Raw genomic sequence first — 59441 nt, forward strand, 5'->3', positions numbered from 1 at the left:
ATATGATTGGTTGTAACAACAAATTACATCCAAGTTTCTTTTTTCATCAGAAACAGTTATCACCATTGACATTAACCAGAATCAATGGTACCCTTGTGGAGTCTTCCTGGAAACTATGCATTAGGGTGTCGATCTTTTTGAGCAGTATTGATCTCTATCATTCATCCTTTAGCGCATCATCCTTAATATCAAATGATCTACTATGCATTAGGGTGTCGATCTTTTGAGCAGTATTGATCTCTATCATTCATCCTTTAGCGCATCATCCTTAATAACAAATGATCTACTATGCATTAGGGTGTCGATCTTTTTGAGCAGTATTGATCTCTATCATTCATCCTTTAGCGCATCATCCTTAATAACAAATGATCTACTATGCATTAGGGTGTCGATCTTTTTGAGAAGTATTGATCTCTATCATTCATCCTTTAGCGCATCATCCTTAATAACAAATGATCTACTATGCATTAGGGTGTCTATCTTTTTGAGCAGTATTGATCTCTATCATTCATCCTTTAGCACATCATCCTTAATAACAAATGATCTTCTATGGGTTTTCGAGTTGTTTAAAAGGTACCTCCAACTTGAATGGACTAGTCAAATTGATCATTTAATTTTTCCATGAGGGACCTGCCAATCATGCCATACCCTTTCACAAACTTTTTGGTAATAACCCAAATCATGGAGGACGAGGACCCCCCTTACTCCAATTTATCTTTTACAACCCAATATCACAATCCTTCAAATTTTGTTTGTCTCGAATGAGAGAGCTTTAACTAAAGTGTTTTTTTGAGTCTATTAGTAACTATTAAATCTTGGGTTCTAATTTAATCCAAATTGTTGTACTAAAAAAAGTCTCTTGTTTGTCTACTATCTTCTCAATATTTGTTACTGTCCAAGATACTTCCAACTTTTATTCGAAAAAAATTCATCTCTTGAGTTAGTATACAAATGTGGTTTATTAGGCAACATCTTTATTGCTCCATTGTTTTATTATTTTGGTGAATACATACTACTAATATTTGATTTAGACACTCAATAATATAAAAAAACACACAAGATAATCTTGTGAAAATAGTCAAAATGTCTACAAGTTGCATCTAAACATTCACCGATGTTTTCTTTCAACTTACATGGCATAAACTTAGTTTTTGTTTTAGTATGTAGTCGATTTGAATTATAAATCTTTTGGTTGATAGGTGGGAGGAGTAAGTTTTGTTTAGAATGGATAGGTAAGGATGGTAAAAGAATGGGATTGTGTCATTTTGGAATAGAGTAGCTGGAAAGCAAATATAGAGTGGTAGTGTTTTAGGCATTTAGTCAATGTGTGGTTTGGATTTAGTAGCTAATCATATTATCAAATGCACATCAAATCATCAATCATTTTGTTCTTTTCAAACATGTCAACAGCCCATATTGGTAGAGCTTCTTTCATATTTCCCTTATCTTTCAATTTTATGTAAATAGATTTTCCCCCATTTTGGAGTTTGCCAACAAAATTAATTCTTCTACTTCATTTAATAATAGATTGATCGATCATTCACCCTTTTCCAAACATTACAAATAAATAATGTAAAAGAATTTAAGGAGGAGTAACAAAATCAACTAACCCTGAAATTTTATGTTCATTTTTAAATCTAAAACTTTCTTTATAATTTAAAATCAAATTAAATTGAGAGTTTAGAAAAAATTGGATTTGTGGTTTGTTTGGTTGTCAATTTGAATCACACTACCAAAGGATGATTAGTGAATTAAAACAGTAAGTAAATAAAGTTTCACTGCTAGAAAAGTTAGTTTTCTTAAAAAAGAAAAGAAAAGTTAATTCCATGGAATTTAGATGTAAAAGTGACATCACATTTCATTAACTATTATTTTGAAGGAAAAAGATTGGTAGAAGATGAAAGTATTTGTATATCCAAAATGATCCTTTGATTCTGACTAAAGCTTACAACACTTCCTTTATTTGATTCCTTCTCCTTTCACAAATTTCATTGGCAAATTTTAATTTTTGGGACATCTAAAGTGAATATGAGGATTTAAGTGGCCACTATTGCTCATTAACTTCTTCTTTAAACATACAAACATGCTCTTTTTATTTAACTTTATACAATTAAGTGCATCTCAATTTGTTTATTTTCTATCAATATACTTTTCGTTTAAATAATATTTTTTGCTTCCTTCTTTTAAAATGTTGTTATTCAGTTTACTTCTACTTCCGACTTTAGTTCATTTGATCAATAAACTTTCGAAAAACTACCAATTTTAACCCTAAAAATGAAGTAAAAATGAAAATGAAGGACTAAAACGAACAGTTTGATCGTGCAAAAGCCAAAATAAACCCAAGTTGAAATTAGTATAAAAGTGTAAGGACCAAAATAATATTTAGTTACCTCAATATTTTCAAATACATCTAAAGTTCACGAGAAAAGTATTCACAAAATATTAAGAATATGTTAAGCACAATATTACTCAAATGAACTTAAAAATCAATAACACAAACCAAGTCTAGAATCTAAACTTCTTTATTTGAATATAAGTTCATAACTTATGTTAGTTTTCACGAGACGCGTGAGATGTTAACATTTTTATTATTAATTTAAATTTTTTAACCTAATTTGAAAAAAAAAGAAAAAAAAGTAAGATTTAGAAAAGAAAGAGGGGACAAAAGTAATCAATCTTGATCTCACAATGTCATAAAAAGAGGAAAAAGTGAATGGCTTTGTAAAAGTGATTACTTGAATGAACTTCAAAGGCAGACCAAAACTCCTAGTGATGCCTTCACATGTTTGCCTTAGTGGTGGTTCCCATTTTCATCATTTCAAACACAAGAGGGTGAGAAACAATATATATATCTATCTATAAGAGAATGTGAATTGAGTTTTTTTCTTCTTTTTTCTACATTACATTACACAATAAACTAAAGGCTTAAAGGGATCCCTTGGATCCTATCACCTTACCCTAAACTACTATTCTACTACTCCCCATTTTTTCTTTTATTCACATCTCCCTTTTGCCCATTCTTTTTGACCCACCTTTACATTTTCTTCCATTTTTCTTTCCTTTTCCATTTGCCAATATTTGACCCTTTTCTCTTCCATCTAACCACGAGTTAGTAGATAAAACATTAGTAACGTTTCAAACGCCGTATTTTTAATTCTACCTTCTACAGTTGTTGAACTCGAGAAAAAAAATGTTTTTAACTTATTTCAAACTATTCATTTTAACTTCAAATTACTTTTAAGAGTTGTTGTCCATATGTGTTCTTAGTAAAATAATTCTTCGTTGTTGACGAGTAGTGTACCTTGTTTTATCTTTGGCTTTTCTTAAAAAAAAAAAACTTACAACAAACATTTAAAAGTTCCTATGAGCATAACTCAACTAACATAAACTTGTAATATCGATATATCAATCTCAAGATTTGATCATTTGCCTTATATTGTAAGGAAAAAGAGGTGAAAATAATGAAAACTTATGAAAACCGTTCAAATTTCTAGTTACTATCATTAGCAAAAAGATCCAAACAAGTTCTCTTATTGAAAAAGCAAGACTTTAATTAAAAAAAGCAGAAAGCCAATCTTAAGAACTAATCTCAATTGGGCCACTCTTTAGCATTCCATAATATAATACATAAAAATCCAAAAGTGATGGTTCAAACTGATTAAGAGATCAAATATATGGTTACTAAAGTTGTATTTAGGCTAAATTATAGGCTTTTTCTTTTTCAAGAAGTATTAATGCACATGTGGGAGGATCAAACCTTTAATATCAAAGTTGATAATATAAACACTGTGCCAATTAAGCCAATTTGACTTTTAAACTTCTGAAGATTATGTCAGTAAAATTAATTACTTAAAAAGATCTAATCGGTTCTTAAATATAATATTTGTATATTAAAAATTTAAGATCATAATGAAAAATATTAATAATTCGATATAAACTACATATTTCATGAATTTACTAAACACAATTACCTTTTTACGTGAGGTAAACAATTTGAGTTAAATTATAAGTTTAGTTTCGTAACATATACATTGGGAGTATGTTATTAAAGTTTAAGAGTAGGTATTGATTTTTACTAATTTCACCTACTTTTCTAGTACAAGATGTTTAATAAATTCTTAACTTTTATTTATTTATGATTAATTTATTTCAATTTTGTGTCGAATATATTTTAAAAAAATTTGGTTAATATTTTATATTTATAAAATATAGTATATCAATTATTCACATTAGTATAAACTATTATATATAGCTATCGTCTATATCTTAGTTATGATATTTTATTATATTCGTAAATATTTTTAAAATTTTATTATTGGAAATAAATTCTCAAATTATGATTAAACTAATCTTAAAAAAATGTTAGATATTTGATGAATGTATTAACACAAAAGAAACGAAAAATCTACCAAACAATGAACTTCTCAATCACTAACATATTCTTTCTAAACTCAAATTCTACAAAAAAAAAATAAAATAAAAATAAAGTTAAAAAGAAATCTATAACTTACAAATAAGAAAAAAAAAAGATTTTAAGTTTGAGGGGAAAAAACGTATTTAAGACATAATTTGAGATTGGGTCTTCGTTTGATATTTGATGAAGGGAATAATTAACAAATAGTTGGCCCAAATCCCACAAACCCATTTGATCCATCAATGGAGATTTGAATCCCTTCTTGTTGAATGTTCCCTATGATCGACAATCCTGACGCCGATGCTGCAAATGCAAAGCAAAATGTCCCTTCTCCGTCCACCGGGATTAGAAAATTCCTCGCCGGCAACGTCAGTATTGGCCCACCGGAGAAGTAGAAAGACACCGTCGGTACCCTTACCGATACGAACCCGTTTAGGTTATAGCATGTGTCGAAGATCGATACTCTGTCCGATCGAGGTAGGTTTGCCGTTTGTCCGATGAACGTGTCTCGGAATGCTTCGTACGCCGGCGCCGGTAGCCTCGTCACGGCGGTTCCGGTGTCCATTACTACACCACCGTACCCTAAATCGGTGAGTTCGAAGATTTGTTCGGGTATTGTACTCGGATCCTCCGACTCCGAGACCTGAAAGCCCGACGTAGTAGAAACTTGGAGCGCGTGGATTTCGGATTAGGGGAACCCACGCGGCGCCGACTGGCATAGCGCCGCGGCCGAATTCCAGTGTTCCTGTGGACTCTGTGCCTCGACTGACTAAACAGTAGCTGAACGCGCCGCCAGTCTGGCCGCCGAGTTGGCCGACGAATGACATGGCGCCGCCGCCGAGACCGAGCAACCCTGCGGCTCCGATGAACATTCCTCGGTTCATATGGCCGCACCCAATCGCGATGTTTCGGATTAGGACCCGGCCGAAAGTTAAGGTTTCGAGCGCGAGGGTGCCGCGGGTGTAGGATCCGTCGCCGTATGACACCTCGTACCGGCACCGGCCATCGTTGCAGCCTGCGTTGTCGAGGCGGTCACACACTGATGAGTCACAGGAGATTCCGGCGTAGGTGGCGGAACCGGCCGGGTCAAACACCGGGTCGGATTGTTGGTAGCATTCGCTGCAGGGCTGGCATTGCACCCATACAATGTCGCTGCCGGAATCAATCACTACGTATTGGCTCCTCGGCGGGCTGCCAACGCCTATCCTTACGAAGTACTCTCCGCTACCCTGCTCCGTGCCGGAGACCACATCCGATCCGAAGTCCGTCACCTGCACGGCCACAGCCAAAAAATGAAAATAGAAGCAAAATCAGAAAGAAACAAAAATTCTATATTCCAACATTTTTTTTATCTATAATCTTTGAAACAATATTGAGTATATTTATATGAACTCAAAGGAGGGGAATTGGCTCCCTTCTTCCTTCTTAGCTTCACTCCTGATCACCTGCTCATCGCTGCCACTGGAGAGTAGGCGGAGCAGAGAGGAGACCCTTTTGGAATCTCTGCTGATACGCTCCTTGAAACGACGGGGATGGTCGGGGTCGAAGTTGAGGGGTAGCTTATCTCTATGGAAAAGCTTGAGCTTCCATTGACTTTGGCTGCTGTTGTTGTCTAACTCAAAAATAGGGTAGTTTTCATGGAGTTCAAGATCTTGTGGTAGTCTAGAGGGTGCGGTTTCTGCTTCTTTGATTGTGTCTTTGACATTTAGGAGTTGGGTGGCCGGGTAAGTAGCGGCAGGACCAGTGGCAACCGAAGCGACTGCGGTGGCTAAAAGAGAAAGAAGAAGGAAAGGTAGCATGGTTTAGTAGTTGAACTGTGAAGTGAGTGTTGTAGGGGAGCTTGAGAATGGAAATGAGAAATGGGGGATTTAAGTGTGAGAAGAAATATGAGAGGGAAAAAGAAAATTTGTGGGGTTGGATTATGATTGAGTTACTGGTTTGTGAGTGTTTTCTGTAGAAAGAAATAGATAAGAAACTGAAGGTGAAGTTGGTAAAAGATATATATGGATGTATAGATGTGTACACCAATCATGGGTAGACCTCTATTTATCCATGTAGGCAGTAAGTAGAAGCCACGAGTAGAAATGCTGAGTTCAATCTACGGTGGTGATACTTAAATATTGTAGGATCAAACGGGTTGTTTTATAACATTAGTTGAGGTGTGCATTAATTGGTGAATACAGAGATGGATATTTTTAAAAAATAATAATGTAGAAATGTGTGCTCTTTTTACTGCAAGTGATTGATGGACTTTGTTTGTACTGTCTTTTGTTTTAGCCTGTTTTTGAAAGTTATGTATTATGTTAAGTTGAGGGACTACGGGGTGCATGGGGATGCTGGAATACAGCTCTCTCTATCTCTATCTCTCTATCTACATCAAAAGCATAAACAAATCCCATTGTGCTTAATGTTGGTTGCTATCTTCTTATCTTATAATCTTATTGCATAAGAAAAAGATACTTTATGTAAATAAGTAGCCATTCTGGGATTTCTATTTTGCATATTTTATTGGGTTCCATCAGTGTTCTCACCAACAAAATTCCTACCTTTTCCCATGTTTTCTTTTCAATGATTATATATATATATATATATATCTTGGAAGTAGTAGTGGAGTCTACAGAGAAGGTATTTACATTGAGAAAAATGCTAGTTTTAAAAGTATTCTTAAACATTTATAATGTTTTACTTTGCAATGAATAGTATAGTATAGAGTGAAAGAGAAACTACTTTTGGATCCCAAGAAATAAACTTAAAACTATGTTGAAGTTGAAGTTGAAGTTGAGTAAAAGTTTTGATTTTGGTGAGGTTATTTCTCCTGTATACAAAGTCAAGTGTTAATAATAATTGGAATATGCTAGAAAGAAATAGAGAAAAGATATGAATCTCATGCATTTGCTTTAAAATGATGAGTGGTGTGTCGATTCTTGTGGAGAATGATTAATATTGACTTTGTTTTTTTTCACTTTTGTTGGAATTAAACGCAAAACCCCATCTCCCGTTGTCATACTTCAATTTCACCATTCTTCTATTTCTTCCATTTGTAGGAAATCTCTTCAAACCTCAAAAGTGTATTTCATGATTCATCAAATCTTTATCTCACCATGTTTTTTCATTGCAGGTAGAAGAGGCACAAACTCGGGTTACCGATACAAGCTTTTCTTTTTTTAAAACATGATGTAAAAAATAGGGTGGGAGGAAAACTACCCTAAAAAATAGAATAATAGTCATAGAATGGCTACGTAACAAAGCATTGAAGTTGTGAACTTAGTCTACGACTTTAGTGATTTGTCTGGACCCGGTTCACGACACCGGTGAGTTGTTCGTAGTTACTGGCAACCAACATTGCCATGTGTCTGACATGTACGGAGTCGTGGATCGAGTTCATGACTTTAATGCCTTGTTGTGTACCTAGTCCATAACTTCATCACTTAAAAAGCTCTCGCAGAAGTATTGTCTCTTTTCTTTTTATGCTCCTCTCTTCTACAATTGCCTTCTCTTCTTTCGCCACGACCTCTCTTGTCTCCTCTTCGTGGTTGTCACTGTCTCGTTTAGAAGTGCCAAGGAATAATTATTTTCTACCTTTTAGCATATATTCTTTTATTTATAAATATTTGTTTTAATAATGTTATTTTGTAAAACATTGTAAAAAATAATATAGTGAAATCATGTATCTGATCCACGACTAGATTAAGTGTATGATTTTGTATATATTACGGAAATGTAATTGTTTGATTTTATGGCTTGATGTATATTTTATGACTTAAAATTTAGTGTATTGATATGTAAATTTTAAGGCTTAAATTCATAGTATTATTGATATTACTATGTAAATTGTGTAATTATTTGATTTATGATTTTGCATTTTTGTTTCATAAATTGGACGTTATATTGTTTCATTGAGTATGTATTGATACGTAAATTTTGAACTTAAAATGTGCATATTTTGGAATGAAAGCTTAAAATCTATGCTCTGACTGTTCTTTATTATTATTTTTAGAGAACTTGCACAATGGAACCTAATTCTGTTAATTCTATTCAGCTGTATCAACAAATGTCTCATTGCTCACAATCAGTATGAGACTGTGAGACTCGAATTTTCCTAATCTAGTTGGCAGATTACATGTTGGATTTATAGCTAAAGTATGGTTCGAGAAAATATTAAACTTACACATATACAGTACAAAGTAGAAGTTGGCAAGTTAAGAGAAGCTTAAGAGTGACTAATCCGATTTAGGATTAGTATATAAAGGACTTAAGGGTCTAAAGAAAGAAATATTTTAAAATTGCTTAGAGAATTACTTAAGTTGACATACCGAGGAATCACTAGACGAGAAGATAAGGATATTTAAGCATTCAGAGAAAAGAAACCTAGTTTTTGTGAGTGGTTTTCCTTAAAATGTTTGTGAAATAAATGAATTTTCATATTGAATCCTTATATTTCTCTTTTGAATTCTTGACTTTAATGATTTCTATTATGTTTCTCGAATTCTTAAAATAGATTTTGCTTACAAATGAATTAGATTTGAAAATGAATTTGAATGGTTTTGTTATGAAATGATTTTTTTGTAACATATGTAATGACATACCTTACACTTGCTTTGTGATCTAGTATGAGATGCCCTGTTCTTGTTGTGTGATTTAGAATATAATGTTTCATATTTCTTTATGATTTGGTAGGAGATGTCTTTGTTGTCTTTGTGATTTGACACTAGAAGGTGTGTTATGCATAATGGAATTGACGAAAATCTACTATATGCGTTGAATTACTCTGCACAATCGTGATTCGACGATGAGAGTGTGTTGACACTTAAGCTGAGGAGGGTTCAAAAGATGAAATTTAATATGCAAGGTGATTTTGCGTTATGTTATTTAAAACGCGTAATGCAAAAATATTCTTATTATGCAATATGAATTATGATGAAATGATTTTACGAGGAAATGATTTCTATGAGATTTATAAATAATTATCAATGACATTTGAATGTGTAAATCGCCTAACGTAGCGAAATGATCTTTTGATTTGAACTCATTTATATCAAAATGCATACTTATTTATATCGCATGGTATTGTGAAAAGAACTTTGCAACGCGTTATGGAGAGAATATATTTATTAAATGTATTGGTGAAAAACCCCGTCACTAAACCCTTTTGGTCTAATTTTCAAATATTTTGTTTTATTGCCTCTCCTCTCCCGCCCCAGGTGGCAAAGGACATCTAACGTTTGACTTGCCGTCCTGATTGCCTATTGTGCCATAATTGTGTCGCATCATCTTGTTAGTAATCCTTAGTCTAATCATCTGTCATATAAAGTTAGGCAAGGAGAAGAAATGTTGTTTTGGAAAACTTGTATATTTTTATTTTGTGGAAATCTCCTTATACGTACTTATCCAAAAATGTAATCTTGTTAAGTTCAATGAAGTGTTTATTATCTCAAATAATTTTTTTTATTTCACGTTTAGAATTATTGTTATGTTTATTCCACTTACTAAGCATTCAACGTATTATCTTGTGGAGAGATATGTGATAAATGTCACACCCCCTCCCAAGCCACCTATTATTAGCTCAAGAGATGGTGCAACTGTCCAATAGATATCGCATCTTACCTCGACAACTATCGACCCTAAACTTGGTTATACTTAAAATGGATAACATAGAGAGAACATAAACGACAACAACCACCAAATAACATAACATTACTGAGGTGAAACTCAACGTTACATAATACCGAACATCATGAGTTTGATATAAACATATATACATATAACTAACAAAACCTAACAGACTCGAAAGACCCATAATCAAAACTCCAAGCTTATGTACAACCCAAAAGACTAATTCAAAATAACACATATTGAAGGGGACTCAAAACAATGCCACTAGCAAATTAGTAAATGGAGTCAGGTACCAGTTCCAAGATCTCGACTTGAAAAGTTTGAAAATAAATGGAAAGCATGAACTGGATAGTCTAATGAGTGACTAATTTTAATGAAACATACTTTAAACATATGCTTGAGTAAAACAATTAAACAAACTTTAAAGAAATGCAAAGCTCATATAAAACATCTTTCGAAAACATAGAACTTTAATCTCTTTCTCTGTCTCGCTATACCATAAATCTTTAAATATCAATCGAGACAGAAAAACTAGGCAAGGAAGTCCTATCTCATGATACGATACTTGCAGGATAAATAACCTAAACATCAATAGTGCCCTATCCTGTAGATAGCTAGGAGATGGAAAAGCTAGGTGTCCAAAAAGGCCCTCATCTCAAACCTAGTCATAAATGGTGGAAGAGCTAGGTATCTATTGAATACCCTCACCATAGGACCTCTGTGCATATGAACTATTATCCCCCGTAGGGTTGCTATATGTGTCTCATAATCATCTTGATATAGACTTAAATACATAAACCACATACTTATAGAAATCTCGCCATAAGCCTCCAATTCATGCTAAAACTTCCATACTCAAACAACTTTGCTTGTAAAACATATTTAACTTCAATATGTTTGTATATAAAACATACTTTTGATAACAACTTAAGCTTTAACATCACTTGCATACTAAGAAATATTTTCTCAAACCTATATATTGAAACATACCTTTTTCCTCAAGCTCAAGCAAACACTTTTACTTTTGAAAAGCATGTTATAAAACAATTAACTTAAATAAGATAGAACATATATTTCTAAAACATTTTAATGTCACTCATAATACTCGATTACCGTCTCGACATATAGATTTGTCAAATACTTTTTCTTCTGAAAAATTGAGAATGTAAACCTAAATTACTCTTCCAGAATAAGAAATTATCCAAAAAAACTCCAAAAATTTCAAAAACACCAAAACTTGTCAAAATTTAGTGTCATGGCACTGTTGGCCGCATGGCCTAGGCAACAAGCATGCATGTGCGCATGCAAACCATCAGAAGGTCTGGCCACATGCTTGTCATACCCGTCTGGCCTTGCCGCGTGCTAGGGCGTCGAGCAACGCTCACTGCCTGACCGCACAATGAGCAGGCACATGTACACCTCACACATATAGTCTAATTCATAGCCTGGCGTGCACGTCCCTTGCCACCTAGGTATTTGGCCATCTTGCGTGACACTCCAATCACCCAAAATAACCTCTTTTGCTTACCTTGCGCGATGAACAACCCCTTTTACTCTGATGCTCGACCATCTTCCACAACTACCCAAAACATTGAAATTTTTCAAAAAACTACGATAAATTTAAAAAATTCATATATTTTATCCAGAATTTAAAATATTAAACTTCCTTCTTCAAACTTGTTTAGAACGGAGTTAACTATCTTACCTCAAAATCTCAGCTTCAAATTCAAAGAATTGAGTTCTATAGCCTTTAGAAAACCAACACTGCTCAGAATCCTTTGATATCTAACCTTCAAGTGTTTTTTATCTTCCAACTCAACCTTCCCTTAATCAAATTTGCTCGGCAGTCTCACACTTGAAAATAGACTCACAAAGAAAGATTCTTCAACTTGAATCACACAATTTGCACGAGAGAAATGAGAGAAATTTAATTATGAAGTGAGCCTATTTATAAATTTATCTGGAAAGTGGACTTATGTCACGCCCCAAAAATGACCCAACAGATTTTTCGCAAATTAAGGCTCCTTAGCATTGCCCAAGAGGAGCCAACCAAGTCCCAAGCAGTCCAAAGACCCAAGGAAGAGGAGCAAGTTCACGCCAAGCCTATGACACGCCAATGTGCAGGAGATTGGCGCACGCCCTGTATGACATGGGCGCGCGCGCGCGCAAGGGCGGCAGGCAGACAAGCGGACGCGCACGGCAGATGGGCGCGCGCGGCATGGACGCGCGCGCAAGGCCAGTCGGACGCGCGCGCGGGAAGCGGACACGGAGCACGGAGCGCGCGGAGAAGCATCCGGGAACCTCTCGAAGGTTCCAGAAGAATCGCGAGCGGCCGAAGGCTCGCGAACACGCGCGAAGGCGCGCGCGCGCAGGAAGCCTCAGAAGGCCCGCGCGCGCGCCAGACGGCCCCAGACGCTTCCAGAAGCTTCTGGACAGTGTCATGAGCGCTCGGGAATGTTCCAGATTGCTTTTGCCGACCTTGTAAGGCGGTTTAGGGCTTGTAAATAGATTGTATACTTCTATAAATACCCCAAAGGGGTCCATTTGTACAAACAACACAAATCCTTGGGAATTCATCAACAAAGCTCTCTTAAGCATTTTATCAAACACCTTGTCTACAACTCTTTGCCTACTTCTTACCTACGAATTTCCTTCTTCCTTAGTTTGTTCCAACAAGTCCAATTACTCTTAGGCTTACATTGGTGCAACCCCAACACCTTTGTGCCGCACGTTGGTTTTGTGATTAAAATAACCACGTGACAGGTGGTATCAGAGCGTGTTCGTTCAAAGGGACATACTCTTGATCGTTGCTATCAAGTGCACGATATCGAGAGACCAAGATTCAAGACTCTAGTTCTTGAAACGTTGTCAAAGTAACGGAACACAGTTTCTACACCCACTTAATCCCAGTTGACTTGTGAACAAGATGTCCAGCGAAGAAGGCCACATTTCAGCCCAAGCTGAGCAGGTTCTTGAAGGACCTATCACACGAGGTAGGAAGGACCGACGATCCCCGACCCGACGATCGAAATCTAAGGGTCCGGATGCAAGGGAGCATGTCGAAACTCGCCTTGCCAACCTTGAGCAAAGTCTCGAGGATGTCCAGCACACGGTAGAAGAGTTGGGTGATAACTACGAAGAGCTTATTCAGGAGAATGTGGAAATCTCCGCAGCAACCAAGGAGCTCGTGGCCGACCTTGGAAAAACATTCCAAAAGGATTTGAAGGAGTTGTCATCAACCGTAACCACTTTGAAGACATTTGTTGAAGGTGAGTTACGCGAACTCTATTCTAAGTATATTTCCCTAGATGCAAAGGTAGATACTCTTTGCATGGAATGTCGTTCCAAGCACTTTGGTGGAGACGGTCCATCCACCAGTACACACGCTGTGCAAGGCACTACTCACATAAAAGTGCCGAAACCTGACACATACAATGGGGTGAGGAATGCCACGGTTGTGGAAAACTTCCTCTTTGGCCTTGACCGATACTATGTAGCTGTCGGTGTTCGAGATGATGAGGCCAAGATAAACAATGCCCGACATTCCTAAGGGATGCCGCACAACTTTGGTGGCGTCGAAGATACGCTGACCAAAATGGGAATGCCATCCAGACGTGGGAACAATTCAAGGCCGAGCTAAGAAAGCACTTTGTTCCCCACAATGCTGAAATGGAGTCAAGAGCAAACTTCGAAGGCTACGACACACAGGTAACATTCTCGACTATGTGAAGGAATTTACCACTATTATGCTTGAAATTAGTGATCTGCCCGAGAAGGAAGCCCTATTCCAATTTAGAGATGGATTGAAAGATTGGGCCAAGGTTGAGCTAGACCGTCGCAATGTCCAAACATTGGACGATGCTATAGCCGCAGCTGAGATGCTTATCGATTATACAACCCAATCAAAGGAGAGAAAACCTAGTCCAAGTAAACGTGAAGGCAATCACTACAAGCATAGAGACTCCGAGCAAAAGGAAAAGGGAAAGAAGGCATTCCAAAGACATGGCAAGTATCACAAAACTCAACAAGGTGAGTCGTCCAAACCTTCTCCCTGTTTTGTTTGTAATGGCCCTCATCGGACAAGAGACTGTCCGAATAGAAAAGCAATGAATGCACTTGTTGCCAAATTGCTCGAGTCCAAGCAAGGAGATGATACACCACAGATTGGTTCCTTGCAACACATTGGAGCTCTGATACCAAATGTCACGTGGTTAGAATCTGAAGCTAACCATACGTGCGGCACTTGGCTAACTACGATGCCCACATAGCCAAGTAAGCCTTGCAACCTTGTATCTTGGCATGTCTTAGCCAAGCAAGGTCACCTTGCCACCCAAAGTCTCCTTGCCCATGGTATCCCCATGACAAGAAGACAGCATATTTGTACCCAAATATGTATTCATCTATTCTTGAATGCAATGTATCATTTCCAAGACGTGTCCATCCAAACTCCCTCATCCTTCCAACCTCTCTCGTGTCTTGCAACCAACCTAAGTACTTCCGCTGCAACCCATTGGCGTAGTGCTTGGCGCACTACCCCTTCCGGGAAAGGCTTACTTGGCTATGTGGGCATCGTAGTTAGCCAAGTGCCGCACGTATGGTTAGCTTCAGATTCTAACCACGTGACATTTGAAGGAAGGAGTCGCTGAAACAGGCCAATCAAACAACTAAAGGAGGCCTACTCCATGGAAATGTAAAGATAAACGGGAGAGAGGCTATTGCCATGTTTGACACCGGTGCGAGTCATAACTTCATGAACGTGAATGAGGCTAAGAGAATAGGCCTCAAGTTCACAAACGAAGAGGGGACTGTCAAGGCGGTAAACTCAGAAGCACAAGCCATCAAAGGTGTAGCAAGAGGTGTAACAGTCAAGATCGGTGAGTGGCAAGGTAAGCTCGACTTCACCGTGCTACCTATGGATGACTTTGACATTGTGCTTGGCTTAGGGTTCTTCAATAAGGTAATTGCCATCATCAATTCTTCCGGAAGTACCCTCACTATAGTGGATGGTCAAATAACAACCATCCCATTGAAGAAGGGAAGGCCAGTGACCATGCTCTCAGCCATGCAATTCAAGAGAGGGGTTACCAAACACGAGTGCTATGCAGTTACTCTAAAGGAGGCACAACCAGAAGAGACTGGTCCTACCCAAACTACCGTCCCCAAAGAAGTACATAAAGTCCTTGAAGAATACAAGGACGTCATGCCCGCCAAGTTACCGAAGAAACTTCCTCCGAGAAGGGAAGTAGATCACGAAATTGAGCTGGAACCAGGAGCCAAACCACCCGCTATGGCTCCCTATAGAATGGCCCCTCCAGAACTCGAGGAGTTAAAAAGGCAATTGAAAGAGCTCCTCGAAGCTGGCTACATTCAACCTTCGAAGGCCCCATACGGTGCACCTGTGCTCTTTCAGAAAAAGAAAGATGGGTCACTGAGACTATGTATCGATTATCGAGCCCTCAATAAGGTGACCATCGAAAACAGGTACCCTATACCGCTGATCGCCGATTTATTTGATCAACTTGGTAACGCCCGATGGTTCAGTAAGATCGATCTGAGATTAGGGTACTACCAAGTAAGAATCAAGGAAGGGGACGAGCCAAAAACAACATGCGTAACCAGGTACGGTGCTTACGAATTCTTAGTAATGCCCTTCGGGTTAACTAATGCCCCGGCCACTTTCTGCACTCTCATGAACAAACTCTTCCAGCCATTCCTAGATCAGTTTGTTGTTGTGTATCTGGATGACATTGTAGTATACAGTCGGACCATGGAAGAACATGTTCAACATCTCAGACAAGTATTCCAGGTACTCCGCGACAACGAGTTATATATAAAGCTGGAAAAATGCTCATTTGCTAAACCAGAAGTGGAGTTTTTGGGACATTGGATTAGAGAAGGCAGGTTAATGATGGATCCATCAAAGGTACGTGCCATACTTGATTGGAAACCCCCTACTAAAATCCCGGAGTTGCGATCATTTTTAGGGTTCGTGAACTACTATCGTAGATTCATAAAGGGGTACTCAAATGTTGCTGCACCCCTCACCAACTTACTAAAGAAAAGCCAAACCTGGCATTGGAGTGGGGAATGTCAGCAAGCCTTTGACAGATTGAAGGAAGCCGTCTCGAAAGAGCCCGTGATGACCTTGGCTAATCACACCAAACCATTTGAGGTGCACACCGATGCATCAGACTTTGCAATAGGGGGCGTCTTGATGCAGGAAGGCCATCCTATAGCCTATGAAAGTCGCAAACTCAATGATACGGAGCGACGATACACCGTGCAAGAAAAGGAGATGACTGCTATCGTCCACTGCCTACGAACGTGGAGACACTACCTATTAGGCAGTAAATTCACGGTGATGACAGACAATGTGGCAACCAGCTACTTTCAGACACAGAAGAAACTCACACCAAAGCAAGCTCGATGGCAAGACTTTCTTGCCGAGTTCGATTTTCAACTACAATACAAGCCGGGCAAAGCTAATGTAGTTGCTGACGCCTTAAGTCGAAAGGCAGAGCTTGCTGTTGTTCCTACTGCCATGATCTCAGAATCCAACAAAAGAATCAAGGAGATCTTAGCAGAATGGAAGACACAAGGGAGAGGAGTCCCCAGTTATAACGAATATTTAATTGCTTGGGAAGGACTACCCGAAAGCGAAGCAAGTTGGGAAAAGGAAGACACCCTATGGCAATTTCAAGATGAAATCAGAAGATTTCAAGAAAGCACAACGGGGACGTTGCGAAATCGAGTGGGGGAGGGTGTCACGCCCCAAAAATGACCCAACAGATTTTTCGCAAATTAAGGCTCCTTAGCATTGCCCAAGAGGAGCCAACCAAGTCCCAAGCAGTCCAAAGACCCAAGGAAGAGGAGCAAGTTCACGCCAAGCCTATGACACGCCAATGTGCAGGAGATTGGCGCGCGCGGCCCTGTAATGACATGGGCGCGCGCGCGCGCAAGGGCGGCAGGCAGACAAGCGGACGCGCACGGAAGCGGACACGGAGCACACGGAGCGCGCGGAGAAGCATCCGGGAACCTCTCGAAGGTTCCAGAAGAATCGCGAGCGGTCGAGAAGGCTCGCGAACACGTGCGAAGGCGCGCGCACTCCAGACGCACGCAGACGCGCGCGCACGACACGCCTCCAGAAGGCCCGCGCGCGCGCCAGACGGCCCCAGACGCTTCCAGAAGCTTCTGGACAGTGTCATGAGCGCTCGGGAATGTTCCAGATTGCTTTTGCCGACCTTGTAAGGCGGTTTAGGGCTTGTAAATAGATTGTATACTTCTATAAATACCCCAAAGGGGTCCATTTGTACAAACAACACAGAATCCTTGGGAATTCATCAACAAAGCTCTCTTAAGCATTTTATCAAACACCTTGTCTAAAACTCTTTGCCTACTTCTTACCTACGGATTTCCTTCTTCCTTAGTTTGTTCCAACAAGTCCAATTACTCTTAGGCTTACATTGGTGCAACCCCAACACCTTTGTGTCGCACGTTGGTTTTGTGATTAAAATAACCACGTGACACTTAGCCACCTTCTACTTGCATGAACCACCATTTTGCATGCTAAGGACACCTGGAAACCACTTAACCGACTGTCCAAAATGCCTAGAAGCACTTTTAAATGGCTATCCTTCACTTCTTCCTCGCCAAGTGTAATGCCTCCTCACCAAACTAACCTTTAATCACCTTGGACGCAAACCTCTTCTCGCCTAAGCTTGCTTGCTCGCAAAGCACAAAATAACCTCATAACTTCTTCAAATGCTTAGCCAAAACGCCAAGACATATCTAGCAAGCTTCCTCACCTAGCACTAAACGCCTAGGACATTCTTGTAGACCATCTCGCATAGCAACTTCCACACAATTGCCTCCTAACTTGGCACAATGCTCGAGATAACCTCTTTAGAGGTTTTTAACAAACCATCTCGTCTAAGCCAACCAAAACGGCTAATCATCACAAAACACTCAACACCATGTACAAATATAACCTCTCTAACACTTAGTCAAATTTTAACATCAACAAGTTTCTCTTCTTCTTTCCCTTTTGGGTTGCCAAGTAAAACCTTTCTTACTTAGCTAAATTTTACTTTCTTCTTCCCACCTAACAGAGGAAAACAACACTAAGCTTCTCAAAACACTTCACACTTAATATTTTAGGGAGTTCAAGAACTAGGGTTTACAGTCGCCGTCACACCTCCACATGAACACATGGAGTGACTGTGGAGTGGAGCTTGACATGGATACTTCCTCCACTGTAGTTTTGAGTTGTCCAAGGAGAGAGACAACATCCCAACGCACTATCCCCTTTGATCAGCATATTGTGTTATAGTTAGAGACCATTGGATTTCTTAGGGTTTCTTGATTCATGCAGTTGATTGGCACCTTATTATTGCTTTAGTAAAGCATTGGAGACCAGATACCTACACATTTCATATGCCTTATGGGGAATGTACCATCACGTTACGATCCAGTTGGTGTTATCGGTGGCATTTCATATGCCTTATGGGGAATGTACCATCACGTTACGATCCAGTTGGTGTTATCGGTGGATCAATAGCTTTTTGTGGGATCGTTAATGTATAATGTGAAGTTTCCTTGAAAGTTCTACTGCCTGACATGAAAGGTCAAATGTTGAGTTTTCCATGGTTGGTCGAACAATTCACATAATTGCCACCAGATGCTGGCATTGTGAGCATCTAAAGATATACTCGTGCATACATTACCGCCCGACATGAAGGCCTTTTGTTTACCGATAAGTTAAATACCTTGGTACACTTTATGTTTCTTTTGCTTTTAAGTAATTTTGATCAAGTTGGTACGTACTCTAAGGTCCCCGTATGCCTTGCATGGCTTTATATGGAATTGTGTCGAGCTAGTAATGCATAATCCTTAAAAATAGTTGGGCCACTAATGCTATTGCAAGTATGAGCATAAGGTAGATTTTCTATTGAAACACCACAAGTTGCATTTCAGACTCCATTTGCTCGACCTTTAAGTTGCATTACAGACTTCATTTGCTCGACCTTTAAGTTTCATGTATTATTTTATCTATATATTATTTTTTTATAAAATTTGCATTATGTATAACTTATTATTAATTTTTTCACACATTAGATGAAGTTGTGTTCTACCTGCATCGAAATAATATGCAAATATGTTGTTGATGTTGGGATTGATGCCCTAAATCTTGTGATTTTGTAGTTTGTAATTGTATATATTATACAAACATTTTATTTATCTAATAAAATAAAGTGTGTTATTTTATTTGACATTTAGTTGCACTAACCCACAAAATCAATAAACTAACATCCAAGGTTATCTTATGTAACCTAAACATATATGTGGAGACATACAAGTGGATTATGTTTAAATGATAACCTAAATGGTCAGTAGTAGATGGATAAGGTTGAATACCTTATTCTGGTGACACTACGAATACGACCTGCTTTGTAGTTGTTAAAATTGTTGTAAAGTGCGACAAATGATTTGATCCTAATCATTCATGTCGAGACATTAGAGCAGGGGTATTCTATACAAAAAGTCTGTATAAGATCAGACCACGAAATGAATAGTCTCTCTTATTAACACCGTTACTAGTTAAGACTACATTTCACCAAGATGACCATAGGTGACTTGACCTGAATCTTAAGTGAGTTGTGAACTCTTGCCTATGAAGGCAGTTCTTTGATTTGCATGGGTGAGAGTGACCTATATCGCCGACTCAATAAGCCTACCATTTTGGGGATTCGTTTGATTAGGGAGCTGGGAACACAACTACACAAGAAAGAATTCACTCATTCTCTATAGATAGAGTAAGTAGAGAAATTGCTCTCTTAAGGGCTGATTTCAAGGCTTGAACAATGTGGCGCCACACCCTCTCTTGGGCCGAGAGGAGTTTCGTTATAGTGGGACTATAACTATTGTTCATTAGAGGAATTGGTGGTACTTAAGGAGTTAGATGTAACTACAGGGACAAAACGATAATTTTTGGCCTAGCTGTACTTATGAGCAATTTGTGAAGGGTCATTTCACTGTTGATTGGTTATATCTAATGGACACAAAAATATATCTACAGTAAGAAGAGTGCAACTATTGGTCTTTAGTGGAATGACTGATAGTTAATGAATAGTGACTAATTTAATTAAAGAATTAATTAATCTCACATCAATGGAGCTTTAATCTGTAGGTCCATAAGGTTCCCTTGTTAGCTCAATAAAGATAAATGAGAATCAAATTTATTTTGGTTTAATTTGAATCGTTCAAATTGGTTAAAGGAAATAAATTGTATATGATACAATTAATATAATGAATTTGATACATTATAATATTATGAGAGAAGTTAATATTTGAATATGATTCAAATAATAATAATATGGATTCGATTATATTAGAAATATAGATCATATGAGAAGATCTAAACCATTGATTATATTATATATGATACAATATAAAATTAATATTATATGAGATATAATATTAAATTAATATTATATGAGATATAATATAATTTGAATTTATATTATATTTAAATTAATATTAATTCAAATAAAAGAATAACTCGGAGTTATTCTAGGTAATGGGAGAGGGAGAAAATTATTTTGATAACTTCCCTCTCCATCTCTTTTCATATCTTTTGGTTAAGATATAAAGGGAGGTGAAATTTAAAAAAAAAAAGAAAACTCTCTCTCCAAAAATAGACAAAGGGTGTGCAAATAACTTTCCCTTTCAAACAAAAACACAGAAGCCCCACAAACTCTCAGTGTTTTTTTTTATCTTGAGCATAACAAGGAAGATTCTGTGGTGTTGATCGTGGTGTTCATTAGAAAGTTCGAGATTTATTGGGAGGTTCTACAAATGTTAGTTTTCTTTCTTCTTATCCTCCATAGGAGCAAGTTTAGGTTTTCTCTATGTTTCAAATTGAAATTCTTTTGCACGGCGTTCACACGCTTCCGCTACGGGAATTACATTCCTTCAGTTGATGTATCAACAAATATTTGGTCAATTGATGCACACTCAAGTAGTAAAGTATTATATGAACGTTGTCTACTTATGTTTGTTTTTTTTTTTTTTAACAGATTAATTGGACACCATACACATATGATATTATGACATTGCTACCTGATCGATGTTATAATGGTGAAGATTGAGGTTTGGACTTGCGCGAGGCTTATGATATGCTTCTATATTGTTGAGTGGCATTTACCAGATCCTGCGTTGTGACAGTTTGATATGTTGCAAATCCAACCATCATTGTGCTTTACATACCTAACATTGCATTAAATTGATTTAAGAGGTAAACACGATCAAAATTATGGTAAGATTCATGATGAGTATATCATGAGTTGACATACACGTCATGATCATTGCGCACATGGAGAAGCAACACATGAGTCAACTGTATCAGTATCAGATGACTATTTTTCTTGGTACAAGTCAATTATACGACATTTCTTACACTCGATGACGTTTACTATTATTGCATGGTATGAATTTTAATATGATTTGTTTTCAAATTGTATAACATGCACATTATTTAATTACATTATTTGCAATCATTCACAATAATTTTGTTCAACATGTACACAATTACTTGATGGAAAACAATTTGCACGATTTGAGTTCAATGTGTGATCATACCTTGGTAAATGTAGAACATATTATTCAGTAGACAAGACGACTCAATGATGTAAATACAAATCGAAGACGTGTTCAACAGAGACGACGACGACATGGCGAAGTTGTTGGAAAGCGAGATTAGGATCTTGCTTTAGTTCGTAAATGTAAATTTTAATTCATATGAACTTCAATTTTAAATGTAGAATTATACGAATTTGCATTCTTATTTGCACCAAAATCATACTTCAAATAATAGGTTAATTTGGGAATTTGTAATTTTTTTAATCCAATCACCATGCAAGTTATATATATATATGAGATTTCAAATGAGTATGAGTTTTCAAACAACATGTATATTAGACTAAAAATAACTATGAAATTTCATGAAACACCTTGCAAGTTTCATGAAATGTTTTGTTATAACTTTTACAACTTCTTTTAATCTAATCCCCAGTTTTTAGGCACGTAGACTTTGACGGATTAAAGGAAGTTATATACGTGGTACATGACTTTCTTTAATTAAGTCACTTGTCTTTAACCACATAAGCTTTGACTCGGTTAAAGAAAGTAGGCCACTTGCTTGCCCACAAAAATCTCTCTATTTTTTTACAATAGTTTGTCCTTCTCCCTTATTTTTTTTGAAAAAAACATTATTTTTTTTATGTATTTTTGATATAAATCTTGGTAAGATTTTTAGATCCTTTTGTAACAAATCTTATTTTTGTTGTTGAAGTCCTTCCTTTACTGTTATAATTTAGAAAAAAGATACAGTTTTTTTTTTTGGTTGAGTTTTGAGTTTAATTTCAATTTAGTTCTTAAGTTTCAAAATCTACAATTTTATCCTTGTCATTTGAATTTTGTTTCAATTTAGTTTCTAAATTTCAATATTTACATTCTTAAACTCAATTTCACTAAATACTTATTATTTTTTGTTTTTATGGTTAATGTATTTAAAATAGGAACATTTTTAAAAATAACAAAAAAATTAAAATATTTACAAGCTATAGCAAAATTTTGGATTCTATCATTGATAGTCTTTTATCACTATAGCATATCAATGCCTATGTGATAGAATTTGCTATAGATAGTAAATAATTTGTAAAATTTACTATTTTAAAAATTCATCTTTAAAAGATTTAAATGAATTATAATTAAGAGACATTTTTCAAAATAACAAAATGAAATAAAATATATACAATATATCAAAATTTTGGATTCTATCAATGATATACACAAATAGATTTTTATCACTATCTATCAATATGATTGATAGAAACACATCAGCGTCTATTATTGATAAAATCTGAAATTTTGTTATATTTTGTCAAATTTTTCATTTTTTACCATTCTCCTATAATTAATTAAATTTTACTATTTTTCATCAATTTTAGAATTAAATTTAAATTTTTACTTAATAATTACTTTAAATTAATTAAGAAAACATTGGCATGGATGTTTGTTTGTAACTAAGTATTTAATGAAGATTGAAGTTAAAAATGTAAAGTGTTGAAACATACAAACTAAATTGAAACAAAACTCAAATTGAGAAGTATAATCGTAACATTTTGATATTTAGAAATTAAATTGAAACTAAAATCAAAACTTAAACATTAAATACATTCGGAAACCTAAATTATAAATAGAAATTAAACAAATAATAATAAATAAAAAAACTTAAGAACTTAAAAAAGTGTATAAGATTTCAAGTGTGCCCATTAGAAAGAGATGCTTTGTTTAAATAATGTATAGTTTTTTCTTAACTTCATACACCAAATCAACTACAAGTTTTTTCTGAAAATATGAACTCCAAAATAATTGTGTTTTGTGGTGTGTACCAATACTTTCAATGGCTTTTTATTAAAAGCCAATAAAATTTGGGAAGATAGGCCATGTGTTTGTTTGTCCATTTACATAAATACAACTCTTGGAGTTGAGTGGAGTTGTGAAAATAGAAAAAGAAAATGTTTTATTTTTTGTTTAAAGAAGAAGAAGAAAGGGAAAATATTTTATTGGTGGTATATACATGCATGAATGCATTAGAAAAAAGAAATAGTGTTAGGCTTTTGAGTAAAGAGACCATTAGAAAAGTTTGCATTATAGACTTATTTAATAACATTTAAAAGTTGTAGTTAGTTGTTACACCATATACTTTCCATTTAAATGCAAAACAATGAAGCACTTATGAAAGCAAATATAGTTTGCTTTTCATGAAACAATTTAATATGAAAATGTGTGTAAAGAAAGAGGAGGGGCAAACAGAAGGAATGTTCATCTTTCAAATCAGTAATGTGTCAAAAGTAGAGCAACCATCCTATTTAATTAAGGACACCTAAATATGTAATTTCTATTCTTATTTTATTTCAACCCTTACTTGCAAGTATTTGCGACTATTAGTAGATATAGAATAACGATAAAATAAATATAAATCTTCCAAAATCTACATTTCACTTCTCCAGTTTGTTATTCATAAATATAAATAGATCATATGGATAGACTTCAAATATCTTTTTTTTATTAAATTAATTTTTTCTTTTTTCTTTATATATATTTAAATATCTCAATCTCCATCTTCAATTTTTCTTATTAAATTCATTTTTTTAATTTAATTTAATTCTTTCAAAATTGTACATATATTTTTTTTTTCCAATTTTCAATATTTTTTTAAAAAAATCTATATATTAAACAAATGAAAATAGTAATAATTAAATGGAGTTGAAGTTACTCAAAATTTAATATATATATATATATATATAAAATATTTCAAAATATATATATATATTAAATATCTCAGTAATTTCAACTTCTCTTTATTATTATTATTGCTATTTTTATTTGTTTAATATATTTTTAATAACATACTTTGTTAATATATGAGTTTTTTTAAAAGAATTGAAAGTTGGAAAAAATTATATGTATAATTTTGATTAAGAAAGAATTAAATTCAATTAGAAAATGAATTTTAAAAGAAAAATTGAAGATGTAAGATTGTGATATTTAAATATATAAAGAAAAAAATAAAAAAGTAAATTAATTTAATAAAGAAATATATTTTTAGAATTTGAATGTTTAATATATATATTATATTATATGTGGGTATGTATATATAAATAAATAGAAAAAGTAAAATGTGTGGGACCATGTATATAAATAATAAAAAAAAATTTGGGGTCTAGTGTAGTATATATAAAAGTAAGAAAAAATAGAATATGTGGAGTCCACTGTATGGAAATCGTGTACTTGATACACGACTTCATCTCAAGTCATCTATTTTTAAAAATAGTTTTACACCCAACCTATTTTTGACATATGTTTCAAATTTTACATTATTTTTAAAAACGAAAATATTAGAAAATAGTACCATGCAATTCTTTTTCTTTTTTTGTAAAGATGGAAAAATCTAGATTGACGTTTTGATAACGTTTAATAGTGATAGAAAATCATTATTGATAAATTTGTTATTACTGGTAGACCTATATGTCAAATGATATGAATAGATTCATATGAGTTAAGGCTTCTATCACTAATAGTAAAATTTATCAATGATAGATTTTACCTAACATAACAAGAACCTGTATGTTAATTTTATCTTCTGGTTGCCTTAACAATGCACAAGCTTCAAACATAGAGAAGAAAGTCACAAAATGGAGTTATCAACAAAATATTGTTGAGGCATAACCCTTCATGATACTATAATTATCAAACCACTTGAGGGCTTTTCTTTTTTTTTGTATGGATAGCTCTTTTTTTTGGGTCAAATGAAATTTGACCTTATGATTTAAATCTTATCGAAAGTTGCCTCTAACTTACATTAGTTGCATGTAAAAGTACCATTTTGTTCTCAAATCATACATGAGGATTTGGAGTTGAAACGAATTCTTGTTTCTCGTTCTAACTTCTAGTTATAACTTCTAGCTTTTTTTTCCTTGCCAGACAAATATAATTTCTTTGATTTTTCTTTTCTCGTTTTAACTTCTATCTTGTTCTTCAGATCAGACACAACTATATTTTTTTTCTTTGTTCAAATTCTTCCTCTCACTTAGCTTACCTTTTCACTTCATCCTCTTGTCTTCACCAAACACAACTACAAATTTTCTTTAAAACAGAAACAATAACCAAGAGAAAATTGTAGCGCAAAGAAGAAGAAAAGTGCATGAGGAGAAAAAAATGACACAAAAAATGGAAAAAAATGATGACACTTGAAAAGCAAAAAAAAATGATAAACAAAAGAAGAAAAGGAAGAAAGAAAAATAAAACATAGAAAAAAATGAAAAAAGAAAGAAAAAGTTGCGATAGGAAGAAGGAAGAAGGAAGAAGTGTCAAATAAAGCTAAAACTTGTATTTTTAACTTGGGTCTATTTTCAATTGGACCTCTAGAAAAGGACACTATACAATTATCCCCTCTCAACTAAAATTCATTTTCTTTTCTACATTGTTAATAAACGACAGATAAGAGGATGATCTTGGGTACATAAGTGAGGACAACTATTTTCATTGGTTTGAAGTCTTTTAGGGTTGTTATACCCAAAGTGGACAATATTATATGGTTGTGGAGATATTTGGGGGGTTTGTGGACAATATTATATCGTTGTGGAGATACTTGGGGGGTTTGTGGACAATATTATATCATTGTTGAGATTTTGGTCTCACTTTCTTTATTTTTAAATTAATTTAATTCAGTTGAGATTGTTTGGTTGCTTGTTATAATATCCATCATTCTTGGGTGGTTTGGATTGGATTGCTTAGTTCATGGTTATTTCATATCATTGGATGAATGGTTGTTATGGGTGGTGAGAGAAGAAATTTTTTCTTTATTTTGTGTGATTGACAATATATCTAGACTGGTGGTAAGTTTCGGTGTACTTCTTAAAAACTATAGTTACAAAACTACACACTAAAGATAAAAAAAATAAAAACAATTCAAGATGGTTTGACGAAGATATTGCAAGTGGTCATTGATTAAGGAGGAGTTGTCCTTATTAATGTTATGACAATTGTTATTGTACAATTATTAATTATGATGTTTGTGACTTAGTCCATGGCTAGCACATTGATCTATGTTTAGAGTGATGTACTCTCAATCATAATATTGTAATGATCAATTACTACACGAGCAATATAATCTCTTATCATGGGTCTAAGACCCCCCGATATAAATGTTGTGTGATCGAACTGGGTTACCAAAGTTTGATGTGCTTTTTGTGCTTCCGTAGTTATTCTTTATGTTATTAACTCACGGTACAACAAACGGTACAATACTAACTAAGTGTGTGTTTTCTCAACCGCCTAATGACAATGATTGCTACTTTAAAGCTAGAACTTCTTTCTCCAAGAACTAATAGCCTAGGTGATATTATGAGTGGGGAGAAAATAATTAATGATAAAAGGGTCTTGGATTCTTAAGAAGTAATGCATACTAGTAATGCGTATACAATCTTTGTTTAAGCTTGTGATAGCAAGATTCAAGCTAGTGTTTCTGAAGTGAAGTTAAGAAGAATAAAGCATGTATTCTAAAGCAAATTCAAGATCTTTTAAGGAAGTGGCTCAACGGATAAAAGCTCTATAACAGCCAAATAATTTAAAGAACCATTTCTCAAATTAATTTTGGAAATCTTAAAATACCGGTACATTGGCAAAAATTTAGAATCAAAATTCTAAATAAATTCTAAGTACGCTTTTAAAGGATAATGTACAAGAACTTACTTTCAATGACGTCTCTGAATTACAAATCAATCTCCAAATTGAGACACCACCGTCAGAGACCTTCCTATCCTCTGGGATTGGTTTGTGGGAACCAATTGGATGGAAAAGACTTACAGATTTTGTAAGAAACTCTTTTTGCATAGAGAAAAAGCTTTTGTTTTTTTTTTAATAAATTTTGTTGAAGAAAACTGATTTCTTCTAGATATTTATAGCTCTCTTTCTTCTTGGATAGGAAAAGAAGTAGAAGAGAATCATGAGATTCTTAATATCAAATCTACTAATTAATTAACAATTAATCAATTAGTTAATAATTAATTAAATTTATTTAATTAATATTTCATTCAAATCTTATTTGAATAAATATCTCTCTGATATCTTATACATTTATATTAATACAATTAATTAAATTATATTTAATTAATATATCTGCAATATCATTTTATAAATTTAACTAAATCAAATTAAATTAAATTATTAATTAATTCTACAATTAATTAATAGCTAAGTTAAATATAAGATATTTAACTTAAATTAAATTTGAATCATATTCAAATATAATTTTCTCATAACCAATAATTTTAATATGAATCCAATTCACATTAATATTTGAACTTATTCAAATATTTATCTCTCATAAATTAATTTTGAATCATATCCAAAATTAAATTTATAATAAAGTTTCACAAACTTTATATTATAATGTATCACTATACATTAAACTAATTCCCTAAGTATATTTGAACATTTCAAATTACAACCAATATAAATAAATCTCATTACCCTTTACGAGCTAGAAAGGGACCTAATGAATCTACAGATCAGAAGCTACAACGATTTGAGATTAATTGGCTAAACTCATTAACCACATTAATCAATATTCGTTAACTGTGTGTACACTCCATAAAGACTCACAGCTGAACTCTTCTCACTGTAGATATATTTCTGTGTCCACGGATATAGACCAATAACAGTAAGTTAGTCCTTCACTGAGTGTTTGTAACACCAGCTAGGTCAATTTACGTTTTACCCTTGGGTTACCTCTAATCCTTAAATATCAGTGCTCCTCCAATGAACAACTTGTTTATGGTCGTACCAATAAACAGAAACCCCTCGTGCCATGGAGAGGGTATGACCCTTTGTTCAAGATCTGGAGACACCACTTAAGGGACACTCATCTACTTACCCTAAAGTAGGGAAGGAGTGAATTCCATCTTGTGTAATTATGTTCCTAGCTCCCCACTCGATCTTGTCCCCAAAATGATAAGCTTATTGAGTCGGCGATCTGACCACTCTCACCCGTACAAATCAATGGACAATCCCTCGTAAACAAGAGTTCATAACAAACTCAGGATTAAGACTAAGTTACCTAGGTCATCCTAGTGAAATAGAAACGTAACTAGTTAACGGAGTTACATCTAGTGGTTACTAATTCGCGGTCCGGTCTTATGCAAACCCATTGTATAGGATACCCTCACTCGCATGTCAACTACACGAACGCGTTGGATCATTGCGTTTGTATCAAATACAAAATTAGCCGTATCAATAGTGTTACCAGAATAAGGTACCCAGCCTTATCCCTATACTATAGACCCTTTAAGCTGATTTTGAACATCGATCTCTATATGTCTCTACATATTGTTTATTGAATTTGGGTTATTAAGACAAAACTAATAATTTATTCAATAGCAATTATTACAATAATAACACTTTATTAATAACGGTCAATTAATTATATTTACAATCTACGAGTTTAATGACATAAATTCCAACAGTGGTCGGATATGCCACTTCTATGAGAAATCTGGTCATCTTAGGCCATTTTGTTATAAGTTGTATGGGTATAACAAGTCTGGACATACAAGAATGAATTATGGCCATAATGAGAAAAATACCTCAAATAAATTTTCTCCCGTTAAGATTGAATGGCAAGTTAAAGTAAAGAAGGATCACAGTAAATGTAATGTTGCATTTAAATTTGTTCATGTTTCTAATTTTGAAGACTAGTATTTTGATAGTGGCTGCTCTAGACATATGACCGATAATTCTCTGTTTTTTTAAAAGAATGCAGCGTTGGGTAGATTACCTTTGGAGATGGACTGAAAGGAGAAGTTGTTGAACAAGGGTACCCTTATTAAAACAATCTATTGATATTTGATGTTCTGAAGGTCCTGCTTGGAAACAAGTGAAGGCCTCTCACAAGTCTGGTGGTAAATGTTATATACATCATGTGTTGGATCTTATTCATTTGGATCTAATGGGTCTTATGTGAAGGGATAAAAGCCCTAGGCAGCGAAAGTTTTTACAAAACTATTTCTCAATTTAATTTGGTAATCCCAAAATACCAATAAATTGATAAAATAATACAGAAACAAAATTAATTATTATAACTTAAATACTAAGCACGCTTTCTAATTATAGATTAAAAAAGAAAAACTTACTTAGTTTGACGCCGTTGAATCTAATAAAACTTTAAATTGTGACACTACCCATTGAAGACCTTCCTAACCTCTGGAATGAGATTGGTTTGTGGAACCAATTGGAATGGAAAAATTTAAAGAAAAACCTTTTTTTTTTTTTGTAAAGAGCAAAAACATTGACTTAATTGATTAAGAAAAACAGTTTTGCTAATGCATATTTATAACTCCCTTTCTTTAGGGAGGAGGAGAGAATAATGAGATTTTATTAATTTAAAAATATTAAACTAGTAGAGATTTTAAATCAATCAATTAATAATTAATTAAATCATATTTAATTAATATTTCATTTAAATCATATTTAAATCATATCTCTCTAATATATCTTATAATTTTAATTTGATTTAGTACTAAACTACTAACTAATTCTTTAATTAATTAATATTATAAATTAAGTATCTTATATTTAACTTAAATTAAATTTAAATCATATTCAAATATAAATTTCTCTCGTAACCAATAATTTTAATATGAATATTATTTTGAACTCATTCAAATATTTTAACTTATATTTGGTTGGTCTGGTACAGTTAGTGTAATAGAGAGTTAATGATTCCCCATTTTAGTTTCATTTAATGAGTTGTACATTTTTTGTTTTATGATTTATTTTGTAGTGGTAAAACAATTGAGGTTGATGATATTGTTTTTGACCGATGTGTAAATTTGATAGTTGGCTCAAATCTGGTTGTTTTTTTTTTTTTTTTGTGATTTCTAGGAGGATCTTCAAGGAGACTATTACATTTCTACTCACATTGTATCTAAATAATATAATCTTCAAGGACACTATTACATTGCTCCTATCCTATTTTCGTGGTAATTAAATATGTTCTACTTAAACCCATCTCTTGCTCCTTCATTTTCAAATTCTTCATTCCTTTACTTGGAATCACAGTGAGATAATCAGGGTGATTCCACCTCAGGTTTATATTTGAATGCCACATGTCTCCAACATACAAACCTTTTCCAATTTTCCTTACTATTTATGTTTGTGATGTTTGTGTTATTACACTAAAGTATAAATATTATATTTATGTACATATAATTAACTTAATTAGAATCTTCTTTTAGGTAATGTTCTTTAGTCGTAATACTCTAAATAAGATTTTGTTTTCTTACTAGGTTTGAAAGAATTCATTGGAGCAGTGAAGCCAACTTAGAGCAATTGATTGATATATGATTTTTTGTATGATTGGTACCAAATCTTGGTTCCAATGTACTTATAGGCTTGTTGGTAGCTAAAAATGTCAATGTTTATTCTTTTTGTATGTAAACTATCTTTAACAAACGATGATTATTAGTCAATCCTAGTGTACGAATATTACAAAGTGTATCATAAATATATATATTAAAGTGTATATTATTTGTTTTCATATTGGTGTGATTTAGTATAACCACTTTGTGATTGAACTGATTAGTGTAATGACAAAGCGGCAAGAAGAACAACAAATGTATTCTATTGAAAAAAAAATGTAATTGAGAAATGTACGGCAGAATTTTTTTTCATAATATACGAATTCGTGAAATTTTGTAATTGTCGTCAATATCGAAACAATGACATTTAATTTTATAAAAACTGTCACGGTTGACATATTCTTGACAGAAAAAAAATGTTATAATAAGACAAATTCGTGACATTTTGTAACTATTATCAATTTTGAAACAATGACATTTAATTTTACAAAAACTGTCACGATTGACATATCTTTGACAATTAAGTGGAACTCTAGTACTGAGAAGACTAGGAAGGGACATGGAACCTAAAGTTTAGAAATAGAAAATTTTATTTCATCTTAGGAATAAGAGACTCCATGGAGTCGAGAAATTAACTAAGCTTTAATTAATCTACGATTTGGTTGCCGATGAAAATATTAAGTAGTGGATGTATAGAACATCTAAAGAAACTTGATACAAGACCGAATATGTATAATTTAATATTTGTGCTCATGCATACATCACTATTTTGGTGTGTTGCCACAACATCACTTTTGTTAGTCCATGTTTGATCATCATTGTTTACTGTTTAAATTGTATTTCATTCTTTACTTTGGTTACTTTCAATTTCATTAAGTCACATCCATAAACAATTTAAAATACTTTTACTCATAATACTTTGAGATTATTTACTTCATGGGCAATATATGCTTGCACTTAAACCTAGCTCACTCATATTTTTATCATCACACATTTAGTCAATTACTTGTCTCTACGTTCAATCCTAAACTCAGCAAGACTCTATTTTGGTATATACTTGAGTCTTAATAGAGAAAACATCGAGTTTAACGCAGAGTATTCATTTTTGTTTAGCAACTAAAAGATGACATGAGGCTATAATTTCATTAACCATACTGAACTCAACAACAATTAAATCCTCAAAGAGTTTAGAACAAAAACTTGTGAGTTCTGTTTTTTAAATTATTTAAATTCAAATTAAAATAAAAGTATACATTATTATTATTATTACGAAAAAGGATAAAGAATAGAACATTTAACAAAATATTTTTATTTCATAAAGAAAATGAAGTGTAATAAATTTTATCTTTTACTGTAATAATAGTTCATTATTATTGGTTTAAAAATGAACCGCATAGATATTTTTTAAACTAATTCTCATTCAATCATTTCAACCAAATCACTTTGCTACCAAATCCTTCAAAAAGAAAAGCGATGTTTAACAAAATAAAATAAATAAGTGATTTTGTGATGCTGAAATAACTTTGAAAGATGGTTCAAAAGATAAAATAGGTGAAGAAGAAAAGGCAAATTTTTGGTATCGCATACGACCATTCTATCAATCCACTTTTTGTCCCCCAAATTCAATATACAAACCAATCATATCCCACACATTTATGTCCATTTGTACTTTTAGCAGTTGAAAATAAACTCAATCATAGACTGAAAAGATGGTATGGATGCTTTTTAACACCACCAGTACCAACCCAACAACATATAATAAAATCCAAACTAATTTAACTACGTATGCAACTGCACATATAATAAGCAAGAGAAACAAGCTAGAAGATAAGAGAGTAAATATTAGCTTTACATTTTTTTTTAATATTTGTGACTGTCTTGTATTTGTACTTGGAGTAATCACATATGAGACACCCTCTTATAACATTTGAGTGTGCATGACTCAATCAGTTAAGCCGTTCGAATCCTCTGCACATGTTAAAGTCAAACAAAAAGATAATTCTTTCCTTTTCCTATTGAAATGAAACATCTCGAGCTCCTAGAACAAGAGGACGTGTAAGATTGGATATGGAAGAAATGAATACGAAAAAAAAGTTCACAAATTAATACTTCATTGGTTTCAACTATCATATAACAGTTCATAATTAAGGCATTAAAATGTTAGTACAAGAAGGATGAAGGTATTGAGAGTCATGAAGAGATGAGAGGGAAGCCATCACACTTCTAGTTTGGGTGTTCTACTTTTACACAACGGAAAAATTGAATCATAATAATCAAAAGGCTAAGTCCTATTAGTTGTAATCTCAAAGTAGAGTAACATTACAATAAAAGAATTCTTCATGGAGTTGTATCAATCAATCTCAGCCTACATATCTTTCCCAAAGGAGAGATGACAATGTGAAGAAGGCCAATCAAGCAATCGCAAAGCACAAACACGATCAAGAGTCAACTGTCTTTTAGGCTTTTGGTATGCAATCAACCAAACCAGCCGGCTTCAAGACGCTTCAATTTCTATAAATGTTAGTTTAATAATAGTTCCTACAGTTTTCGGAATGTTACCGTTTCAGGAAGGTTAAGCCTTGAGAAGAGTTAATGGGGACTTCACATCATGAAATAAAGCAAAGAATAGAAATCACCTCATCACCGACTCTTTCACAAAGGACCGCCACCAGAACTACAAGATCAAATATGAAAACCAAATGAGATGCCTAAATCAAAGCAGTGACTGAGAAAATGTACAAAATATAACTCACACGTATTCGAGGCGAATATTCATGAACCGACGGTTTTCTCTGCTTTGTGATAGAGTAACAGAACCTTCAATTAGTTGGTCTTGTTCAACCTCTAATGGGTCATAGAAATAGACTATGGTCTGCAAAAGAAATCAGATATTCTGCTGACCAAAGGGGAATTAAACTATAAGATTAAGACAACATGATTCGAGCTAAATAATGACTATCTGTGTAAGCTTTGAGCAAACAAGGATCTCCACACACTTCACCGCTTTCCCCAAGCACTCATTTATCATGTTAATACCATATAGTTTTAAGGATGTGAAAAGTGGACTTTAGTCAAGAAAAAATAGTCAAGCAGTGTCAACACATACAGACGCGGACAGACACAGACAAACAATTCTAGTACAAAAATATGTTTGATTTCTAGATCTTGGTTTTACTTTTGTATCTACGTACACAAGATGGAAAAATTAATTTCAATATTTAATTTTATATTTGTATGGCTAAAGATTTTTCGACCCTACTTTTCTTAATATTCTTTATTTTAATTTATCTTGTTTTCTATTCAGAAAAAAAGAATCATAAATGGGAGAAACAACTTCAGTCTTGCACTGAAGATTACAGAAGAATTTAAAATATGAGTCATTTTCAAATATAACAAAACGAAGACTTCTATCTCAATGGCACCAATAGAAGTATACACGTCTATCATTGATAAAATCTAAAATTTTGCTATATTTGTAAATATTTTTAACAAGCTTGACACTTACAATAATTCTCCCTCAAATATTGTGTTATAATAGTATTGTTATAATTAACTTTGTTTTAAAAAATTGTTATTATTCGTTATAATGGACCTGTTGCCAATGGGTTGGAGGGTCCTCAGGTGCAGTGGACAGTACGAGTGCGTCATTGGGATTTGCACGCTTCTTCCTCTGGCTGCCATCATTCACTTGATTATCATCAGGATTTGATGGAATTAGACCATGCATGGCAGTACCAGGCCCATAAAACTCCACGTCAAACCAGAATGCAAAACCATGCAAGGGAGCTGGAAATTAAGAAGAGTTCTTAATGGCACAGGCACAAAATTGAAAATCGAAGAACAATATATCAACAGGAAAACTACCCATAACAAGCATAAAATGGATCCATGACATGATAAAAGGATTATTTGGACCCTAAGAAGGCACAAACGATAAATAGTGAAGATGATTAAAACATATCCATATGGTCCAACTTAATGCACGCCATCAATCACACTCCACATTCTACGTAAACAACATAGAAAGCAAGAGGCTATAAGGATTCTCTACAGTGACTTCATATCATATGACAAAACTAAGAAGTTCATGTGTGAATGTACGTGAACACACAAGACAGCAAAGAATGGTCAGAGAGACATTACTCGCATCATTGACTTGAACTTGTAACTTTTTGTGACAGACTCAAGCTCGCTGATTGAAACTGTATAGCAGTCATATGTTTTACCTGTAAAGGTGAACATTTTTAATTACTCTAAGTCTGCCAGTAAGGAATCAACTAGTAGTTCTTTCACTATCAAAAGTTGTTCTATCGCTTTGCTTTTACACTAAAGTTCTCATAGTAAGGTTTTAGTCAAGTTGATCCATGCTCTTTCCATCATTAGCTGGACTATTGAAAATAATATTAATGAGGAGATGCAATCTTTCCTAAATTGCTTCTATGCCATTGGGTGGTTAATCCATCACAAGCACCTATTTGCCTTTTCATGGTTGGAAACTGTGATTAACCATTGATATAATCTATTAAACCACCAAATCACCCAAAAGCTTAAACCAGTGGTTGAGGGCAAATTTAATTATATATCACTACCATAATCAAACCTAAACAGAAGGAAACTTGGAGTCCTCACCATTTCGGCCATGTCAAAACATTCTCTCCTGATATTGTTCAATCGATGGCTCTTCAAAAGCGCACTGTTTTGCTAATGGAACATTGCTGACACTGCAACCAACTCCCCCCAGCACCGGAGGGAGAAAGAAAAGGGAGTTAAAAGAGAAAGAAAGAGAGTTAAGTTTATATACTGATTATCAAGCAACAAAATTTATCAACACAACACGGAACAAATAGCAGAAACACTTCCTCCTTTAGATCTACTACATGCCAAAGAAATGGGTAATTTATAAATGCACAGTTCTATATGGATTGTAACTGAAATAGTTATAAACAACAGGTCTCCCGTGCTCTTTTAGTATGAAAATAAAACGAGATCTCCAAAGAACAAAACAAAAATTTGGAGCTCATATAAAAGAATATACAAAAATATTATGTGCATGTAAATAACATTTTGAATTTGAAGCCAAAGAGAACAACGGATTTACTATTTCCCATGATGAACTAGAGATCAAATTAAATAGATGTTGAAAATGTGTAGGATGTTTATTCAGGAAGAGAAAACACGTGGTAGTTTTGCTTAAATTCTCGTGAAAGAATGAAGGGGAAAAACTAAACAAAAGAGAGAACTTTAAGAAAGGAAACAATCATTTTATAAAAGATTTACATATGATTCTTCCTCAACCTTGGATCTAGAATTTATAGAACTACAGACCCTCTTTTTGTCAACAAAAGCACATGAATTTGGACATTCTTACTTTCTCAAGCTTGTCTAAAATGAAAATTTGTGAATCCGTGTATATATTATTACATCTTACAAATAATGGACATATGTACATCACTACAAAGAAAAGTGTTTTTTAGAAACAACTTTTACTGAGAAAAATGAAAAAAAAAAAAAAAAAAAGGATACAAAAACTTAAGCCAAAACCACCTTGATCAAAATTGATCTCCTCATCACTTGATCCGACTATATGATACATATTTTAACTGAACATACAAGACCCAAACCACTGAACAAAAATGAGCTTCAGTACAAAATAAATAAATAAACGTCTCCTCTTGTTTTTATAACTTTTTCAAAGAGAGTTTGGTTTCTAACGAAAAATAGTAAGTAATTGAAAAAAATAGAGATGAGGTGCTGATAAGTCTATGAATCGATTGAATCGTTCAGTAGGAAATAGGTTAGAGTTTAGATTTCTTTGAGTTAGTTTATTGAATATTATGGATTTTTAGATTATTTTTGTTTTCAAGTTCAACATGTACCTATTCCTTTCTAAAAAAAATTAATAATAAAAATAAAGATCCTTACTATCAATTCCATATCACTGCGCCAGAAATCAATGCTCGCACTGTATCTATCACTGTGAGTAACAGGTGCCATGTACAACTGCAAGCAAGATAGATATAATCAGAACTGTATCTGCCAAGCAACTCAAGCCTTTTAAAGAAAGCACATGCACACACACACACAAGCACAACATAAAACAAGCTTTGATTCTCAACATCCAGTTACCCAAAGTTTTAGCACTATTCCTTCATTTTGCACATTACGCTGATTATTTAAATTTTCTCACTTTGATAGCTCTTGCTGTCGTATCAATTGCTTTCATCTTTTTCTATTAAAGTTCCATTTCTCATTTTCCCCTTTTTTTACAGGAATATATATATATATATATATATATATATATATATATATATATGCTGATAGACAAGTTATACATGCAGGAGGAATCCTTTCGCATAGTTTTTTTCATTTTGCACAGGTGTGCTGTGCTGATCATTTGAAGTTTTGCCACTTCAATAGCTCTAGCTTTTCTTTTCACAGCTTGCATCTTTCTAGATGAATGTTCCATTTCTCATTACAAAATGAAGCACCCAAACCACTACGAGATTCTACAGAAAAATAGGTAATATAGATGCTGATAGAGTGATACTATAAGACATGTCTCATGGTATTGAAAGTAGAAATGTAAAACACACATAAATTTACGTGGAAATCTTAGTACAGCGAGAAAAACCACAATGCTGATATTTCTTTTTTTTCTTATGATAATAAAGATACAAAGGGGAAAATATTTATAGGCAACACAAGCCTAATTAAAATAATAAAAAATTAGGACAAAATAAATTTCAACTACCCTTGGGCCTTCAACATGATCCAAGCCCACTTCCTAATACTCCTCCTCAAGTTGGGACATAAATGTTGAAAAGACCTCAACCCTTTATTGGGAGTTGCTTTTAAATATCTCAGAATTCTGTTAACTGTCTCCATCTAAATGAACTGACTGATAGTACTCATACCATAAGGAATGGCAGGCCCAGAGTGAGACAAGTAAATAAGTTTTCCCACAAGGCACTGATATTACTCTTTGTCAACAGGAATCCTATCACCCGAATTTCCAAGTTTGGCATTAAACTCAACAAGCATATCAGTAGGATAGCATCCCACCATACCTGTTTCAGCTAATAAATCAATGGAGTACTTTATCTGGGACACAGAGATTCTTTATCTGGACTTAGCAACCTCCATCCAAGGAAGCACCTCAGATTCCCCAAGTCTTTAATTTCAAACTCATCTCCCATCTTCTTTTTTGGTTGGATGATCTCAAAGGTGTCATCCCCAAATAGCAAAATGTCATCAACATAGACAATCAACACTATAATTTATGAAAGTAGTATCCTTGAGACTTGACAAAAGTAGTAAGTCTATGAAACCAAGCTCTCGGTGACTGTTTCAACCCATACAAAGACTTTCGAAGCTTGTAAACATGATTATCAAACTGAGCTTCTAATCTTGGAGGAGGAATTATATACAGTTCCTCCTCTAAATTTACATTCAAGAATGCCTTCTTAACATCAAGTTGATATAGGGGCTAGTCTTTATTTATAGGAACTGACAACAAAACTCTAACAGTGTTCAACTTTGCAATAGGTGAAAATGTCTCAGAATAGTCAATCCCATGAGTCTCAATGAACCCTTTTGCAACTAACCTGACCTTATGTCTGTCAAGGATACCATATGCTCTGTACTTGAGTGCAAACACCCATTTACATCCCACAGTCTTGTGTCCCTTGGGAGTTGCAAAGATACAAGGTCTTGTTCTTTTACAAGGTTCTCATTTCTTCCATGACAGCAATCTTCCACTCAGGACAATCTAAGGCAAGGTGGATATTCTTGGGTATCATAGTAGAGTCAAGGCTAGCAGTAAAGTCTCTGAACTGAGGTGAGAGGTTCTCGTACGAAACATAGTTAGAAATGGAGTGTTGTTTGTACAGAACCGATACCTTTCCTCATTACAAAAGGAAGATCCAAAGGAGGATCATACTTATGTTTCCTGAATGGTCCTACTTGGTTTCATTTTCAGTAGATTATGCAACAACCTCATTCTCATCCACCCTGACCTCTCTATTTGTAATGACCTCATCAGTACTGCCCTTCTCAACCATATCTTCAAGGATAGTTGTTTCGAACCCGTTATTTGCAGACCCGTCATTCTCACCCACCTTACTGTCGGTATGTGCATTAGTGGAATTCGTCTCAGGCTTGTCATTCTCACTCATTTTGTTATTTATATGTGAGTCAATGGAATTAGTCACAACTTGATCTCATAAAGGTTCAGAATCTTGGACCGGAGTCAGTTGAACAGCAAAAGACCCAACTTCCTTTCTAAGATTCCTCCTATAGTAGATTTTCCAGGGAACTTGGTTTGTAGGTAGGATTGTAATGTGAGAATTTGGGCAGGTAAGGTAACCAGAGAGAGGGATAAGTAGACTACAAGGAAACTACATAGTTAGACTCTTCACTCACACTCTCCCCCTAAAGTAGGCTAACGAGATAGAAGGGACGATCCTCAAGAAAGGTGACATCCATGGAGACAAAGTATTTACGTGAGGATAGGCAAAAGCATTTAGAGTCTCGTTGGACAGAAAGTATCTAACAAACACACAAGCCTGAGCCTGAGGAGTGAGTTAGATTGGTTAGGACCATGGCTATAAACATAGGTTGAGCACCGAACACCCGAAGGAAAGGGGAACATTAGAAATGAGACAAGTTGAGGATAGAATTCTTTGAGACACTCTAAGGGGGTTTTGGAGGTGTAGGATACGAGAAGGCATTTGGTGATGAGATCAGCTACAGGAAGTACATCGCCTCATAGAGAGGTAGGAAGGAACAACATAAGTGAACGGCAACTTCCAAAAGGTGATGGTTCTTTCTCTCAGCAACCCCATTTTGTTGGGGATGTAAGCACAAGAACTCTGGTGGACAATTCCCTTAGAGGACAAGAACTCATTAAGTGTGTGGTTTTGAAACTCGTGAGCATTATTACTGCTTAGGATTGCAATCTTTGCATTGGATTGTGTTTCTACGGTGTGATAGAAGTTTTGGAATGTGGATATGACTTCAGATTAGTCGAAGATGAGGAAAACCCAAGTAAGGCGGGTGCGGTCATCAACGAAGGTAACAAACCACCATTTATCAGAGGAGGTAGTGAACTTGGACGGTCTTCAAACATCACTATGGACAAGAATGAAAGGTTGAGTTGGCTTATATGGTTGTGAGGGAAGGAGACTTGATGTTGTTTAGCTCAAATACACACATCATAAGACGGGGTAGAAATATCAACTTCAGAAAAAAGATGAGGAAATAAATATTTCATATATTGAAAGTTGGGGTGGCCTAAACGAAACTACCACAATATACAATCTTTTTCTAAAATAGTAAAATATGAAGATAAAAGACTAGTTCTAGAAATGCTACTAGAGAAGGTGTTATTAAGCAGGTAGAGTCCCCTACTGTGTCGAGCAGTGCCAATCATCCTCCCGAACTCAAGTCCTGAAACGAAACAGAATCAGGTAAGAATATCGCTTTGCAATTTAATTCACGAGTAGGCTTACTTATAGACAGTAGATTATAGGAAATTTGGGGCACATGCAACACACTATGTAAAGTCAATCCTTCAAAAGGAAAAACCAACCCTTCCGACAATGGGAGCCAAGGAACCATCTACTATCTGTATCTTCACATTGCCAGCCCATAGAATATAAGACACAAGATGTTCTAAGGATCTAGTTCCATGATCAGTGGCGCCAGAGCTCAGAGTCCAGGGATTCTTCCATCAACACTAATAAGACTGAAGGACTGAGGTATAATTGACTAGGCAATAGCTCCCTAGTGTAGTCGGACTAGGATCCCAGGTAGCTGAGAAGGGCTAGCAGAGTCACTCACCTAAGCTCGCCCCATGTTTTGTTTGTCGTTGAAAGGGCGTTTCTTATCTCCTAGAGGACAAACGATCATGTAGTTCCAACATTGCTCCTTGGTATGCCACTATTTCTTGCAGTGTTCACAGACAGGGATTGGTTTTCCACTGTGCTTATCATTGTCATGACTAAGGGACCTCGCACAGAAGGCAGTGGAATCAATATCGGGTTTGTCAGACTACTCATAGCACTGATACCATCTTCCTCAAGGAAAACCTCACAACAAACCTCCATCAAGGAGGGTATAGGTCTTAGCTTAGTATACGTTCGTGAACAATATCGAAAAGACCTGCAAGAAAAACATATATCCTGTCAACCTCCTCGATCCTAGAGTATATATTGCCATCGCTAGGACAATTCTAGACAATTTCTCTACATTGGTCCATTTTCTGCCAGCAAGAAAAAGTTTGTTGAAGAAGAATGTCACATCCAGTGTCCCCTATTTGCATTCATGAACTTATTTTTGAAGAGGGTATAAACGAGAGTCATTCTGACGTTTGGAGTACAATTGTTGAGCCATATCCAAATGTCGTTAACAGTTGCAGCATACAATAAAGGCTTGCCAATCCATGGTTCCATACTATCGATTAATGTGGAGAATAAGAGTCCTCCCATTTCCAGTATCGTTCCTGAGGGTCTCCCAATATAGATATAGAACTAGGTATCTCCCAGGTCAAGAAACCAAACTTGTGGTGCCCTCCAAGATCGTTTTAATAGACTGGGACCACGAAAAATAGTTTTGACCATTCAATTTCTCACCTAGAAAATATCTTGTAGATTGTGCCACTGGATTAGACACATGAGAAGAGAACAAAGCATAGAGCGAGGTTACCAAATTTTCAAAATACACCAGTGGGGTCAAATGGTTATTGGACGGAGCCCCTGGCGTTGCCTCAATCGCTGCAATATGTTGTCGTAGCATGTCCAGCTAATGTTGAGCAATTCCGAGAGATGAACCTCCCATGGGCCATTAACTGCGTTGAGGACTCACCTACCTCAAAGGTTGAGTGGGCTGGATTTCCAATCTCGGAGCAGCCACTAGGGTTTGCAGCGCAAATAATGAAGGTGTAGGTGTAGACGACAATGCGTGAGGGCCAGGCAACGAGTATGAGGGAATCTGAATTCACGGTGCGTGAGAGACCTATGCAGCTAAAGGCTGCTGGTCTAACACTTTGCGACTGGGTAAGAAGGCTAGCCTATGGGTTCTAAAGACGCCGAAACCACTCATCCACGGCGACGCTAATCCGAACATCAACTGCGGCAGCGACAGCTACACTGATTCAATGGCTATCCCTTCTGCTAGGGTTCCATTAAGTGTTTGATTGTCTAGGGTTTTTTCGATATCACGCTCTAATACCATATTGAAAGTAGAGATGTAGAACAAATACAAATTTAAGTGGAAACCCTAGTACAGGGAGAAAAACCACGATGTTGATATTTCTTATTATTTTCTTATGATAATAAAGGTACAAAGGGGAAAATATTTATAGGCAACACGAGTCTAATTAAAATAATAAAAAATTAGAGCAAAGTAAATCTCAACTACCCTTAGGCTTTCAACAATTACCCAAGTTCACTATTTCTAACACATAGTATAACTCAATGAAAGTAAAAGCCACAAAGGGAGAAAATTTGCCACCAGTGTTACACAACAGATAAAAACTGAAGAAAATATAAGAAAAGCAAGATACTGTTGCATTTGATGGTAGTATCAGGCCTTCACGTTTTAACCACCGATCTCTAGCGTAAATTATACTTCCAAGCATGCTCTGCAATAGCAAAAACTCCACTATTCAATAAAGAGCATAAAGTAAAAATGGTTCTTTCCTTAAAAGCATCAGTGTAAACATGCTGATAAGGTAGTTATTTCCAGCTTTACAAGTCACTAAACATAATCACCTCGTATAAAAGCATATATCCCATCCACTCAGAAATGATAACATCCACACCCTCATCAATTTGAACATCCTGCATGATTTTAGGAGAAAAAAGTCAACAATGCAACTGCTACTGATATTTATTAACAAATTAATCAAAACTATTAAATAATTAATTATAACAGCTAAATGATGTATGTGTTATCAACATGCATGGGGTTTTAGGGGGTGGAGATTTTGTTTTTTTATATATATCCGTGAGTGTCCGAACAAGCTTACGCGCACCTTGACTAATCTCACGGGACAACCCACCTGACAATATTTGAACGTCAAGGAAACTCGTAGGAAATTAATTCTCAGGTAGGTGGTCACCATAGATTGAACCCACGCCCTCTTAGTTAGATATTGAGACTATGTCTCCCTTTTCACTAGGTCAACCCATGATGGTTTAGGGAGTGGGGATTTGATACCAATTGCATTAAAAAAATGTATAGGTGGGGATTTAAGCCTCTAATGTTTTGTTAGTAAATGTCTTAACTAGTTGAGATGTACTCAACTCGGCAATAACTAAGTACTATACTAATAACCTAATGTTGTATTAACTAATATTAAAACTCTCTTTCCTTTTACTAAAAGGAAAAAGGGGGAAAAAATGAAAAACTTCATGTACTTGTGATGCCAATAGGAACAGAAACTATAATTGTAAATTTAGAGAGATCACTTTCAGAGTTTAACTATTTAGATGAAGATTGGCTGATTTACACGATTCCCAATAACTTAGAATAGAGACATTTCTTTAACCAACTTGAAAATTGAAAAAGGCAATGGCAACCAAAGCAAGGAGTCAATGCTTCATTTGAACTTTCTAAAAGTCTTCTAATTCTTCTCATGGGGAAAAAAGGGGTCTTATTAGTCTTGTACATTTACCTTACTAGATTTGTTGTCTTCTATTTGTCCTGAGGATCTTTGTCTTCATTTGTTTACTTAATATTGTGTATTTTAAGCATTAATCTCTTTAATTTCCTTAATGGAAAGTTTTGTATCCTTAAAAAAGGTCACCAGAAACGACTCGAATCATTAATATACTCTTCAAATAATGGAAACATTTTAAACAGATCAATAAGACAAAGACCATTGCAACTAAAAGAGCTCACCTCAACTCTACTGTGCAATACAATGATTGTGTCGATAAATTGTTAGCCTTAACAACTTCTGAGGCCTGCAAAGAAAAGCAAAATCAACTCAGACCCAAAGCACAAATTCTGCTTTTATCATGATTCATAGATGTCTAAGTAGGATCTTTAATGAAAATACGTTTATAAATTAATATTTATAACAATTGCAGGTGGAGCACACACTGATAACTAAGAATGAAACAAAATGCATCAATATGTAAGATTCTTTTTAATAGTAATGACGAGATGAGGCTATGGTTTAATCCAGTAGGATTGCAATTGATACTAAACCACTAAAAGAAAAATTGGTAAGAACAATTTTCCTCTTTTCTTTTTCTTTTTTTTTTTTTTTTGGAGGGGGGGGGTAAGAAACCAAGCTTTCATTGAGAAAATTAAAAGAACATACAAAAAAATGTCCAAGATAAAAGGGCTTAGCGTAAGGTAATGCAAGAAGTGGTGATTACGAATAAAGCAAAACATGGGTGAGGTATATTACAAAAAGAATTTTCAGGTAACAAGAATCAAGAAAGTGATATCTAGAAACACACAAGTGTTTAAAGCTCAACAGTATACTATTTACTACTGTTAGAAATAGTGTTAGAAATAGTGGGTTAGGTCATGTTGAAAGCCCAAGGTTAGTTAAGATTTACTTTGCCTAATTTTTTATTATTTTAATAAGGCTCATTTTGCCTATAAATACTTCCCCCTTTGTACCTTTATTATATAAGAAAATAATAAGAAATATAAGTATCGTGGTTTTTCTCCCTGTAGTAGAGTTTACACGTAAATTTGTGTTTGTTCTATGTCTTTACTTTCAATAACAACCATAATAATAACTAAGATACTAATATCATACTGGAACAATACCTGCACTGCTATGTCACTTGCATCAACTGCATAAACCTGACAAGAGTGAGAAACAACGTGTATTCAAGAAAGTTGCACAGTGATAAGTATTTTTACTCCAAATCTCAGATTAACAAATTAAGTTTATTTCTAAAATTTTTAAAGTTTTAAAAACAGAATAAAACAGCAGGATTAAATTCCTAGTACTAGTAAAAGGTACATCAAGCTAAATCCCTAAACCAGGCTTTCCACTCCAACCCAATCTGTTTATTAAAAGAAATAAAAAAAACAAATGGGAGAATGATCTAACACCACCCCTTCTTAAAATACTCTTGATTTTTCCTATTTTCTGCTCAAAATTTGGATAATAGCATGTATCAAGTTCTGATAGTAATGGGCACTCCCTTGTGTTTCACTGCATAAACTTTTTGTTTAGTAATAACTAAGCAATTTTTTATAGAAATGTACGATTAAAAAAGGCTGTTTATGAGTGAATTTCAAGGAATTGGATTTAAGAGAGGGATGTCTAGGACCTACAGCAACCAATATTAAAAAATGAAAATACTCACTATTAGAAAAGCTAAGAGTTCAAGTACAATTTCAAAATAGATCACCTGCGTTTTTCCAATAAAAATTTTGAAAAAACACATTTAGGTACAGCATAGCTCACGCCTTGCACCAGCCTGAGCACAAAATATGGAGAGAATTCCAGTGCCACAGCCAACATCCATTACAACCTGTATTCAACTGACTTTAGTAAATAAACAGGAAACCAAGTACAGATCCAGATATGGGTATAAGGAACTATACAAATGAAAACCGGTATCTTAACCCTGTTTTGATAGAGTAAAAAATAATGCATAGTGAGTGCAAGAGTCAAAGACAAGAAACTTCGTGAATAGCAGAGAAAGACCAAAGATCATAGATTAGATTGAAATTTACTATTTATAGACTGTTTTCCTTTTTGGGTGGCATAGTATCAAAGAAATATCAGCATATGTTATTCAGTTCGATAATCTGTTTGCTCTACTCTATATTAAAGCAGAGGTCTGATCGTGACCAAATACATCTATTTTTTCTGCGATCATATTTTATTTTTTTTTAAAAACCAACTTCATTAAAAAAAATGGGAAGAAAAGAAAATATAACAGCACAGAAAGAAAGCACAAAGAAAAAGAAGCAAAAGAAAACAAGGACACTAAGCTTTCAGTGTTTATACAGTAGCAAGTTTCAGAATAGATTTTAAGAATTTTTTGTGTTACATGAGTGTTTGAAAAAAGAGCAAATGACAATATTTTTTAGCCACTTTGTGGCACGGTGCTTTGATGGATAAATGCCATAAAATGTTATTTGGGACATCTGAAACGAAACTTTATTTTTGTTTTTTTTTTGAAGTAGGGGTGAAAACGTGGATTTAGCCAAAGGGACAAACCTTTTTGTGGTGTTCTGTTCCAAGCTCTTCCTTGTAATTCATCTCATAATGTAATTATTCCCAGTTGGGGACATGGGGGCATTTTCATGATGTTTTGGTTCTTAAAAAAAGTCGAGCTTTTTTTTCTCATAATATGAAATTGTAATTTCCTGTGTTTAGGAGGATGGTCTTCTCCTAAAGGAAGATGTCTTTTCATTATCCATCTGTAAATTTTAACTATTGATGATAATTTCTATTTCTTTTATCTGAAAAGAAAAGGAAAAAGACAAAAGAAAATTGGACAAGAGACTGTCATGTTAGAATACCATTTTGATCTTTGTACTTTGGACTTCAATCCATATTAGTCCATGCACTTTCAATAAATTCTAAATTAGATTCTTCAAAGTTAATAAACATCAATATTGATTAAATAACAATAATAATTTTGGTAAGAATAAACATCATGTGAATATGATTCCAAAATTCATGGAGGGAAGGCTAATAAAGACTAGATGTTTATAGAAAAATCAACAACAAACTAATAATAGGGACTGTTCTTAAGACTATCAAAAGTATAAGGACTATGAAAATATACAGACTAAAGTAGAACAAGTCCAATGTAATGGGACCAAAATCATGTTTTAGCAAAACTATTTCATTAAACAAATGACGAAGAAACAAATTTAATAGCATTAAGACAAATTATTACTTTGCCAGCAATAGAACTCTGATGTTGCATGATTGCCGCCCTATATGTTTCCGTCCGTACACTATCCTGAAAATAGGTATTTCAATCAGAATATATATCAATGTAAAGAAAGAACAACACGATTGCAGTAGAATTTCTAAACTTAAGTGTATTTTTAGCTAATATAGTTCATTCATTCTAAATAATTAACACAAATTAATTAAAAAGAACTCAAAACATTTAGAAAGGCTACTCTTGGATGCAACCATAAGAATAATGTGGATACTGTAAGGATTTTTCTTGTGTTGGCCTGGTTCTAATATGAAAAAGCTCATACCATCGCATGTCCAAGCTCTCCAATATTTCCAAGCATGTTTCTTTCAATTTCGGCAACTGGGTTTCGGTTAAATTTAAAGAATATGGCTGACAAGGAAGCCGACTTTATGTGATGTCTTCAAAGGCTTTAAAGGTGTTAAATTTCTAAGATAAAGTTTCTTGACAGTATTTTCATCGAGGAGACCATTGAGGACAGATGAACAGAGAAGAGCCTCTTCATTTAGGCAAATCTTGACAGCATTTATATTCTTTCCCTAAACCAAAACACTAGACTAGAGCTCAGTCCATAGTTCCTTCACCATCAGCTCCTTAGTGGGTGTTCTTGTCGTCATTTGCTGGGGAGGACATCATCTCAGAATTCTTATATATAAAAGTCCCAGTAAGTGTATGGTGTCCATGGGTCAGTCTTTCTTGAAAGTTTCTATATCAATTACTAAGTCTAGAAAGATATCCCGAAGGGGCCAGATAAAGTTTCAGCGGTTCTAGTAGAGAAAAATTAATGCAGGAAATTGGCATCATTTAGCAATTCTCACAAATAGGAAACAATAAAACCAAACAAACCTTGATCATTTCTTCGTGAATACCAACGTGGGAGTAGGACTGGAAGTAGCCATGTCGAAGTCAGTACAAGGAGGTCCCTCCACTTGTGTCGGCTGCTTGTCTTCAGAAACCCTCATTCCGCCGCCACTGGATGGCCGGCTACCTCTTCCCCGGCGAGGCCGACCTTTTGAACGGTTCCAGGACGCTTCTCGAAGAGGAGGAGCTGCCGTCGTGAAAGCCGTTAATGTGGCCGGAGTTGGTATACATTTTTTTCCGGCTAGTTCGCTCTCTGTTGAAGTGAATAACGGCGGCGTTTATTGTGTATTTTAACACTAAAAAAAAGCGAACAACAAAGGGCGGGCGCCTTCGAAGATATCAAAGTGTTCCTACAAAACGACATCTACTTTCTTTTGCATTTTCTTTTCAAATTTTCCCCTTTTCACTTATATTCAACTCCAATTTATATATATCATTTTACTCCTCCAGTTTCAATATATATATATATAATATAAACAACAAATTGTATACCATTTTTTTAATTTACTCAAATTTTACGAAATGAAATACATATTAAAAAAATTATTGAAATGTAGTTAAACGTCAATTACATCATACATCAACATAATGCAAAATAAGAAAAATAATGGAAACCAAAACAAAAACGGGTCGTGCAATCAAATAGACAGACAATCACGAAATATTTGGGAATTACAATTAATTAAATATATATTTTTTGTGAAAAAGTGAAAAGGGAATATATTTATATTTTGAAAAAAAGAGAATTTGAGAGGGGAAGAGAAAAGATTAAAAAGGAATAAGGAGGAATAAACTTATTGTATTTCCGTTTGCTTATAAGTTCATAAGATATATACTTTTTTGGTGTTTGAGTGCACAAAATTGGACTTAAAAATTGTCCACATGGCTGCTTTCTAGTTTCTTAAAAGATGTAATTCATTCACACAACAAACTGGGCTACAAAACGGAGACTATATGAAAGAATAACATTTGATTCAACAACATTCCTTCATCACAACTTCTGTTCTTTCTTTTTTCTCAAAACTGATTGTTTATATCTCCATTTTTTAAGTGCATGAAATTGACATTCATCCATGCTTTCATTTACCCAATTTCATTCATAGTTTCTTAAGTGAAAAGAAGCCTATAAAGGCCTTCTTAATGTGGGTTTAAAACAAAAACTCACTTGGACAAGTTTTTAAGTCCAACCATCAGCCATGTCCACAATTTTTAAGTCCATCATATTACATAAAACTGTGTTCTCTTCCATCAATCACTTCTTAAAGTGCTATCTACAAATACCAAAAGCTTTGATATCTACCAAATTAAGAATGGAAGGGAAACTTTTTCAAAACATAAACATGAAAACGAAATTGTTATAAATATAGGGCTTTAATATTTGTTTTCAAAGATTGTGCATGATTTCTTGCTATCATTTTTACCCTTTCCAAAAAAATACTTCAATTCTTGATTTTAAAATTTGGAGCGAATTTTAAAAAGATCCTAAGAATTAGAAGCAAAAAAAAAAAAAAACGTTCAAAAGAAAGGGTTTATAACCTAATTTTTGAAAGCAAAAAGACCGATGTGTCTAGACAATTCATTTTGTTGCCAGGTAGGAATATAGTTCATAGGAGTGAGCATCGGTTAGTTGAAGTCGATTTTCTAATCAAATTGACACTAAACCAACTATGATCGATTTAATTAATTAGTAATGTTCAAACTGACCTCAATCATAAAGGAGTACAAATCGGCATTAAGTCAGGCAATCTATTGGTTTAGATCGTTTAAGCATTTAAAATTTTTCAAAATGTTTGTTAGTTTGGATTTTTTCCAAACCGAATTGATCGCGTACTCTCCTTATCTTCGATCAACCGCCTTCGATTTGGTGGGCTTTGTAACTCCTCGATCATATCTTTCCCTAATCGCTCAAAATAATATATATAATATTTATAAACTTGACAATAATTTTTTAGCCCATGGATGTTAAATCTAGGGATCTACATTTGAATATTACAATTTTCATGTGATACTGAAATTCGAAATATCAAGCATGCTATTGAGTCTTACGTTTTATTTCATATTACATCTAGTTTTAAGATGTACATTTTACCAACAAAGCAAAGTGAACATTAACAAAAGCTCGAGTAAAAGTGTAAAAACATCATTCTTTGGAGACTAAATGAAAACTAAACTCAAACTCAACGTCAAATTTAACATTTTCTAAATCTAACTATCAAATGGAAATGACATTCAAAATGATTAGAAATGTAAACTTTAAAAAAACCTTGAAGATTAAAATAAAAATTAAGACCCAAATAGCGATTAAAGGCTTTTTTTTTCACCAAATATATATAATTATATATAGATGATAAATTAACAAAAATGCAATTCAATTAATTAAAACCACATTATTTAAAAACTATTTGGTTTTAATTTTTTTTTTTTGAAACTAAGCCTATAACCTTTTCTAACTCTAAATTTTTTGTTTTTAGAGCTCTAAATTTGTTTGTTTGTTTCCTACTATTTTACCAATGTTATAAAAAAAGTCAACCAAAAAGTTTAAAAACTATTGAAAATAAATAAATAGATTTTAAGATTTTGTTTTGGTTTGTTTTTTCAAATTTGACTAAAAATTCAATTCCTTTAATTAAAAAAGACGGAACTCACGGTAGAAATTGAGAGGAAATAGAATTTCTTTTTTTTAGAAACTAAGAGATCGTTTGAATCGTAAATATTGTTTCATGCACCCGCAAATTTATGTAGGGACCAGCGGAGCACATGGATCTCACGTTATCGGTTTGTGTATTTTATTAATTTTGAAGTGTTAAATTACATTATTAATGCATAAATGTAAACATTTGTTCGTGGTTGTACCTCTTACAACTAAGTGTAAGAATATGGGTTAAGCCCGAATAGCCCTAACTACCCAAACCATATTATAAGAGTTGGGTTCCGTTAGATTAAAATATGAATTGGATTTGGTTAAAAAAATTATTTTTTTTTTTTTGTTGGAAGGTTGAAAAATTCGGTTCAACCCAACCCAACCTGAATTAATATAATAATTTAATAAAAAAATAAATTAGATATATAAACTTTAAATTTATTGTATGAAATTTTGAATATGTATCTTTGAAATTTAAATGTAACAATTTTGAACTTTTATAATCATCAGAAACTATAAACGAAAAAAAAAAACTATACAACCCGACAATTCAACCCATATTTTGGTTGGGTTGGGTTAGAAACTAAGTTCGGGTTATTCGAGTTGCCAACCCAAATAACTCGAAAATATGGGTTGAGTTGAGAATGTCTCCCAACCCAACACGATTTCACCCCTAGTTACAACCATCAGATTGTGGCTTCAAGTCGTGCTAGTGCCCCTCTATATAAAATTTTTGGATATGCTCTAGTTGGATTTTAAAAGTCCTACAAGTTTGAAGTCCATTAAAAAACTCATATCATGTGATTTTAACGTTCCTTGGATAAAAATGTCCTGAATTTTAAAATATGAAAATTTGTGGAACAAACAAGATAATTAATGTATGTTTGAAATTCCATGACATGTCCTAAATGGTTACTAAACGAAACCTATAATTATATTTATGGCTTTACCCTTCTCCAACTTATGCAATTTGTTCTTAAAATGCCACTGTCTATATATAAACATCAATTGTGTTCGGGCTAAATAATGAAAGTACTATATAAATAATAAATAAATTATATTTCCAACAAGTTTAGACTTAAGAGGTCAAAAACTAGGGTGTTTGAGACAAGAATTATTTAAGATCGTAACAAGTACCTTTTAAATACTATTAGTAATTATTTGTGTGTGGTACACTCGTTCATGAAATTTATATATAGTTTGTTATTATTTTTTATTCAACTTCAAAGTTACTTTCAGATATAATAAATCTATTTGTAAAGTGAAAAATGAAGGACAACTTTAACTATAATCATATCTCTCATCAAACTTTTGGATTCGATGTAACCAATAACCACTAATAAAAAAAAGAATCAATAAACACTTAAAATTAAAGAGACAGTGTCCTAAAGATGGAAGAATGCCAATAAACATCTAAACTTGAATAGTCACATCCACTTGCACCCATTAAGTTGTGTCTTGTCAACCTAAGGTTGCTTCTATTGTTCTAATGTCGCTCAATACCAAATGGTGGAAGCACAAAGTAGTTATGTGAGGGAAAAGAGAATGCAAGAATTCTCCTACTTCTCTTCTTTTTAATATTCATATTGTTTAGACAGATATAGAATCACTCTTTCCAAATAGCCTACAACCTAAATACAAACTATGTAACATTTGGCTATAATAAACTCCTAAACTTTGTAGTACTCAAAGAAGGGCTATATTTTTTAATGATAATAGGAACAAAATATTGTTGGTAATCATAATTAGTTTTTCTATATATACATATTATAGTGAGCTATACTTTTCAAACCAGACTTAATGAAAGAACACAAGGACATAAATAATAGTTTTTTTTATAAAAAGGAATCCTGCCTAAAGGAAGGGAAAGAAGGGCCTCCCCCAATGCATTCTTAAAAGTATCCTTCACTATCTTCTTTGTATGAAAACTAAAATTCTTTCATGTGTTTGACATAATACTTGGGGAAAAGACTGACAAAAATTGAACTATCAATTTCTTCTTGGCTCATAATTATTTCAAATGAAAATTCTCAAATAACAGGGAGTTAGATGGGATTAATTTTCAGTGACTAAACCTATAAGTTAAATTACGTATAAATAAAGCTACATATGTATGTAGGCTACACACTCTTCCAAAATGTTTAGGTTCACCTCAACAAACGAAGAAGATACAAACATCAGATGGCAGGCACGGTTGCCTTCTTTTCTGCCTCGTTTGTCTGAGCATTGTCAACTGTTTGCTGTTCACCTGCTGGTGGCTGAGCAACTTGCTGCTCCATTGGCTTTTGCTCTGCTTGAGTCGCCTTCTGTTCGCTGGAGGAACCAGCACCGCCGGTTCTACAGGAACACATGGCCTCCAAATGGTCTCTCTGCCAACGTCCATGAGAGCTATGCCTAAGGAAGATAGTTTGGCTCGGATATTGTCACTTTTCCCAAAATTCTTGTCTTTTCTTGCTTGTGTTCTTTCTTCAATCAAATGCAGTATATCATCTTCCACCATCCCTGCTCTCTTCAGTGCTTTATCTTTCAGCTGCTGCAAAACCTGCACAGTGGAAGAATGCATCTTTAATTCTCTTTAAATTCTAGTTCAACATAAGGATTTTCATCTTCGTCTCTTCTAATCCCTAATGCTTCAAAATATTTTGTTTTTATCTTTTCATGTTGCATAGACATGATTCATTTCAGTCATTTATATTGGAACTTGTTCCACACACTTCTGTTTAAGCTATGTGCTAAGATTTGGAAACAAGATTTGTGTTAAATGTAAGACGCAGATCTACAACTACATTTATGTGAAGTTCGAAAAACCAAAGTATTTTGAAGAGTGAGAACGACCAACAGTAGAAGTGCAAAGATTAAAGACGCAAAATAAGATATGAATCTATGGAACTAAAAATATAAGATAGATCGTATTTACTTCAGAGTAAGTAGATGTGGAGAGCAATCAAGAACATCTAGAACTTCTCTCAATTCCTTCTTCACATTGACAAGGGACTGAATCATCGAAAGTTGTTGTTTCTTTGGTTGCTTCTTCTGATAAAATAGAAAACATGAATTGTTATTCTACATCGAAAAAAACAATGAAAAGGGAATTCAAATATATATACACATATATACATATATATTCCCACTGTATTAAGTAGCAACTCTCTGAGTTTGAATATTTTTTTTTTGTTTTAATGGAGGCAATGACTTCACTGCTTATTCAAGTTTTCAAATTTCGATTTCATAAAATGAGAACTTCTTAAGTAATGGTATAAAACAAATTCCATAGCATTAGCGCGGAGATGTACAAGAGGTAGGCAAGAAATTGTACCTTGAGTGAGGTTAAGGTACTATTTATAAACTTCAGAGCTTCCTGGAAGGCGCCAGTTAATATATGTGCTGTGTTCAAGTCATCTGCCATTCTAGTTTGAAATTCAGACCGTAGATTAATGATGCATTCTTCAGCAGCAGAGCTAACAGGATCTTTTTTGCCTGTTTTTCCCAAACCGTCACTCAGGTTTTCCCTTGATGTTGTGATAAAGCATCTTCGCAATCTTGCATAGTCTAACAATTAAACAAAAACAGGCCATAAATATCAAGGACTGATGGTTTCGGGATAATTTATCGCGAGTTTAATATGCCACCACTCCAAGTATAAGTGACTGACCACAGGTTTCGTTAAGAAAAGATATATATAGTGTTAAATGGTTAGCCATGGAATGACTGAAGAGATCCCAAACCTGGTATATATAATAAACTGTATCTGATGCACTATCCAACTGAGAGACAGTGTAGTTGAGAGGAGAACGATAATGAGCACTTATTAAGAAGTGTCTCAAAACTAATGGATGATATCTTTCCGTAATCTGCAGTGTAAGAAAAATATAGTAAGACAAACCAAAAACTAAACAAAAGGTTAAACAGCTTCAATAGCTTCTTTAATACCATACTACCTGGCGAATGGTGAAAAAATTACCCAATGATTTGGACATCTTTTCGTTATTATTGGTAACATGCCCATTGTGCATCCAATAACTGATTTTACTCTCTTGGCAGGCAGCACAGCTTTGTGCAACCTCATTTTCATGATGCGGAAAGATCAAATCAATGCCACCTCCATGAATATCAAACTTAAACGTGAGATAATGAGCACTCATGGCACTGCATTCTATATGCCATCCAGGTCTTCCAGGACCCCACGGACTTTCCCAACTTGGCTCACCAGGTTTTGCAGCCTGCGCAGCTTATATTTATTACAAACACTATACAACTAATTCATATTCCTACTTACTTCATAGCCAAATTCATATCTGATTTTTACCTTCCACAATGCAAAGTCAGCAGGATTATTCTTCCTTGAATCGACAGCAACCCGTTCTCCTGCCCTATGATTTTCAAGCTTTTGCCCTGACAGTTGTCCATAATTTGGAAATTTGTCCACAGAAAAGAACACGTCTCCATCAACTGCATAGCCATATCCATTCTTTATAATCTGAAAATTTATCAACCAAAAATCAAGATTGGGTCATGACTTACGAGAAAAAATTCCCCTTTAATCACATCTGGAATAAGGAAGTCTTCCGACAAGAGAAACGACTAGACACTTACAAATGTAAAACTCCAATGTTTTCAACTACTGGAGAGAACGCTCCATAGATTAATCATTTTTTTTCTTTTTGGAAAACATCCTTTGATCTACAGTATAATACATATGAAAACTGAGAGGACAATTTTTTGTTTTATATTTTTGGTAAAAACACTTAGATTTGATAGAATCAGATTTTATTATTCCATTCTAAAGAAATATATATAAGGGGAACAAGAGTGACCAAAAAAGGAAAATGTAGGAAAGGCCATAAAAGGAAAATATAACAAAGATATTTACAACAATAGAATATCCCTAATATTAGAACTATAACACTCCCCTTCAAGTTGGAGCATATATGTTAATCATGCCCAACTTGTTAGTTGTTACATAGATAATGCAGGCATGTTCCATTCAACGCTTTCGTGAAGATCTCTTAATTGTTCTCCAGTCTTCACATATCATATAGATACCAAGCCTTGTTGAATTTTCTCAGGTACAAATTGACAACAACTTCAATATGTTTAGTCCTCTTGTGGAACACGAGATTAAATGCGATATGAAGTGCTGCTTGATTATCACACCACAATTTTGTCTGTGGTAATTTCAAATCCCAATTCAACAAGAAGTTGATATATCCAAAGCATTCCTATTTAAATGACTTCAAATTCTGATAAAAAAAACTTTCTGCGAGATGGATAGGATCCAATAACTTGCTTGGCATTAAATTCTTCATTAATATGGATAGGATCCAATAACTTGCTTGGCATTAAATTCTTCATTAATAAAATATGAATCAGGCACATTATTGCTAAGCAAACCAGACCCCTTCACCTTCTCTTGAGGATTTGAAAAGCAAATAAATCAACCCGATTGGTAGAAATCAAACTTGAAGCTTTAGATCGTTCAATATCACCATATCTAAGGCAAAATTCCCCTGCTTTGGATCCTTGAATACAATTTCAGCAGAAGGAAAACCACACAATTTTTTTTCAATCTGAATAAAAGCAGCCGAGCAATCCAAACCATTGAGTATTGTTGAAGAAATACTTCTTAAACCTCTTAAATTCTGACTAATGGTTAAAAAAGCCAACCTCCCAATATTTTAATTGCCTTTTTTTTGTATTAACCCGTCCTCCATAACTTTGAATAACATTCAGATGAGACTGGATAGGGTAAGACCAAAACTCATCTTTTAAATGCATTTTGTCAAATACAGACCATTTCCCAGAAGGAGTAATATCTGTGTGTATCCCAACACACTTGAAAATAACTTTATCAACCAAGATTTGATTAATAATAATTCTAGCTTGGAAGTCTTACAGAACCAACTTGATCTATTCACATGAACAATGTGCCATTAATTTTGAACTCACAATATTAATTAAAATTTCAGCACATAATATCATGCCCATTTTATTTATAGTTTTTCCCATTGTAACAAATATAAAAATAGTCATTAAAAGTGTCATAATTATCTAGAAGAAAACAACATTTAGAGAGTATATTCAGTTGGTAAGCACACTACACCAGTAATATTTGGATCATAGACCTACCATTAGGAATCCTTACCGCTAATTTCTGAATCACATTCCTCTAGGTATGGGGCAAAATTTTGTGTGCGCTCTAAAATACAATTGTGCACATGAGACATGGATGCATTCAGATTCAGTAATTTAGAGAAACAATAGTCAAAGTATGTTGTAGACAAATTGGTGCATGTTGCTTTTATGATTTATCATTCGGTTGGTGTACAGATTCATACCTGAGTTATCATATCCTTGATTTGCTCCAAGTGATCTGACACACGAGGTTGGTGTGTTGGAGAAAGGCACTGAAGATCAGCCATGTCAGACAGATATTCTTGGCAAAAGCGATCACTTAAGGCAAAAGGATTCTCCCCACTCTCATTTGCCCGCCGAATTATCTGTTGATTGTAAGAATAGCAACCTCAAGTACTGAGAAATTCACCGTGCAGAAAATTATCTTTACCATTAGAAAATTATCAAAAACAAAGAAATTAAGATTTTTTTTCCTTTTCAGTGAATACCAAACTTTTGCTGAGAAAAGTGAAAAAAAGATTAGGGGCATCAGAAAGAGAGCCACAAAATGAGGGCAAACTAAAAAAAATAGCCTCCAATGAGTCCAAACTAATAAAATAATACCAAGCAAAAAGACTTAGCCATGGACACTGACAAAGACACATTGAACCAAAAACAAGACCAAGCCTCACCAGGATGTCTCTCAAGCCCAAAACTCTATTGTTTCTTTCTCATCAAAGGCCCTAAACGATAGCACACCCCCAACTTGCCACAAAATCTTCCTTTCTCACCAAAAGGATGATGGAGCAAGAACTCTCAACCATATTTGTACAACGTCTACATCTAGCCAAACTCACACTAAGCTCCTCCAAAAACAGACTCCAAACTGAATAAGAAAGATTACACTCCAAAGAATGTGACCAACATCCATTGCTTCCTACCCAAGATTTGCCATTTCGGGGCCATCAAGTTGGGAGCCCTGCTCAAAAATCTATCCAAGGAGTTAAGTCATCTGTAGATAATTTGCCAAAGGAAAAAAAAACATAACTTTCAGCAAAAGTTTTACTCAAACATGAGGAATTAATTACAAATAAAACAGGACTTATATGAAACCCTTTAGAAGAACTATGGTTACAAATATGAATCTCTCTCTCTTTTCGAGCAAAAATGGAAATCCTCAAGCATCAATAAAAGATCGATACTATCCAATTTCCCCATCAGACAAAGTTTGACAAAACCCCAATGATGGATAAGATGCACTAAGCCAAACTTATAAACACTAGAGAAGGCACCTGAGATTCTAATACCATCGATGTTAACAATCTTTTCAATCTCTCTTCCAGCACTTTAGCAATGATCGTGTGAACACTGATCACTAGAAAAATAAATAAGTCTATAGTCTCAAAAGTCCCCTTGCCCATACTCCCTAACTCTTGAGGACCCTACATACAAAGTGTCAGCCAAGAAGCTAACCAAGACTCCACTCTCGATTTTAATCTTTTTAATGAGAACCGTTCAACAGAATTTCATGGTTTAAATGTGACAAATTAAACAGAGAGATAAATAGCATGGCTTAAAATCAACAGCAAAGGAAAGATTAAGATTAGGGAAGATCAACTGGAAGGCATCTCACTTCAAATTGGCTGTCCCAAGGCTTTATCAGGTGACAAATTACTTTTTTGTTTTTAAACGACAGTTTGTCTGATATCAGAAAAAGATGAAACTCTTAGAAATCATCCAATGTAAATCATTATAACAACTTCTTGCTTGATGTAAGAGATATTTATAAACCCACATGTAATTCTAATTTCTACACTCTCACCTTGTCATCAACATCAGTAAAATTCCGCACATAAGTAACTTCATATCCCAAGTGCTTAAGGTATCTGCAGGGACGTAATTATCAAGTTAGTTACAACTTTAAAGCATTTTGATTTTTTTTCCTTTTTAAAAAGAAGCATTTGATGAAAAATAAAGCTTCAAAACTGCAAACAAATCACTAGACATGCAGAAAAAAAATCTAAGAATCAAGAAATTATCCAAATGCGAAAAAAAAATATATAAATCTCAAGAGGGTTGGATAGATGCTAGGGATATCATTGGCTCACATAAAAAAAAGACTCCACTATTCAATAAGCAACTTAGATTATAGGAACACCTTTTAATTCGTGCTTCACTTTCAAGGGCAGTTGAAAGATACTAAAATTTGAAAATCTCTAATTTATTATAAATATTAAGAAGAAGAAAAACAGTTGAAAAGATTCACTTTAGGTATTCCATGCACTAAAATATAAACAAGGAGTATTGAATCCGAACATATTACATATATGACTCCTCATTATCCAAAACAAAAAATTTAGAGTAAATGAGATCAATTGCATAAAGAAATAAGAATGCAGAAATTGGTAAACCTGTAAAGCACATCAAAGTTTACGGCGGCACGGGCATGACCAATATGGCTGAAATCATAGGCCGTGATGCCACAGACGTACATGCCAACCTTACCAGGCTCCTTCGTGGTGAAGACTTCCTTCTGCTGCGTCATCGAATTGTAAACCCTAAATTCCTCCTTTGCCATTTCGATGGCAAACAAGAAACTAAATCTGGATGGGACACCAAAGAGGAAAATTTTTCAACTTTATGTCAACAACGAGTCGAGTCATTAAACTTTAGGTCGGGGCTTCAATTTCGCAAGTCTCAAATGAGAATTGTATTCAGAATTAAAAGCATTTAGAAGTTCAGTATCCGTTTCAAAAAAAATTAAAAAAAAAAAAGTAACAACATAGATTTATTCGATTTACATCGTTTTGTTTCTTCACTACCATGATCTTGATCTAAAAACATGCTGAGGCTGTTCTTTCACGCAAGTCCTCTTTTCTTTTTTTTCGTTTGAAAATCCT

The 59441-nt window shown here is 34.3% G+C and overlaps 3 protein-coding genes and 1 pseudogene across 3 annotated transcripts; all 4 read right to left on the reverse strand.

Moving 5' to 3' along the window:
• Positions 1 to 4519: 4519 nt before the first annotated feature.
• On the reverse strand, positions 4520 to 6675 carry LOC116406029 (annotated as a pseudogene).
• Positions 6676 to 33099: 26424 nt separating this feature from the next.
• On the reverse strand, positions 33100 to 34815 carry LOC116406028 (probable protein arginine N-methyltransferase 6). Its single transcript, XM_031889724.1, has 3 exons — positions 34601 to 34815; positions 33762 to 33880; positions 33100 to 33682 (listed from the first exon to the last, which is right to left on the reverse strand). The coding sequence occupies exons 1-3, from the start codon at positions 34733 to 34735 to the stop codon at positions 33661 to 33663; spliced, it is 276 nt and encodes a 91-aa protein (XP_031745584.1). The 5' UTR covers positions 34736 to 34815; the 3' UTR covers positions 33100 to 33660.
• Positions 34816 to 35675: 860 nt separating this feature from the next.
• LOC116406027 (probable protein arginine N-methyltransferase 6) lies at positions 35676 to 48193 on the reverse strand. The gene is given in 10 exon segments (XM_031889723.1): positions 35676 to 35729; positions 36931 to 37008; positions 42572 to 42649; positions 42780 to 42848; positions 43912 to 43946; positions 43949 to 43976; positions 44800 to 44836; positions 45448 to 45515; positions 46899 to 46964; positions 47775 to 48193. Coding segments are annotated over 10 exon segments (507 nt in total). The 5' UTR covers positions 47784 to 48193; the 3' UTR covers positions 35676 to 35690.
• Positions 48194 to 52319: 4126 nt separating this feature from the next.
• Positions 52320 to 59144, reverse strand: LOC116406014 (cysteine--tRNA ligase 2, cytoplasmic-like). The gene is given in 11 exon segments (XM_031889716.1): positions 52320 to 52972; positions 53348 to 53376; positions 53379 to 53463; positions 53747 to 53926; positions 53929 to 53979; positions 54156 to 54281; positions 54369 to 54650; positions 54737 to 54907; positions 56766 to 56927; positions 58364 to 58427; positions 58953 to 59144. Coding segments are annotated over 11 exon segments (1707 nt in total). The 5' UTR covers positions 59120 to 59144; the 3' UTR covers positions 52320 to 52582.
• Positions 59145 to 59441: the final 297 nt, after the last annotated feature.

Source organism: Cucumis sativus, unplaced genomic scaffold (assembly GCF_000004075.3).
Source record: "Cucumis sativus cultivar 9930 unplaced genomic scaffold, Cucumber_9930_V3 scaffold54, whole genome shotgun sequence".
In the NCBI taxonomy this organism is placed as follows: Eukaryota; Viridiplantae; Streptophyta; class Magnoliopsida; order Cucurbitales; family Cucurbitaceae; genus Cucumis; species Cucumis sativus.

Coding starts and splice junctions, on each gene's coding strand:
- LOC116406028 (XM_031889724.1), bottom strand. CDS start 34,735: ATGCATGGTCTAATTCCATCAAATCCTGATGATAATCAAGTGAATGAT. Junction 33,881..34,600: donor CTCCAACCCATTGGCAACAG/GTCCATTATAAC, acceptor TTTCTTTTGCAG/ACCATAGTCTATTTCTATGA. Junction 33,683..33,761: donor AATATTCGCCTCGAATACGT/GTGAGTTATATT, acceptor TTGATCTTGTAG/TTCTGGTGGCGGTCCTTTGT.